Source organism: Engraulis encrasicolus, chromosome 7 (assembly GCF_034702125.1).
Source record: "Engraulis encrasicolus isolate BLACKSEA-1 chromosome 7, IST_EnEncr_1.0, whole genome shotgun sequence".
In the NCBI taxonomy this organism is placed as follows: domain Eukaryota; kingdom Metazoa; phylum Chordata; class Actinopteri; order Clupeiformes; family Engraulidae; genus Engraulis; species Engraulis encrasicolus.
The window spans coordinates 10,731,503-10,796,589 of NC_085863.1; the positions used below are offsets into that span (position 1 = coordinate 10,731,503).

The window sequence follows — 65,087 nt, forward strand, 5'->3', positions numbered from 1 at the left end:
TCGACAGCGACCCCTAGGCGAGCTGCAGGCACGGAGCAACCACAGTGGACTTGCTCTATGGATGAGGCTTTGTGCTGTGTGTGTACCTGAGAGTAGCAACCAGCTGATAGCTAAACTAAGCTAGATTTCGGGCCACCAGACGTTGCTTGTATTGAAAACAAGCAGAAAAAAATTACTCGACATGTTTTTAGAAAAATGGGTCGACATAAACCTTTGTGGCCAACGCCTTCTTTCGACGTGACGAAACACAGAAAGGCTTTCGTGATTCGCTCGTTTCTCTGCATTATTGATGTAAATTGGGAAACACCGGGAAACACAGCCAGGCGAGGTGACGCACCGCTATGAGAGCCTTGCGAGTGAGTTTAACTTGGGCTGACCGTCCGATCTTCAAAAGGAGTGAGTAAAATTGTGTTTAATCGGAAGTTGGCCTTTAAGCTTATTGGACCATTAAAAAAAAAAAAAAAAAAGTGACAATTGTTTCAGACAACAATGGCAATTTGTAAGTGTAAGTGTAAGTGGTGTGTCAATATCAATTCTGCAATTTCAACTGTATTGTCAAATCTGTGTGTGGCTGAAGTGAAATAGATCATTAACATGACTGTCTAGTGTTTCTAAATCACATGCTAAAGCCACACACCTTTGGACAGCGAGTCTGTGTGGTGATTAATCCAGAGAGTGTGTGTGTGGATCAAGGCAGAGCCACATTCTTCTGGATAGAGCTGGGTTACGGGGAAGCCAGAGCCGTCTAATAAGAGTTGCGTCAACCAGGAACCAGGAAGTCAGTTGGTGATTCGTGTAAATTAAAATATTTCTTAACAACAACCTTCTGTTCTCTGGAAACTAACACAGAAACAAAGATTAAGTACAAACGAATTACATTACCTTTACCACATTTTCTGTGTTCTACGGCCACCTCCTAGAACTAAGTAACTTCTACTGGAAATAAAGTCAATGGGGATTTCCATGTTAACGCTCCGTGAGGCTGCATGAGTCCATGCCATTGCTGTGGAAAGATTGGTCCATAGAGGTCTATGGGAGTAACGTAACTCTGTTATTAGACGGCTCGCTGAAGCTACTGTATAAAGCTGTTCAAAGTACACTGTGATATCTAGAAACTGGCTGGCCACTGATGGAGTTCTGGTTGCCTCGAAAACAAAATGGCAACTATGCGTGTGTGGATGGGTAGTAAAGATATCAGGCACAGCTCAGGTGTTGATTTAAAAAAACAAAAAAAAACAAACGAACAACAAAAAAAAAAACTTGTCTCCACCACATCAGCACTTTAGTGAAGTGTTTATTTAATGTTCACCCAAAGACCAAAAGTATCCAAAAAGTGCAGTTGCGGCATGTATGGTACAAAATAGGTCATTAACAACAACAAATATTAATGAAATACTATAATGATTTCATTTGGTGCAACTACTTCTGTATTGGTTAACTAGTCATGCAAGGATGTTTAAATAGGGACAACGTAGAACAACTTCCAACTTGAAGCACCAAATGCTCCCCAAGGCAAAGCTGAGCCAAGCTAATGCTAATGAGTTGGTGCCGCACACATTGCTGACTGGGGCTGTGTCTCCACAGAACATTCCCTGTTCAAAATCCCTCACAAGACATTAAAAAATAACACACAAGAATAGCCTAAACACAAAATATAAAGTTTAGGCCTAAAGACACTGACACAAGTGCATGGATTGAGACACAGACACTTTCAGTGCACTGACTCAACCAAAATGTTCAGCGTGAGCACCCTAGGCACTGAAAAACAGTGCCCGAAGTGCACAAGTGTGTGGATTGACACTTGGGGATTGACAGTACACGTACAGGCCTACCTATACAATACATACAGTAGACATTTAAAGTGTAAGACTGGACAACAGAAAACATATAGAGAACATATGAAGGGTTTATTTGCAAAACGGTGCATCTCCATTTTGGATTTTTTTTGTACTTGGCATTAACGATCATGTTCATTCACAGAAGTTTTTCATCAGAGTAGGCCTATTTCTTGAGCTAATTGAAGGACAAGACACATGTTTTGAAAATGTATTATATATTATTGTCAACTTCTTAGGGTCATAAAAGTAATAGGCCTACTGCTCTCTGCTCTTGGCCTGATCCACTGCACCTTTTAAAGCAAGTGTTCAATCCAATCCTTAATCCCTAAAATCACAATGAAATACTGGGTAACACTTTACAATAAGGTTACGTGAGTAGTGACGGAATAATGTCTGAAGTAGAGATGTACAGGATCCAAGATCCGGTTCCGGATCCGGCAGGATAATAGGGTTTTTCAGACTATCCGGATCCGGCAGGATCTTAAGCAGTGGATCCGGTATCCGGCAGTTACCTAAAAATCAGGATCTGGAGCATCTCTACTTTTTACGTAGCCTAGGCTTTTCAGTCAGTCTTTAACAACACCAATCGCTGCATGGAGTGAAAGCACTTTGGAAGCAGCCGTTGAAGGCAGTATGGCAGTAAGCCAATGAGTCTTAAAAATAGTTTGCGCCAACGTAATTAAAAGGGCCCACGTGTGTGAGTTGGCTATGTGTTTCAACTAGGGATGGCACAAACCGCACCGAAAACCGAAACCGTACAATTCACACACATACCGAACCGAACCGTGCAATCCATCGCAAACCGCAATTCATGTACTGCCCAGAAAAATATGTAAAACAGAGATTCTATGAGTATCTTATCCAGTCTCTCTGATTAAAACATTAGCGTATAAGACCAAATCAGAGGATGACACAATTAAAACCACACCATTTTCACATTATAAGCCTATACAAACCATATGTAGGATATTTAGTGATGAGTCCGATTCTATTAGCCAGTGCACCATTTATCATAAACTAAAAAAAAAAGAACCGTAGAGAACCGAAAACCGTGACCTTGACACCGTGATATGAACCGAACCGTGAATTTTGTGAACAGTACCACCCCTAGTTACAACCCTTTCGTTCCGGATCCGGCAGGATCTTAAGCAGTGGATCCGGTATCCGGCAGGATCCTAAAAATCAGGATCCGGTGCATCTCTAGTCTGAAGTAAGGCATTACAGACAGGACAACCACTTGCATAGACGGACGCATCTGTTGTCCAGACTTGTCAGGACTTGTTTCTAATGTGATTTCCCAAGACTCAGATAGATAAATGCCAATCAGGGTAGGTTACCAACGGCCACCATGGGGAGGAGGACCCATGCCAGAGCAGTTGCTCTTACCTGGCTGCGCCACTGCTTAGCAAAATATTTATTCCCGCAATGGTTTAACGCCATGTGACATGACTGCGGCGCAGAGGTCACTCCCATGTGTTGCGCCGTGGACAGAAATTTTAACCAGGATGCTTCACACGGACACAGTGGGCATACTCGCTGCCTAGCCGACTTGATGCTTGGCCGAGAAAACGCTGTCAATAACGACCTTAGTGGTATGCAATCTCTCTGGGTCTAGAGGGATTCTGAAGCCTGCCTGCCTGCTGCCACGTCCTCCTAGTGACGTAACTCCTTCGGCATTGCTTCTAGTCAGGTCAGGCGCAATACAAATATCATTTCGCTCCGGAGAAATTGGGAACTCCACCCACTTTGTCGAGAAGCAATCAAGTCGATGATAATTAATCGGGCAAGGTTGAGCCACCGTGCTGTGTATGAATTCGTTACACTTCTTGTGGGACATTTTTGGCAAACTTTCAAGAATCAGTGTTTTATGAGATGTCAAGGTCTATGGTTGTAGCTCTAAATGGAGTCGTAAATGGATGTGTCCATTGATTTCCGATTTCACTGCATTTACACTTTGATTCACAACATTCCTATGGGAGTGAGTGACTTATCAAAATAAACCATGGATTTTTGTTTAACGTCATTTAGGCAGAAAATATTAATTCCAAGGCCATGTGAGAGCATTGAGCTACTAGACTTTCACAAATAGATTGCCAAACACATAGTGCTTTACTGAACAAAGTTTACAATTGCTTCACTGAACAAAATTAAAGATCATAAAATAGCTTCAAGATATGATATTGTCCTTAAAATGATACAGAATTCATCCTGTAGTCCAGGAGCTGTATCTACTGTTCTCTACTCTCTGATTGCTGCTCAGCCGACCTGCACCGAATCAGAAAAATCTCTGGTAAGCGACCTCAAACAGCACCAAATTTTTGAGCTTGTGCTGGAGGTTTTATTGTCATATTGGGTCACATGATGGCGCGCGCCAATAGCTTGTGTTAACCATAAAACAGGCTTTAAGAGCAATACAGGCACTGGGGCACAGTCATTTCGATCAAGATGGATGAGTATCCATACAGGGCGTTTGTCAGGGGCGAATGGTCCGACCATCGCAAAGTGATTCGGCAAAAACTTCAGGTGTATTTTCTAAGTAAGAAGAAATCAGGTGGGGGTGACTGTGTTGTAGAATGTGAGGGAAACACTGCTACCATTGGCTTCAAGCAAAAGGAGGGTAAGTTATTGTAATATATATGTACCTGTAAGTAATTAATTGTGTATTTATTATGTGATTCGTACCATATACGCGTAAAGTAAAAGCTATGTTGACTTTTCCAGTGCCATTTCTAAAAAAAACTTTTTCTTTCTTTTACTAACTAGTCCTTGATCGGGTTCTACATGGCGCCTCCCATGAAATCATCATTGACAAAATGCCAATTCAACTTTTTGTCACAAAGGAGAGCAAAAAAGTAAGTTTGCTTTGTCTGTGAAATTCGTGTAACAGTGAAATTTGAGTGTACTGTAACCATAATAAAAAATAGGGGGGGGGGGGTAATCAGTCATTTGGGACACTAGAATAGGATTGACGGAAAGGAAGGTCCAAATAGTCATAGGATCATTTAAAATGTAAAATGTCCTCATGAATAATTTGTTACGGTGTCTTATTAGTTTTGTGTAAAGTCCTTCGTCAGCTCATCAGCAGAAACACTGTGATGATTTAAGAGATATTTGATATTAAGTCATCTGAACCTTACCTGAATACATTATTTGTGGAGCCTATGTAACAACGCAAATAAAATGAATGCTTCTCAATTTGCCAAGCTTTGAAGCAAATAGCTATTTTGTGTTTTTAAGGAGGCAACTGGAACTCCATCGGTGGACAATCAATGTCAAGGTAGGTCACGGCTCTGCACTTTGAACAGCTTTATACAGTAGGATTAGCATCTTGGCAAGTCTACATGCTTACGTGTCAGAAAATGAATAAAACACATTGTGTTCCTCAGATAACTATGACCATCTTTTTAAAGTTTATAGCTTTATTGGAAACAGGCGTTTGTTCAGGGTAGGTCGTGACTCCCTGTAATGCACTCTGACTAGATACGTTTAGCTGGCCTTGGCATCTAAAACCAGTCAGGGTAATTCAACATCAATAAAATCAAAGTCTACATGCTTACATGTCAGAAATTGTTAGAAAAAATACATTGTATTCCTGAGGTAACCAGGACCATCCTTTTCTACTTACAGTAAGTTTTGTTGGGAAACGTGGTTTGCACAGTCCTTATTGGTTCTGTCTCTGTTGGTTAAGTTCTCAAGCCTGTAGCTCATGAACTTTGCAACATATATGGTTCATTACTTTCATGCTGATATGTGAATAAAGGTTGCATGTAGCAAAAGTACATATTTGATATACAGGTAGATGATCCTATCTGCACAGCAATCATGCAAAGATTATAAAAATGTACTGCACTACTTTGCTCTGCTCTATTTAGTCATTTGGAACACCCTTATCTTTTTTTTTTTTTTTTTAATTAAAGTTTTTTTTTTCTGTTCAGATATATGACCTTCACAGGCACTAAATATCAGGGCCTTGGTGGGCCCATTATACATAGCATATTGAATTTCATTGAAGTTCTTACGGATGTTTGGCAGGTGTAACAAATTATACTAGATAGGTAGGCACAGATTAATTTCAAAACATTTTCAAAATACTGGGAAAATGGTGCGCCATTGTGGACATGGACAGAAATTTCACCTGGCAGGTGCCCACATCTGAAAAAAGGCAACCCAGAAAAAAAAGAAGAAACAATAAAACAATCTCACAGGCCAACCTTATTGCCCTGTTCATTTCACATTATTTCGCACTCACAGTCAACTTCTGGTCTGCAGGTTCACGTCTCTTCTCCCTCTCCACCTTATTATCCATGACTGCTGTAGGGGTAATCCCACATTTATTGGACGTGAGGAATATTCTTCCTCACGCAAGGGCACCAAAATATGTAGGTTCTACTACATTTATGGGTACGGGGACTATTCTTCCTCACACACGGGCACCAAAATATGTAGGGTCAACTACAATTAATGGGTACGACGTTAAATGTAAGGGAAGTACAGTAATGTAATTATAATTACATTAATAAGTATACAATTCTTATACAGTTCCAAATATGTAATGTGTTATTACTATATGTGAGGAATAAGAGTATAAGAAATGATGCATGAAGAGTGTGTTAAACTCTTCACGCTGGGTATCAATAATGTGTAGGTGTGTACTTATGGAATCGTCAATTGTCTAATTAATGATTGCATAAAACACGGTTCATGACCGTCTCATAAAATCATGACCATTATTGACTAATAATCTGAAGGTTTTTGTGTGAATTCTTTTCTGGTTGACTTCGTAGAAATTGTTCAAATAAGACAAACACAGTTCACCACAATGTACATTTATTGTAAAAGCATCATCTGGTCATAACACTGATACAGCCAATGTGACTTGCAGGGCATAAGAACTTAGGTAAAATATACAATATATACACGGGGTATGAGAGGATGCGCTATGCGTGTGTGTGTGTGTGTGTGTGTGTGTGTGTACGCTATGCGAGAGAGAGAAAGAGAGAGAGAGAAGGGGGAGGCGCGCGCTCGATGGAGCCGCGCACATCTGACACCGCTTGTGCGGAGCGGTGGGAGGAGAGAGAGAGTGAGAGATGTAGCCTATGTTCTATGAACTATGGCTCAAATGATTCTGCGCAGCGCGGCGCGCAGGACCGAAATATGAGATACGAGGAGGGGCGTTAAGCTTTCGGCTGATGAAGCGGGAACTTATCTTCAAGATAGAATTCAAGCTAATCAGAGAATACTGTCCTTTGTCTAAAGGGTTTACAGTATGTGTGGGGGGAGGGAAAAGGGGGGCGCTTGGCGCCCTTTTCCGACAATAGCTTACGTCCTCGACTCGGTGACTCTATGGGTTACCTATGGGTACCTATGGGACTCTATGGGTCTACTGGTACGTGTATCTCTGTGAGTGGGTAATTTACATGTGGGTGCAAGTATGGCCTATGGCAATATTGCAACTAATGTAAACTAAGGATAGCGTGTGGCTATCTGTGGTGATGAGAGGGGAGAAAGAGAGAAAGAAAAGAAAGAACAGATAGAACAAAATAACCCAAAATAAAATATATCACACTCTACAAGTGTGGATATTTAAACACAACTCCTCAAAGCTATGTAACAGTCCTAACTGCATATATATGCCCATGGTGCTTACTGCGTTATCCTTGGTAGTGTAGTAAAGTGGAAAGTTGCGACGACGCCACCTGGTGGTAGTAAATGGTATCACCAGGAAATAATTAACTCAAAGGCTAAATAGGTTTGTGATACAACGACAGAAATGGGGGTCCCAATACAATAGTTGTATTATTTGTTCAGCTGTACACAACAAAGGAAACAGTAGGAATAAATAACCCATGCACACGCTCACACGCTCACAAATACACACAGGCAGCACAGTCTAGCCACAGGTGAGGGGCAATTAGGACAAGACAGGACCACGAACGGCACCCGACATACCATCAGTGAAATTAAATGCAAGTTAAGTCACAGCAAATTAAGACAAAACACACAAAAACATAAAAGAGATGAAAACAAATCCACTACAAATGTTGGCTCAAAAGAAACATGCAAATGTTCGACTCACACACTATATGGCATGGAGGCGTGGAAGGCAGCCACCATGCCCGCTGCCCGATAATGACAGACTGGTGCGCACTGCGCTGACGGCCCAATGGCCCCGTCTGTAGGTGAATGAGTCCAATGACGCAGCCAACCAGCGAGAGCACGGCAGGCTCACAAAGGCAGTCCCAACGCACAGATACAATAACACAAGGAAAACGGAAAATAAAGAAAGTTCCTCCTTAGACAAAACAGCAGCAGGCGAGGCGCACACAGGTATCCCACACGTGTCCTTGACTTGCTCTGGAGACCCTGGTATCCACTTAATGCACTGGGATTTCTCTCACACGGATGTCGCGGGCTCACCCCTTCGCATGCGTAATTCCCGGCCAGCCTATAGGCCTCGTTCATTTGGAGGAGATTACAGTGCCAAACCGTGGACCAACTGGTCTATCAGAATCTCAGGTCACAGAGTCTCCAGTAAGCGCGGTGTGGTAACACCAACAACGTGATCTGGTGGCAGCGGAAGATGCCAGCGCAGGAAACGGTAACCTGCTCAGGTAAATAGCCTAAAGCCCGCCTACTGCTGTCAGTCAATTGTCACACTCATATCACCAGTAGGTGCATCCTGCTACATTCGCCCCCTGCTTCTTTTGTCGACGACCCGACGACAGAACAAAAAAACAAACAAAACAAGAAAACGCCCCGAGTCGAGTCAAATGGCTTAACCCTCAGTCCTGTATTCTGTAAGCACACACGCACGCACACGCACACCATCAAACACACACACACGCACACACACCCACCTACACACACCCATTTAAAACATACCAAGCAAACTTACTAACACCATCATGCACACACACATACACAAACAATGCAAGACTGCACTTGGCGTTAAACTTGATTGACCGAAGTCTCTCAAATCTGGCAACCCCCCGCTGGAAGTTCGGCTTCTCATCCCAGAGGGTGCCCTAGCTGAGACACAGGGGATAGATTGTCCACCACCCCTATGCTGCGCCGTCGAGGGGGATTGGGTAGGAGCGGGGACGCGCACCCCATCACAATTGCGCGCCAAGTGACCCGGTTGCTGGCAGCGCCAGCACACGAATGACCCACCGTGCGGCACTGGTAGAGGCCGCTGCAGCTGGGACTTTAACAAATCAATCCATTGTTCCATCAAGTTCAGCTGCTCCTGTTGCTTCAGCGCAATGTTCCTCAACTCTGCCATATCCTCCCTCTCCATGTTCCACCAAGATCAGCAACACTCAAGGGAAAGCACGACTACGGGGGTGACTAGGCACAACCGCACCTTTGCAACCACCAGACCACAACCACCCGCTGCTGTTTTGTCTCTAAAAGCAAAAGGACACAATACTAAAGAGGCCACCTTTCTCATACATGCATGCGTTTACACATTTAATTCCAAACCGTACATTGCTAGAATGGGACCCACGCGTCTGTTACGATGTATATCCTGCCGACTACGCCAATTGTAGCAAAGTGGAAAGTTGCGACTACGCCACCTGGTGGTAGTAAATGGTATCACCAGGAAATAATTAACTCAAAGGCTAAACAGGTTCGTGATACAACGACAGAAACGGGGGTCCCAATACAATAGTTTTATTATTTGTTCAGCTGTACACAACAAAGGAAACAGTAGAAATAGGCCTAATGAATAACCCATGCACACGCTCACACGCTCACAAATACACAGAGGCAGCACAGTCTAGCCACAGGTGAGGGGCAATTAGGACAAGGCGGGACCACGAACGGCACCCGACATACCATCAGAGAAATTAAATGCCAGTTAAGTCACAGCAAATTAAGACAAAACACACAAAAACATAAAATAAATGAAAACAAACCCACTACAAACGTTGGCATGCAAAACTCAAAAGAAACATGCAAATGTTCACTGCACATATGGCACGGAGGCTTGGAAGACAGCCACCATGCCCGTTGCCCGATAATGACAGACTGGTGCGCACTGCGCTGACGGCCCAATGGCCCTGTCTGTAGGTGAATGAGTCCGATGACGCAGCCAACCAGCGAGAGCACGGCAGGCTCACAAAGGCAGTCCCAACGCACAGATACAATAACACAAGGAAAACAGAAAAAAAGAAAGTTCCTCCGTAGACAAAACAGGAGCAGGCGAGGCGCACACAGGTATCCCACACCGCGTCCTTGGCTTGCTCTGGAGACCCTGGTATACACTTAATGCACTGGGATTTCTCTCACACGGATGTCGCGGGCTCACCCCTTTGCATGCGTAATTCCCGGCCAGCCTATAGGCCTCGTTCATTTGGCGGAGATTACAGTGCCAAACCGTGGACCAACGGGTCTATCAGAATCTCAGGTCGCAGAGTCTCCAGTAAGCGCGGTGTGGTAACACCAACAATGTGATCTGGTGGCAGCAGAAGATGCCAGCGCAGGAAACGGTAACCTGCCCAGGTAAATAGCCTAAAGCCCGCCTACTGCTGTCAGTCAATTGTCACACTCATAAAACCAGCAGGTGCATCCTGCTACAGTAGGAAGAGAAAGAAATCCTTTGATCTCTCGGGCGAGGTGGGTGTGTGCGTCTTCGTGCGCACGAGGTCCTTTTGTTCTCCAAGCTGCTCGGGTACGGTCTGGGGTCCGAGCGATACCACGCGGTTCCGGCGCGAGGTTGCAATATGTCCAAAAAAAGTCTTGCTTCGTTGAACGGGAAAAGGAAGGTGGTATTTCGTTGTGTAGTCCGATTGTCTTTGCGGTGCCGTCCTGCGAAGGTCCAGTGAGAAGGGCGGGTGCACGCAGGTCCGTTCCACGCGTAATAACTATACCGGCTGTCCACTCTCTTGGGGGACAGACAATCAGGCTAAGCCGAATCTCCGTAGACTCTAGGCGAGGTCCTTGATTTCGGTACTAGTAAACGATTAACAATTGTCTGTACAAAAGTTATCCTATAGCGTGTGAGTTCCTCGTGGGTCCTGACTCACTGCTCTCCTAGTAGGGTTCGCAAAAGTCAAATGCAATACAAACGAAAACCGGTTGAAGGAAGAAATATATCGACTGTAGTGTTAACCTGGCCAAGATAACTTACAGTTTCAATAATTTCTAAAATAGCCGTCCCTCTAAGGAGACGTGTCCTGGCACGTCTCACATCTCGATGGGGGAAGTGGGCTTCGGGGAAGAGCGGTAGCATACCTTGACCTGGGGTTTTATAGGTACAGGGCGGGGCTGAGCCACTTATGTAATAAGAAACCAGGTACAGTAGAAAACAAAATGGTGTCTGTATTTTACAAAATGGCGGGCATTCGTAAAATGAGGGGAAATGAATTAAACTTTAGGGGTAATAATGCCTACATTGCAATGATGCCACCTTTCCTACCACAACATTTCCGGTTGTGCTGCAGGATTTTACTGGGTCTTTAGCGAGACAGCTATTGAGTTGTGAGAAGGAGGACCCCCCCCCCCCCCTTCTCATTTGCCTGGTTAACACCAGACCTAATCACAAGTGAAACGAATTGTGTAGAACTAAAGGCATTGTCAAGTTCTGGTGTGTTTTTTGATTTGGTTCCCTCAATTGTGCTCGAACTTGAAAAGAGCCAGGTCACGCAAGGAACAACTCGAACAAGGCTTTTCCCCTTTGTTGTTTTTATTAAAGTTCATTTGTTGATTGATTTTGTTGTTGAAGGGGTTTCAGTCTTTCAGGTAGTTAGGTTGAAAACCAGTTGCGTTTGACCGGTTAACTGAGGGATTCTTTAGTTGGGTTTGTTTGTCTCTTTCAGAGCTTTTGCTCTCAACAAACATTTGCTTCTTTCTTCCCCCGAGCACATGTTGAACCAGAGAAATTAGATCACAGGGAGAAGGCTCAGTGTCATTGGTTCCCATTGTAGCCAGTCAGCTTTGCATGCATACTGCAGTAACGAGCGTAGGCCAGTCCTTCATGTGGGAAAATGTATGGAATGGAAAGGGGAGCCCATGCTAAATACATTGCTACTGCCATTTCCAGTCACAAATATTATCAACAAAACATTCCTGGTAAGCACTATGACTGTTGTTTAACAATAGGCTGTATTGACAAATCGTTCAGGTGTGTAGTTTTACAGCAGGTTAGAAGATTTCAACCTGTACTCGCTAGCATCGTGCTAATGTTTATGGGTTTGGCCCCATAAAAATTGAGCTTTGTGACCCAGTATATAATAATCTAGTGGCACAAAATAATCGAAACGCTACTCAAATGGGGTCTTATTATTTCTAGCTTCGAACTTAATATTAATATTTCAGGACAAAAAATTATTAAAAAATCACAAAAATTATAATGGTAGAAAACTCCATTGACACCCATTCATTTTGCACTGTCCCGTGGTTAGGGTTAGCCAGTTGTGGCTAGTAGCTAGTTCCGTGAGTGAACACCCCCTGGGTTGAACTGAGGTTTAAGATGGCTGTCTGACAGGAAGTCCCGCCTCTTGACAGGAAGTCTGGAGAGTGCTTTGCTTTTGTTGTTGCACTGTTGTCTGCCCCCTGCAGGGTTGGATGAAGACTGGTTGCTGGTTATGAATGTAGATGGTGTTTTGGATGTTTTGGTTCTCTGTCAGTTGACTTTTCAATGGCAGTATGGGAGTTCCCAGGCTACCTTCTCACTAGACTGGCAAACCTTCTCTCTTAACAATACTTTATATATTTTGTACACTATGGACACTACGGACATAATTGTGATGTGTTGAACTGAACTTTCTTCGAAGTGCACCGCAGAGCAGACACATGCACACACACACACACACACACACACACACACACACACACACACACACACACACACACACACACACACACACACACACACACACACACACACACACACACACACATCGCACTGGTCGTACTGAGAGGTAGAAACGTGCACCGCTTCAGCAGGACAATTCCATCAGCGGGAGGAGATTGTTCAGCGGGGTGTGTAAAATGTATTTTATTTTCATGTGCCTATTAATATTAGTTATCATACATTTGTGGATCAACTTGAATGGCAGGCTACATTGTTATGAGACATTCCATATTCCTGTACTTCACTTGGGATCTACTGACATAATGATTTTGTGTGAAGCGCAATAAAAATCAATAAATAAATACAAAATACATCCAGACCTGTATATATATATATATACAATTTCAGTTGTTTGACATGGTGTTGAAAGAATTAAGTTTTGTTGGATTGGGGAAAAAACGAAAGCGCACTTCTGTAACTGTAACTGCCCGCTGATGCAACAATTTTTGACGACTTCTAATCTATTATGTATTCAGAGGACATTTTCACCCAACAGTGTTTTTTTTCTGAGCAGATGAAAAGGAGTCTCAGTCCCAGTTCCAAGATCAGCATGAGACCATCAGTGCATCCGCTTCCGCACAGGAAGAGAGAACTGATGATGACTATCAGCCCAAAGTTGTTGTTGTGGAGAACATAACAGAGAAAACGACCAGAGAAATTCTTGGCCTGATAGTGGAGGTCGTCAGTGGCGTTGCTGAGGAAGACTACACTATGGAACTGATCTATGAAGCATGTGTTGCTGTGGTTACATTCACGAACAGCGATGGTAAACGCTGTTTGCATTGGTTTTTTTAATTCATTTTCAGTATTTTACAACATTACAACATAACAACATTGCAATGTTATATTAACAACGTAGCAAACACTCAAACACACACACAAACACTCAAAATACCTGGGTCATGCTATAATTAATCTGCAACACGTGTATTTTTAGACGCAAAGAAATTTCAGGCAGAGGCTAAGCACAACAAGAGGTTTCAGGACCACAGATTATCCTCCCGGTTCCTGGACAGAACCTGCTGTTTGAGGATAGAAGACCTGCCACCTCAAGTTGACGATGAACTGCTGAGTCTCTACTGTGAGAAGATGAAAGTTGGTGTGCAATGTGTTAACATGATACCTGAAGAGAATGCTGCCATCATCACATTCCAAAAGCCTCAAGGTAAAGAAATGTTTAAAAAGTAATTTTTAGATGTTCCTTGAATTGACTGTAGTAAAGGTACCATGTTAATTTGCTACAAGTAACTGAATAGAGTTTACATGTAATTGTACCATAAAGACTCAATAGGCAAAAACGGAAACATTTTATTAACTATGATGTTATATGTACAAGAAGTTAGTTGCCATGACAAAAGATGATCTCTTTGGCGTAGGCTTTACAGTACAATGACGCCTGTGAATGAGTGCATACTAGGGTTGCCACCTGTCCCGGATTTTCCTGATTGTCCCGGATTTTTATGGTCTGTCCCGGAAAGAAAAAATACAAATCCGGGACACTGAATGTCCCGGAATTTGTACATGATGGGCAAAATCTGTATTTCAATCATCAGTAGGCTACCGTCCGTCAGCACTAAATTGCAGCGTGCCTACGTCCATAAATGTATGCACTGATGTCATTGGCTCAAGTTCTAGGCAGATTACGCAGCAAGCTCGTCTGGTGGGGCTGGCGCGCTGTTCATTCGGATTTCAGAGTGTTGATGATGAGGTGGAAAGACCGAGAGAATGTTGAGCTATGCGAGACAACGAACGGATCCAGTGAATAAAAGCAGAAAGATTTTAACATGAAATGGGTAGAAAGACGATAGTTCTACAGGAGGCGATGACCTAAAGGGAAAAAACGTAAAGGGTCGACATGATGCAGGAGAAATATGCGATGTGAGTAAAAGCATGTCCAGTCGATTTTCTGCTCCCTGTGCCCAGCGAAAATGCTTCTGAAGTTGTAGCCCATCTATGAACTAATATGAGGAGACCCTACTTTTAATAGCCTAGTAAGGTAGGGAAATTAAGGTGTCTGTCATCTTACATCAATGCATTTCAAAACCTATCACAGATAAAGCGGCTTAGATGACGATGCCACATTTTTTATGTAGCCTATTTTTAATCATATAGCCTATGTCAAATCCAACCGTATCTCTTTCACGGAAGTATTCACGAAAAAAATAACTTTAATTTTCGTGGTCACGTTATTGCCCGTTCTTCGTGGTTGGGCAACGAAACTCTGCCTATTCATTTGAATTGCCCGACTGCTGCCTAGAGACCCACTAGTTTGACGCCCTTTCGGTACCATCACATGGTAATCAAACAAGCAATTTAGGGTTAGGGTTAGGTTTAGGGTTAAGGTTAGGGTTAGGGTTAGGGTTAAGTAGGGTTAAGGTTAGGGTTAGGCACTGTTGGGAAAGTTACTCAAAAACTGTAATGCACTACTTATTACATGTCACTGTCATTTAAAAGTAATGCCTTACATTACAACATTACTTTTTTAAAAAGTAAGGCATTACACTACTTTTGCATTACTTTTAGTTACTTTAGCCAAATGTCTGGACATTTTTTGGCAATCTACAGTGCAAATCTATGAGGTGGCATGACTTTCACCTGCCATCCACAAGTCGTTTTGGAAGCCTGCAGACTGAAAACCTACATTTTCAGGAATTGCGTCTTACCCACATACAATGATTCACCAATACAATGATTAATCCTTTCTCTTCTTACCACACCTTACCATGCACACCAGCGCCGTTTTTTTAATCTATTATGGACGCATGCTGCACAGGCTCCGTTGCACTTGGCTGAAACATAAAGCCACCTCACTGCACTACGAGTTTGAAAATTATTAAGAGCAGATGCATTGCTACAGTAGGCCCATTTTGAATATTAATTATATACAGCACACCGGGGAAAATGTCTTATCAATGAACAAAATTATAGGCGAAAAAAATGATTGCGAGGATACCAGCCAGTCCGTTTGCAAGCTCGTGGCTCGCCTGAATCATGTGACTTCGTGCGAAGATCAGTTTGTCACTCACTCACAACTCTAGAACTGTTCTTTACGCGCGCTCAGCCAGCACTACGGCCAGCATGTTCTGCGACTTTGCGCAAACAGCTAGTTCACTTCATGCAACTATTGCGCTGGAATTTACAGTGATAGGCTACAGAGTGATGCAATGACAGCAAGCATTTCAATTTCACTACTTTGACAGGCGAACCTATAATATTTTATTTCAAATGGATTTATTTCAATTTTAGTGATGTTTAGTTGAATAAAAGAGAGGGGGGTGCAACGTACTCATCCCCCCTGTCAGATAGCCTACCCTGCCGTGTCCCTGTCTCGTGCAAATGGGATGCATCCCCTCCTTTCCTGACTAATTTGGTGGTGCTATGGCACCTCTTCAAATCGTCAAATTGTTTGTAGGCTACTGTTTTTCGACGTGGAAAGTGGTTTGGGTTTCAAGTACAGTCAGTGTGCGTTTAACTGAAATGTTCTTGGCGTCCTTATTTTCAATGAAGTCAAAGTAGTGGGCATTTTCCCATCTTGACAACGAGCAAGCTGGATCTTCTGGATCGGTCATTATTTGTCAGCTTGCCATTTCGAGAGACGAAGCGTGAAAGAGGAAGCAATGTTCTGCGAGGAACTTTAAAATCTCTGCGCGGATGTATAGGCTATCAGATGCAATAGCTGATCTCGCGGTGATCCGCGAACATTGCATAAAGAAAACAAAATTTAGGTGAAAAAAAAGCGTTGTAATGTGCAAGTTACTTGCATTGTAACGAGGACATATTACCGATTTTCCCCCCTGTAATCCGTTACATTATTGCGTTACTCAAAAAAGTAATACATTACAGTAATTAGTTACTTTTGTAACGCATTACTCCCAACACTGGGGTTAGGTTTAGGTTTAGGGTTAAGGTTAAGGTTAGGGTTAGGTTTAGGTTTAGGGTACATGACATAAGGCATAAGTACCGAAAGGGCGTCGAATTAGTGAGTCCCGAGTGTATCAGCAGTGTTCTGTCAGCACCCCCTCCCCGCCCCTGCAGACGCTTGGATAACCATAGCAGCAGTCAGGCAATTCAAATGAATAGGCAGCGTTTTGTTGCCCAACAATGAAAAATGGGCAATAACGTGAATGCACCACGAAAATTAAAGTTTTTTTCGGGAATACTTAACGAAATGACAAAGATAGGGCTCAATCAGAGAGCTACCATCATCAAACCAAGAAATGATGTGCTTTTTGGTCACAAAATAATCACAGGGCAAATTAAATGAAATCCAAATGGTCTTATCTACCTACTACTGCACTGAATGTGCCCAGTTACAGGACTACCAGTTACATGTCCTATGAAGCCTATTTGTTTAGTCAGGAGCAGCAAGCAGCAGATGCACAGGCAAGCACGAGCAAAGCACACACACCCCACTCTAAGGAAGTTGTTTGACTCCACACCCTACATCATTATATTCAGGTATTCTTAGAGACAGTGAACAATTTGATTATTTATTTTTGTATTCCACATAAGCAAACAGTGCCCACTAGGCCTACTGCCCCCTCCTGTTCACAGTCAAAAAGTATTGGAAATAGTCAAAATAATAAGCCAGCTATATTTTGTTAGGCAATTCACTTAATAAATGGCTGGCAAAAATGTCATTTTCAGCACACAAGGGTGATTGGGTAGATGTGCGAAGGGCCGTGCACCGCTAAGAAAAAAAAGGTCGATTTGATGGTCAAAATGTCCAGGATTTTTTTTAGGTGGCAACCTTGGTGCATACCCTCCCATTGGAGCCTGCCCCCTTCATATTACAAATGGGAACCCACTGGTGATGATGGTTGGAAGCACAGACATCATATATGAAGACTAGATGCGTCGTCCGCGTTCCCGTCATGCAAGCCGAACGTCCGCGCATGGCGGCCATGTTAAAGCAGCCTTCTGGCTCAACCAGTTGCAGTGAGTTTTGGGTGTTGTATAATGTGCATTTATGTGTATAAGTTCTTAGTGCACGTTTCGATTTGTGTATTTATGTAAGCTGACAGACACCTTAATCTCCTTCGGGATCAATAAAAGTACTCTACTCTACTCTACTCTTCAGATGGCCATAATTCCCTCAAATTTATATCGATTTTCGAAAGGGTTGTTTTTTTATACAGTATACAAAATTCCAAACGAAAGTATATGTTGATACTGCATAGTGATGAATATTCACAATATGATTATATCCTCCTGACTACCAGCAGTTCATTTTTGTCCTCTCTAGAGGACATCTGTAAACCGCAATATCTCCCACCCCATACACACTACTGTGCTAACTCCCAATGGTCTTTAAAGAGGACATTCAGAGCTTTCCAATGATACCATGTGTGTAGGGGTGGGGTTTTGGGAACTTTCTATTTCTTTGCAAGGAAAATGGTGTCCATTAAAAATAGGCCGCTTTTGGCTAAAGGGAAAGTAAATGCATAATACTTAAAAGTGGGAAATTATTGTCTTAAAACATCATCTTTATATGTTATTTCAATCTCTTCAGAGCACAATTAAACCATTTCTAAATTAATGTAACATTATTTAATCCATATTTAAAGGGGTATGCCACTATTTTGGGGCTTAATACAGTTAAAATCGTTGGCTGGTGTTTATAAAGGTGGAAAAGTGTCTTATTTTTCATGTTAAGCGTTGTCTTGCTTTAAGACAAGTTAAAAGAGGGAATATGTCGCTAAGCTAGTGAAAGTCAATGTAACCGTGTAGCATTGTAGCATGCTACATGGATCCATTGACTTTCACTAGCTTAGCGACATATTCCCTCTTTTAACTTGTCTTAAAGCAAGACAACGGCTTACATGAAAAATAAGACACTTTACCACCTTTATAAACACCAGCCAACGATTTTAACTGTATTAAGCCCCAAAATAGTGGCATACCCCTTTAAGCGTTAAAGGGGTATGCCACTATTTTGGGGCTTAATACAGTTCAAATCGTTGGCTGGGGTTTATAAAGGTGGTAAAGTGTCTTATTTTTCATGTTAAGCGTTGTCTTGCTTTAAGACAAGTTAAAAGAGGGAATATGTCGCTAAGCTAGTGAAAGTTAATGGATCCTTCTAGCATTGTAGCATGCTACACGGATCCATTGACTTTCACTAGCTTAGCAACATGCTCCCTCTTTTAACTTGTCTTAAAGCAAGACAACGGCTTACATGAAAAATAAAACACTTTACCACCTTTATAAACTCTGGCCAACGATTTTAACTGTATTAAGTCCCAAAAAAGTGGCATACCCCTTTAAAGAAATGTCCTCTAAAATGGACATTGGTAGTGACATCTTCCATTTTGTTAGTATTTTTCTAGTCAGAAAGTCAGTATCAGAATCAGAAGGAGAGACACTTTACAGCACATTATTGATAAATAATCCTAGATGTGATGTTTGAGGAAGATGCTGAAGGTTCAGAGACCTCTTAGGATTCAGTTCAAGCAGGAAAAGTAGAATCAGAATAAGCAGAAATTTTCCTATTGATGCATTTGTCGCCCCATGTGGAGCATGACTCTGATGTGTGTATGAACTTCGTAGGACAATATTTCAACCAAAAATGAAATTAAGACTAAATTAATCCTATAGACATGAACACATGTTTGTTCCAGAGATAATAACCCATATTTCACACATCAGAACTATAAAATTAGTCAACTCTGGTGAAAGTTCTCAGTTGAGGGACCACATGTCATTCAAGCTTCAACTGCAAGTCCAGTTGCTTAAAACAAAATTGCTTTGACTTGAGATGACCTGCATGAATGATAATGGTCACAGACACATCCAGTTTCCACCTCAAACCAATAAAACACTCATTGTAAACTCATAAATGCTCAAATTTACTAATTATTAAACTGATTGTTATGCTTTTTCATCCAGATTGATTGATAGCAATTAAGGTACATTTTCAATGTACGGCCTTCCAATGTCCACTGTAATGGACACATTAAATCTTTAAAATGAAAAATAAAAATTCGAAAAAAATGTTGTCAATCTCATTTTTTGCCTTCAAACAATTGGGGGAGTGAAAAAAACCAAAGATTTTTAAACTTTTTCCCCTCTGGTAGTCAGGAGGATATTATATTACATTATATTATTATGTGCATAGGTCTAAAATCATGTATAATATAGTTCAGTAGGCTTATTCATGTAATTAAATAGATCCCATAAACAAATGCACAACGTAATCTTTTATATTTTCAGTAAAATAACAAATAAACGTTCACTTGTAGTATATGCTTTGGTTTCGACAGCTCCACCTTGTGTTCAAAATGAGTCGTGACGCTAAAGCCATCCAGATAGAATGAACCTGTTGCGCTGTACATCTCTCTTCCAGTACGTCATCTCTGTCGTCTTTAATTTGGTGCAATGAATATATCCATGCCGTCAACGTAATGCACAGCAATGGTTAAAATGTGTATTTGCTGTAGGTCTATCTAAATGTTTGGACAAATAGGTTTAGTGGGAAGCATAGGTCTATTACTCTCCTGGCCGTTTTACCCCAGTCTACACTTAAGTTTTAAGGAGCCCTACCATTTATAAACACGTGTCAATATTTCAGCGAAGCAACAGAATAAAGTTTTAAGTATCCCAACGTTTCAACTCTTCAGTTTACTTCAGGTGTAACGGAGGGTCTGTGGAGAGTTTAGGCTGCTCTAATATGGCCGACCTGTGCGGACGTGCTTGAAATTCATATATGATGTCTGTGGTTGGAGGGGTGGGGGAGGGTCAAAGTTCACTTATGCTGAGTAGCAGAGCTAGCCTGATTAGCCCGACCCTCTCTACTTATTTTCATTTGTAGCTGATGGTTTGGGGCTTCTTTGACCTGAAGCGATTTTTTTATAGAAGTACTCATCTCTGGTTTGAAACAATCGGACCCGCACTGACCCAATCGCTGACAGTTGCTCATGATATACAGTATGTTATGTGCCCAAGTCATACCTGTCAACCATCCCTAATATCCCGGGAAACTCCTTAATTTTTTAATAATTTCCCGAGTTCTTCCCGATTTGACATTTTTCCCGGAAATATCCAGATTTTTCACATTATAAAAAACACAGTCGGTCCAGCAATTATCACCACGGCGCTGTCAGCTAGTCCAACGAGCCACACCCCCTCTTGAAGAGAGATGAGAGGGTCTTGCTTATCAAGCTACCTGCCAGTAGATTTTATGCCAGATGCCACCAAGAATTGAAGCTCGTTGAAAATACGAGCTGTCAACTTCGAGCTCCGTAGGCCTGTGCGAGCCCACTCTTTGCCTCAGAAACCGTCAGTTCATACAACACGGTAAACAGCCTCGGAACAGTGAATCATGTGATTAACCTTATCACAACCTCCACCAGCACAAAGTTTTTGCACAAGCCCCAGACAACTTCAGCGACAAAACAAGTTTAAATCTATTGAGTATTACTTCAGCTTAGTCCATTAATCGACCAAAACAGACACACTCTCAGCACATTCCCACAATCGTAAATTTACACACAAGCCCTAATCTAGGTCAGCATTTGTTGCTAACGTTGCAAATTACTACGGCGCAAACTATAATTGCATTATTTATAATAAATTATAATTCCATTATTTTTGACCTGAAATGAAAAAAAAAACCCTGATGTTTGTCAGATGTTTATTAATTATGCTACATTGGGCACAAAAAGAGCGCAAGAGAGAGCGCAAAATGATCTGGCTTGCTACTGTTTGGACTTTGGTAGGCCCATGGCAGGAAAGAAACCCTCCTTGGTAGCGACAGTGTTAGAAGCTGAAACAACTAGCTAACTGCAGCTCTTGTTTTTAGNGTAAAAAAAGTAAGTGCCGTGTCCAGCATGATTGAATATTATCTGTTTGTGTGTGTGTGTGTGTGTTTGTGTGTATGTTTGTATTTCAGATGTGGAGACCATGTTAAGCAAACAGCATAAGTTGTGCAAAGTTGAAGTCCATGTACATCCCTTCCATCAGTCTCTCGGCACTTCACTGTATGGTAAAGACCGTCCAAGGTTCAAGATTCCAGATTCTTTCACTGAAGCCATCAACCCAGCCCTGCTTGAGTTTCTCCTGAAGAAGAATGAGATTTCTTATATCAATGATCAGATGCAGTCACACTTCTGCCAGGTGAGCATTCAGGACTCCACCGTCATCCTCAGCCCCCTCCCCACCCTGCTGAAGAAGAAGGGCATCACAGGCAAACGCATAGATGACTGGAAGGAAAATGCATCAACTGCATTCCATAACACACTGTCCAAATATACCACCCTCGAGATGTCAATAAATGTAGATGTTTGTGGTCCAGTAACAAAACAGTTGCATTCAGAGTTACATGACGACAATGGTGTCCTACAGATGGACTCTTTGAAAGGGCAGATGACATTAGCGGGGATGGCAATAGACATTGAGAATCTGAGGCCAATTGTGAGCAGAATTGTAAAGGAAGAAACATGCCGTGTTGAGAGAGAGAAAAACAGCATTGCTGGGGAAATGGATCTGCACCCTACCATCTTCAAACTCTTGCAGTTCGCTGGACTTTCACAGCACATCACAAACTCCAGCCCACACATATCCCATACATATGAATCTGAAAAGAAGAAACTAGTCCTCTCTGGATTGGAATCAGAGATCCTTTCAGTAAAAACCTGGATTCTTGAAAAAAAAGCAGAAATGATAGAAAGGAAAGTGGATCTAGATAATCATATTGTAGATTTCCTGAGGGGGTTAGACAGTGCATTGATGTCAGAGCATCTCTTCCTCTCTCATGGAATCCATGCCATTTATGTGATAAGGGATGGAGCTGTGGTTCTTACTGCAAACAAAGAAACATCTATCAAAGAGTCTGTTGAGAAAATGGAAAAGGTCCTTGCTTTTACGGTCCTTACCGTGGAAGACCAGGAGGTACTCAGAAAATCAGAATGGGGTGCTCTGAAAGCAGAACTCCTACGTAACCATAACACATCTGTTCAAATCCCAGTGTTGGCATTCAATTCAAACCATTCTGACCATGTCAATGTTGCTGGTTTTCTGGAACCTGTAAACAAAGCCAGTCTGGACCTTAAGAACTTCCTGCAAAACCATTCAAGAGTTGAAGATATTGTCAAGGTGAGATGCTGCGCAGCTGCAAGGTTCATTGAAGACCTTAAGTCAGATGAGTGGAAGAAATTTGCAAAAGCCAGTGAGGTGATGGTGACGTTTGTTCCGAATAAGCCCCAAATCAGCCTATCAGGGGAGCGCATTTCTGTTAATTTTGCTGTTGATGGATTTAAGAAGATGGCGAACAGCTTATGCACAGACGAATTCAAAATATCTAAGCCTGGTGCAATGAAGTACGTACAGGAACAAAGCAAACGGTTCCTATCAACAATATCAAGGGATCACAGCGTTGTAGTTCTGCTTCAGGATAACGGCATGCTGGAAGATGTAGATGATGAGGAAGATGAAAGAAGAGATCGGAAAATCTCAAGTTCTGGTACCTGTGAAGTGCAAATGCCTTGTGGGGTCCTCATTGCCGTTGGCAAATCAGACATCTGCAAGTTCCAGGCAGATGCTGTTGTGAATGCTGCCAATGAAAATCTGAAGCACATTGGAGGTTTGGCATTGGCTCTTCTAAATGCTGCTGGCCAGCAGCTCCAGATTGACTGTGACCGATACACCTCCAGACATGGACCACTAAGAGTAGGAGAAGCCATCATTACAGAGAGTGGGAGTTTGCCCTGCAAGCACGTTGTCCATGCGGTTGGTCCAAAGTTTTCCGATACTGACAGACAGACCGCAGTGCAGCATTTAAAAAGGGCTATCACTTCAAGCCTGGACAAAGCCTCTGGAGCACATTGCACTTCCATCGCAATCCCAGCCATCAGCTCTGGAATTTTTGGCTTCCCGCTTGATATTTGTGCAGACACCATTGTTAGTGCTGTGCATGACTATTTTGAAACAGGTCCTGGTCAAAACAGGACCTCCCTCAAAAAGATCTCCCTAGTAAACAATGATGAAAAGACTGTGAAAGCGATGACTGAAGCTGTTGAGACTCTATTTTGTGATACAAATCCAAGGTCTGAATCTTCAGAACAGGCTCTCCCCAAAAAACGTGTACTGAGTGACAACTGGAGGGGCAGTCATGATGAAGAGTATCAGATGGAAAGATCTGCAGGAGCAATTGAAAGGAAGAATAAACAACCCAATGAAGACAAATCTCCCAAAGAGGAAGACAGACCATGGCAGAGCCCATTCACACAGTCCCAGTCACAATGGGGAGGGCACTCACAACAAGACATGCATGGAGTCCTGAACAGAAGGCAGACACCCGAGGGTATCACAATAGTCCTGAAGGAGGGGAACATCCAAGATGCTTATGTAAGTATGACTGTTTTTATTCTTTTTTTACATAATTTTAGAGAGTGTGAGAGGAGACAAGCAAGTGGGTGAAAGAGATGGAGAAGGTTTGGGAATTGACCTTGGGCTACAATCAAGTCCCGGCCTCCGGCCTACCACGGAATAACAGTATGGTGCCTTATCCACTTGTAGGTGATATTAATCCATGCGAATTAGGCTGATGAAAATGTAATTGACACATGAAGCATTGAATCGGTATAGAAATGTTGTGGTATGGTATAGAAATGAATTCTTGTAATGTACTGTTTTTCCTGAAATTAGATTTAAGTTAAAAATGACAACCAACCCAAGTCTCCCCCTATTAGTCTGGCTGTCACCGTATCTGTGTCCTCATTCCCTAATTGTCAAGCTTAGCCAACCTCAAGGCTGACAAACCAATCAGGATTGCAGGATTTTCAGAGATGTGATGTAGTCAAAGAGGTTAGAGTGAAAAATGACTGTTGTTTCAGACAACAATGTTGACTTGCATAGAGGAGTCACATGTCAACATTGATCCTCAAATTTCAACTGTATTGTTGAATCTGTGAATAGTTGAACTGTATGTTAGTAGTGTCTCCAATCACGTGAATGGATTTTTTTATAAAGTCAAGGCTTCAGGCAGCAAATCCATTGACAACATTGACAGCATGTACCTGATGAATGTGTTTAGCCAGGCAAAGCCACATTCATCAGGCGAGAGCTGGCTTAGCATAGTACAGGCGAACAACTCGTTTTACTTTTAGTAATTATATTTAGACAAAAACGCTTTGAATCCGTGTAGTATTTTGGAGATGAGGTCATTGTCTTACATGCACACCAGCTACATTTGTAACCCTCTTCAATACTCACTACAGACAGATGTTGTGGTGAACACCGTTGCAGACAACATGAACCTAAGCCAAGGAGCCGTCTCTAAAGCACTACTGCAGGCGGCTGGACCGAAGCTCCAGTCAGCAGCCAATGACCAGGTCAGAGGAGGTCGTGTGATGCCTGGCGAGATGGTGGTGACTGATGGATTTGAGCTGAGATGCGGGAAAGTCTTTCACACGGTGTGCCCAAGGTGGGACCACACAGGCGGCACATCTGAAAAGGTCTGTAAGAATTTCAATGCTTATTTAGATGAATATTTCCTATTGGCTTCAAAAGATCAACTGGTTCAACTTTGGTTCAACTGCTGTCATTCTGTGATGAAAAACATTTCCACAGCTTTCCTTATGTGTTTTCCCCTGTCTGGACTTCCATCAAAAAGAAAGATGTAATTTGCCATATGTAGCCTAATGGCGAAGTATCCCTCAAGAATTCAACACCACTATTAACACATTGAATACCAGCCATTTCTTGGAATTTTAGCTGTAGACTCCCAGCCAATTTCATCATTTGAATCAACCCACTCTACTGCCTTATTCAACTTTACGCAAGGCTTGTTTTAAGTAGAAATAGCGTTCAAACGGAGAAAAAGCCTTTTTTGTCATGGGTGCGCTCTTTGACTCTCAGAGTTTAAATTGCGGGTCTAAATGTATTTTCACGCCCAAAGAACAACTCCAGTAGCTTCCAAGTAAACTATTTCCATGCAAAAATCACCTGGTCAGGCTATTGTTCAGAGCCACATCATCTGAAATGCTAGCTAGCTAATGTCACTTGACTGGCAGTTTTCGTTCTGTAGATAAATGTAGGCGTGCCAAAGCACTCACACAAAATGACCTTACTTCCTGCTGTGTTGCATGCTGTTTTTCATTACAACCTTCCATTTTACACCTATCTTGATGACAGCAAATCTCCTTATCCTTCCATCATATGTTTAGGAATAGGCTAGCTAGCAAGGCACTGACAGGACATGTTTTGATTCTCTAGGAAGTAACTTGAGACGTGACGTGACGTGATCAGGAAGTGGTTTGATTCGCTATAATAAAACTCAAATAGGCCTACTGTGTGTAATAAAATGCACATGATGAAATATCCAGATCCAGACTTTGTAGGGGTTTTGACTTTGTAGGTGTTTTCACGATCTATGTCAGTTCTGTTCATCACATTATTACAAAAATCACACAGAATGTGCATTAGAATGTGTAGATTCAGAATCCATTAAAACGCAGGAGTCTACCAGTTCCTTTGTTGCCTTCCTTAGCCTTCCTCCGTTGACTCCCACGTCCTTTAGGAGGCGTATGGTTGACAACCCCATGAAGCCTCGGCATCCGACCTCCTCTGGGTAGATGGTAGTCTTCCAGCGCGCCTCCCGGCACTCAGCAGCCAGCACGGAGTACTTCTTGGCCTTCTTTCGCTCAAAGGCAGCCTCAATCCCTTCCTCCATTGGCACAGTGAGCTCTATGAGGGATACCGCTCTAACATTTACAGACCACGCCACTATGTCTGGTCGGAGAGATGTGGTGGTAATCTCTGTGGGAAACTGAAACTTCTTGCCCAGGTCAACCTTCATGCTCCACTCCTGGCCAGGAGTGAAGGGCCTTCTCTTTGCCTGATGCTTCTGATCCCTCCTTCCTTGACAAAGGTGGTGGGTTGCTCTGCCGGCGATGGTGTTCTGCTTCCCTGTCTGCACTCCTCCAGCACTTCGGCTAGCTTTCTCCAGACATGGTAATGGGCCATCTATAGCGGCCCTGAGAGAGGGCGACTTTGCAGCCTGACAAGATGTGCTGGAGGGTTATGTTTGGGGCATTGCAGAGTGCACAACATTCCTCATTTCCAAACCACTGGTGGAGGTTCCGGGGACAGGGAAGCGTGTCGTAGGTTGAGCGAATAAGGAAGCTGAGTCTTGCCTGTGGGATCTTCCACACGTCTGACCAACTGATGTTCCTGTTTGAGATTCCCTCCCAAGTTGTCCAGCTTCCTTGCCGTCCCTGAGACACGGCCTTGATCTTATAGCGGTCTTCCTCCATCCTTGTCACCTCCGCCACCACCATCTCCTTTCTTTCCTTGCGGTGGGCCTTGGACCAGAAGCATGGTGCTTCTCCCCATCCTAGGCCTGCTCTTCCTACTTTCACTCTGCCCACAATCTCCTTGTGCTGCAGCTGGCTCACCGCTTGGTCGACCTCGGTCTGGGTGTCAAGAACATCCATTGCCAGTTTGCCACAACAGAGATGTACCATCATGAAGCTGAGAACCTGTTGAAAAGGTTTGAATCTGCAAGAACTATTCCAGGTGCTCAAAAACTACACAGCTTCTGCCCATTGTCAATGGACACAGTGGAAGTTAGGCCATTTTCAGCATTCAGAGAAGGCAGAGTTGAAAAAGTGAGCTCAGTAAAGGAATGTGTTACATTTTCAAGCATCAAAGGGTATGTTGTAGCTGTATATGGCAACTGGTGGCAGGGGGGCCGCTAGGAGGGGGGAAAGTGGTACAGATTCTAAGGGCCCAAGCACTGATAGGAGCCCCAAGTACTGCAAATCTTTCTTGGGGCCCAACATTTCTGGCAGCGCCACTGACTGGTGGCTAGCATGTGTTGAGGAATGTATGCCGAGCACTGGAGAGGTGAAACTGAACTTCCTGCATCCTCATGGACCATCTCCATCCTTCACTTTTCCCTTCAGACCAGATAGATATGTCATAGATCATCAGGATGTGCTTCTGGTAGTGGAACCTGTAACTGCAGCGGGACATACTTATACATTATCTACAAAAGACACAGCTGCTGCTTCAAATGCACTGTACAAAGTACAAAATGACAGTGGATTATCTATTTAAAGTATGGTAAAGGGATGATGGCACAGGTACACAGAGAAGGAATGTTCAAACATTCACATATCATCATTTGGTGTGTATAAATGGACATCTGCCTTAGTTTCTGAAACCTGGGACCATGGACACTGACCATTTTTGTTTTGTTTTGTTTTGTCATGTGATGCTACTATGGTATTACCATATTATTAGTAAGTGGTCTGTATGATGCCATATTTGTGAGTCAAATTCTCTCTGAAATGAATAACGAACCAAACACCAGCATTTGAGGTGTTGCTCATGACATTGCCGGCTACAGTACGTTTGGACCAGGAACCCGCAATAGCTTTCCAAATCCTACCTCATTCTATCCCAATTTTAATGTCTAAAAAAACATAAAGGCCTGTATATATTGTAATTCAATAGGTCTACAGCTCATCCACTGATTGATCCATGTAGCCTACTCCATCATCTGACTAAAAAAAAAATATGGCGAAATTACCGGCAACATTGTCACTGCGAGCTCTCTGAGCTCTGCGCTTTTGCAGACGTTGGCAACAAAGGAAAGGGGTCACGTCTTTCAAGCTCGAAGTTAAGTTTTCAACTAGGCCTAGTTGGTGAACAAACATGGGATGAATGAATGGATCCATGCAAGTCATCTGTTAACAGGCAAATTAAATTGTATGTAATGACTAGAAAATCATATTGACAAGCTTGCGGTTATGGAATGACAGTGGCGAGCCAAAAACTTATCCGTAAAACATGCAAATAAACTAGGCTACAACAAGAATTGTATAAATAGTTGGACTATTAAAAGCTATTAGCCTCTGTGAAATGCGGATCTGAGAGGGATGTAGTACACTTGACAACCATGTTTTCTCTGGATTTGAGATTTTAAGGTAGGCTATGAAAGGCATGCTGTCTATCATATTTCTTTTATAAATGTTAAAAATGTGTCAAATAGCAACCTGTGAGCTTCAATAAGCATTTGCAAATCACAATCACTTTGCCAATAGGCCTACCACAATCACAGGTGAACTAAACAGGCCACAGCTAACCAGAGGAACATGGTACTGTAATTATAATGGAGACAGATATAATTTGGTTACAACTTCATGGTTCAATTTTCTGAACAGGTCTACATCTACATGGATGACACCACATCATGACACACATATCTTATGTGTCTAAAAAGGAACTGAACTTCCTTGGCGGAGGTCTGCGCTCTCTGAGTGCATTTCTAGTTTGAAATATGGACTAGGCCTACATAGGTTACAGTACATAGGATTGTGCAAATTGTGATTATGAATTGTCTACTTCAATTTAAAGGTACACTGTGCAGGAAATGGTCAAAAAAGGTACTGCAACTATGCAGCTCATTGAAACTGGGCTGCCTTTTGCCAAATTTGATATTTTCATGAAAGTTTACTAAGTAATGAACTAATATTTTCCAGTATGGCCCAAGTACAGTCATTTTTGCAGCTAAAAAGGGCTATTTCTGGAAATTCAAAATGGCGGACTATGGAGAAGATCCCCCTTTTCATGTATGAAAAGTGCAATGTTCCCAGTCATAATGAATACTTAGAATTTGATGGTGGTAGTAAGTTTTCATGACAAAAAGGGGCACTCACCTCTATCCTGTGCAAATGCATGGAGAGAGTTATTGCAGGAGAGCTAACCACCACCATCGGTTGTAACATCCTCCAACATAATCCCTAACACTGGAGTCCCACAGGGTTGTGTCTCGTCTCCCATCTTGTATTCAAAATACACCAATGAGATTACATGTAACACCAGTGGATTAATGCAATTTAAATATGCAGATGATCTGGCCTTGGTGGCCAAACTGACAGATCTAAGCACCCTGTCCAAATACACCCAATATGTTAATGAAATGGCCCTGTGGTTCAAAGAAAGCTCACTGCAGTTGAACATCAGCAAAACTAAAGAACTGTGTTGCCATAGCGGGAGGGCACCTGACACCCCTCACCTTCTTTCCACACCTTTGACCCTGGAAGGAGAAATAGTTGAACAGGTGGAGAAGTTCAAATACCTTGGCACAGAGATCGACCAACGTCTGTCCTTTAGCCAGCATGCAGATGGGGTTTACAAGAAGGGACAACAACGCATGTGTCTCCTGAGGAAGCTAAACACCTTTAATGTCAGTAAAGACATTTTGACAACCGCCTACCAATCTGGTGGAATCCATCATCACCAGCAACATTACATCCTGGTGCGGCTTCCTCACCAACACAATCAAAAGCAGACTTAATAGGATAACTAAGCAAGCTAATAGGAATACACCAGAAAGCACTGGAGGGTCTGTATATCCAGGCAGTGGAAAGGAAGACCAACTCCATCCTCCTAGATCTCTCCCACCCACTCCGTCCTTGTTTTGATCTACTTCCTTCTGGCAAAAGATTCAGAGTGCCTTTGGCCAGGAAAGCTATCTACAAAAAAACAATCATCCCCATAGCTATACACACTCAGAACACTCATTCCTCCAAGAACTCACACAAATCACACACACACACACACACACACACACACACACACACACACACACACACAAGCCTTCAGTCAAAAGACAATTTTCTAATATGGAAACATTTTAGACAATAAAGCTTTTTGAATCTTTGAATCTTGAATCTAAAATTAGTGAATGGGTAGCATGAGTTTTGGAAATAAACAACTAAAAATCTTACACAGTGTACCTTGAAAGACATCAATATACAGTAGATTGTTATATTACCAATAGTTTGGCTCTTTTTAAACTAGGAAATATTCAAATTCTTTCTGTGATTGGTGATCGGCAGATCATGATTTTGATGATCGGTAATTGGTGATCGGGGCAAAAAAAAGTTGATCGTGCATCTCTAGCACTTACATGTCGAGGCAACGTACTTTGTTAGTTATATGTAGGAATAAAATGTTTGCCCCATTAGGTGGGATCCTTGGACCCCAATCAAATTTCCGATTAAACACACAAAACTTGGGAAACAGGGAATAGTGGACCTGGGACTATTCCATCAATGATATTGACCCCGAATCTGAGTTCAAGTCGCTAAACGGCTCTATTTTTTAAACAGTCTTGCTAACCTGAAACTCAGCTACCGGGAGTCGAACCCGGGCCGCCTGGGTGAAAACCAGGAATCCTAACCGCTAGACCATATGGGAACCAATACCCCAAACAGGACGACCAAGGCAGAGATGTTTTCCTTGTGGACCAGAGATGTCACATAACTCAGAGCAAAGGAGAGAGAGAGAGAGAGAGAGACAGAGAAAGAGAAAGAGAGAAAGAGAGTAACAAAGAATAACAGAGTATATTTTCAATAATACATGTAGAGAATTTCTTAACAGTTGTCAAGGTAATTCATGCTTCAACTCAGACCTGGTAGATCCCAGGTTTAACACCAGGTGAAATAATAAATCAGTGTGACAAAGAATTTCAACCTGTAGGAAAGTGTCACAACCAGACCATTCCGCATATTCCCACCAGCATTTTATAAGATCAAAACGGACCAGCATCCCTATTTAAATAGTCTGTGGGATGACAATGCCAGTGAAAGCTACAATAACTACCAATCTTTTTCATTTCGGGGGATTTGTGATATTTTAAACTCCTTCTGTGTTGATACAAACATGAATTTGAACAATTTCTAACCTGGAGAGGAAGACACAAATGGCCGAGTGGGCAGGTGTCCCATGTAATATGTGATAGTGCCGGGTTCAATCCTTGCCAAGTGACATGTCGCCAGGCCTAGATATGAATTGGTTTGCCCTCACAAATGTAGCCTACTGCTTCGGGCAGGGGGGTCCGCTCATTTTTCCGACGCACCATTGGTCCGATGCGTCAATGTTCCGAACATTTCCCATTGATCCTACAGCACTTAGTCTCAGATAACTTTTTACCAATTAAATGAAACCCTTTGTCCCGACAGTCCAATGTTCCGACCAAAAGCTGCTTTAGATCACCGTCATCTCTGAAGCCTACGCAGTGGCCATGCTGCTGTCTGTGACAGGTTAGGTTTAGGGAAAGTTTTGGTCAAGGCAAATAGACAATAGCCAATAGCCTACTGACAGGTTAGGGTTAGGAATGGTTTTGGGTAGGGCACAATTGTAAAACTTGGCAACATTGCATTAATGACAGGTTATGTTTAGGGGTGGTTTTGGTAAGGGCACAGCAAGACCGACTCAGACGGCATATGTGCTTGTCGCAGCGCATGCAGCTGAATTCCACTTGGCACCGGGAAAAGCAGGCCATAGCCTACGACCTGGGATGATGACCAACCCCAAACAGCCATTGGTCGGAACATTGAGCTGTCGGAGCAAAGGGTTTAATTTAATTATTTCGAGTTAGTGGGCTAATGGGAAATTTTCGGAATATTGACGAATCGGACCAAAGGGGTGTCGGAAAAATTACATGCTACCCGGGCAGGAGCGTACCTATGTTCCCACGCCCCAAACGGTTTTATTTATTTATTATTTGGCGATGTTTAGATTCTTTCCCACATGCACATGATGCTGAAATGGCGTGATACTAAAGGTTGATAAATAACCTAGTAATAATGTCTGGTAATTTGTAATGTAGCCTACTTGATCTATGTGAAATTTGAAATTAGATGGTTCTTTTCCAAATCCAAGCATGATGGGCTTATTATAGCCTAAACTGCAAAAAAATAAAGCCTTGTCTCGTCATTTCGCTGCCTGCCACATTATTTGGAGTTTCCATGGGCAATATGACCAATAAACAAAAAGCACATCCTCAGGGGGGGCGTTGACAGGTTAGGAGGAGGCCAGCGGGGCGTTTGGGGGGGGGAAAGGTTGGATCTGGCATAGGGGGATGCATCTGTTGTCCGCCTGCCGGCCTTGTTTTTTAAATCATTTCTTCAGCTCAGTTTTTTAGCTTAATTTCCAAAAGTAGAAAAGCATCTACAACTGCACTGCTACTACTAATAATAACAATAACAATATGTCTTTCATGGCTACTCAAAATGGCTTTACACAATAAAATGTGGCCTATAAAATATCATCACTGTCAGGGGTGGCGCACTTGAACAGTGTCATTCATGCCCCGGTGGTAAGCTGCCATAAAATAAAATATATTTATAGGATATACAAACCCCAACTCCGATGAAGTTGGGACGTTTGGTAAACAGTGAATAAAATCAAAATGCTATCATTTTCAAAACATTCAATCTATTCATTAGATGGAGAATAGTGAAAATACAACATATTAAGTGTTAAAACTGAGAAAAAATATTGTTTTGGGGGACATATGTACTCATTTCTAATTTGATAAATCCAACACGTCTCAAAAGAGTTGGGACGGGGACAATAAATGGCAGCAAATGTCGAGGAAGACTAAAAACAAAACAAAAGACAACACTTAACAGTTAAATACATTAACCGATGAGATGATTTTATATAAAAAACAGTGTTAATTCCTATCTTGGACATGATTTCACCAGCTTAAATGGTGGGTGTATTCCTTGTCATGTTTTGAAATGTTTTCCTTTCTGTAGTGCTTACAGTGTGACAGGTCTTGACCAAAAACCCACCATTTTATCTCCTGCTGGTCCTTATGATGGAGCCAAACTGTTAAAACATAGTAGAGAATGCAATTTGACCTTATTATGTGGCAGTAATTGAATATCTCCCTTCAAAATATAATGCATGAGTGGCTTTTCATGCTGTTTAAAACCCTTTTATACCATTCAGCACTGCATTTAACTCTGCAGATGAGTGAGAACATCTTAACCAATGCACTATTGCACCCGCATGCCATCATGGAGGCTGACTTTTGAAGCTAGCACTAACACAAGTTGGATGGTCCATTTTTACTGTAGCACAGGATGTGCAATGCTCTATTATTGTCAAAAAGAATGGACTTCTACAACTTCTTCTGACTTCTGTAAGCAAAGGACAGTTTCCCATGTCTTCTGGGTCTATTTCAAGTGAGCTCAGGTGCTTAGGAGAATGTTACACCCCTGTATCATTTTCATGCATTAAGCATTCTTAATATGGTCAATTTTCCATAGCTCTAATTCCTGGAGTGCTAGAGTGAGACTACAGCCAATATATATTTCATGATGTCATGAACCTATACAATGATTTTATTAACAAAAATATGTCTTATATACACTCAATCGTGGTAAATCAAAGGGAATTCAAAAATGTATGTAATAACTATGGTAATTATTCCCTTTGCATCTTTAATTCTGAGTGACTCAGCCTCTCTGTGATGATCTTATACCTGGACACCTATATTGTCCGTCAGTACAATTCATTTTGAAATGTTCTTCTTTGTTGTTTTATCTTATTTGGATGTTTACTAAATTTCACTGATCCCCGTCCCAACTCTTTTGAGACGTGTTGGATTTATCAAATTAGAAATGAGTACGTATGTCCCCCAAAACAATATTTTTTCTCGGTTTTAACACTTAATATGTTGTCTTTTCACTATTCTCCATCTAATGAATAGATTGAATGTTTTGAAAATGATAGCATTTTGATTTTATTCACTGTTTACCAAACGTCCCAACTTCATCGGAGTTGGGGTTTGTATGTATTCTTAAAGTAGTTGAGGGACATTCCCGGGGCTAAATGTGAATAATTTCTTAGAAATGTGGGAACATGAAGCAGCAGGAATATGCTGTGGAACCAATGGGCCTAAAAAATAATGTTAAAAGTCTTTGTGATGAGACCCATGGGCTGTGGGATCAATGGGCCTAAAAACAAATTAAAAAGTCTCAGTGAAGTGGGACCAATGGACTGTGGGACCAACGGGCTGTGGGACCATTGGGCCTAATTTTGAAAAAAACATAAAAGTCTTAGCAATGTGGGACCAATGGGCTGTGGGAACATACGTAGAGCTGACCCCCTTCGGGCAGTCATGGGTAAGCGGTTAGGGCGTCAGACTTATCACAAAGGTTGCCTCCCGACCTGCCAGGTTGGTGGGGGAAGTAATCAACCAGTGCTCTCCCCCATCCTCCTCCATGACTGAGGTACCCTGAGCATGGTACTGTCCCGCCGCACTGCTCCCTAGGGGCGCCATTGAGGGCTGCCCCCTTGCACGGGTGAGGCATAAATGCAATTTAGTTGTGTGCAGTGTGCAGTGTTCACCTGTGTGCTGTGTCACAATGACAATGGGAGTTGGAGTTTCCCAATGGGCTTTCACTTTCACACCACTTTCATTGCTTTGTGGCTGGCTTCATTCGCCGTCAAGCAATAGGCCTTCAGTTAAATGCAGACCTTTATATTTTACAACACAGGCAATAAAAACACATCCTCACAACCGCCTTGCAGATGCCGATGCTTGTTTTTTACATTGCAATGATTCAGCAATTACTCTCTGCCTAATGTTTAATGTTTTGCTTTATCCTACAACAAATTCTTCCGAAAGACAAAACAAAATACTATATCGACTGTTGCAAGGACTGCACTTCGACACATTGAGATTAATTTCAATGTCCAAGCTCCCTCTTGTGTTATAATTGTCATTGTGCATGGTGGGTATTGAATGTGGGCCTCTCAGGTCAAGGTGTGGGTGCTCACCTACAAATGCTCGCACGACATCTGCGATAAAAACTTTATTTGACAAGGCATGTCAGACTCTCCAACATGATTGCATTTTCGACAATCGTTGATATGGACTTCCGCTGTACATGCATGAGCGCAACACCAGCTTTGATGAGCACGGCTGAAATGAACCCTGCTAGGGCACAGCTGATCTTTCATGGTGGAATGGCTTCAGCCTCAAGTTTAAGCTACCTTTGGTTGAAGCTTGGCTTTGGCACGTAAGCGCCACTAAATTCAGCACTTATGATGGAATGGTCCCCTGGATGACTCTGACCAGATAAGGTTGTGATAACCACAATGCACTTTGCGAGTTCATATAAAAGTTCATTTAAAAATATAAAGGATATTAATAACGGTATTTCAGTACTTGTAGCCTACTAACTTGATGTATAAAACATGCAAGTGTTCAGATGTTATTTTTTGTAATTACTTGAATTATTTCATTGCAGGTGTTACAGAAAATTGTTAAAGATTGCCTGCAAGAGGTAGACCAGCAGCAACTCACCTCAATTACATTTCCCGCCATTGGCACTGGGAATCTTGGGTTTCCCAAAGACCTGGTGCCAAAGATCATGTTGGAGGAAACAGAAACGTTCTGCCGTAGCACTCATCCTCAACACCTAAAGAAAGTGGTCATCATAGTACATCCATCAGACAAGGACAGTGTTGCCGTAAGGACTTTTTGGATTGCTACATAATTATGTATACGATACAACACAGCTACGCGATGATTGCTAAAAGTTAAGTTCATAGTTTAATTGAATTAGTCAATTTATTGTCTTACAGTGCTTTAAGAGGATGTTCAAAGGATCAAGACAAGAGGGGGGAAAAGATACACCCCATAATATCGAGATAATCGAACATGGTGACTCACACAAACCAAAACTACAGAAATCATCAGGTAAACATTATTGTCTTGCTGGCTGGTGCATGCAACAATGCAATTGAATGTCTTCGATAAAATAAATAGCTGTCTTCAAACACTGAGCCCACTCACTCACAACTTCGTCAGCCAGCAGTGTCGTGCTGCTCTCCCACTTGCATTGGATATGATTGCATTCTGTTGCACTGCATTGTGGCCGTGGATGTGTTTTTTGTGGTTGTGCTTGTGTTGTGTTGGTTCTATTCAAGAGTTGAGAAACGTAAAACTTTTGGTGGGTGACACACACCTCGGACAAAGTAGTAGTTGCTGCCAATGCCTAATACTGACACAAACCAATTGTTTAATACTTTTCCTCATTAGCTGATTTCACTGCACCTCTGTAAATACACATCACCGCCTGCGTGTGACTACAATGTTATGCACTGTAGTTACCCCACCTCGTAAAAAGGGAGCAGGGAACATTGTTTCGCTCTGCTTCTTTGTCTCTCTTCAGAATTTAAAGCATTCTGGCATCTTCGAACAACTATGTGTTTCAATCCAGTTTTCTGTAGATATTTAGTAGGAAATTCTGGACAGGATCTTGCAGAGGCAGTAAATTAGTGTACAACCGCAACTGCTATAATTAATGCCCAATGTGTTTTTGATTGGTCACAAGTTTAGAATACATTTGGGTCTATGCAGATGCAATTTATTGTAGTGTATTGCCTTCATGAAAAATGAATTCCTTTTTCCAATACCAAATTGCTTATTTATTGTAGGCATTATAAGCAGGTTTTAAAACTAGAACTGAAATTGGATCAGAATAAGTTGAATTGTCAGAAAAAGGATGGTGGGATGTAGTGAAATTAAACCTTTACTTTTTCATGTTTAATGTCTTCTTCGAGAGTAAGACAAAAGCTTGACATTGCTGTGATAGTTGGAATCTTTGAGAGGTCTTGCCTCGCAACCTAAAGAGTAAACATGACACAATATCATATAAAGAGTCTTATTCGCAAAGATAATTTGCTATGTTTAGTTTTGTAAAAGTTGAAGTAAATGTGTGGAAAGGATGAATATGTAAAATATGGCTTTATCTGTGTAGGATTTTGGGGTCAAGTCCAGAAAGTGTCTTTGGGGAAATACACTGTTCGCATTGGTCACCTGACTCTGGAGCTGTCATCTGGTGACATCACCAAAGAGACTACTGACGTCATTGTCAATTCTTCCAACCAAACATTTTCCCACAATTTAGGTGAGTTCTTTGACTTAACTTCAAAATATACTATACTTTCAAAATCCAAATTTCATCTAATGGTTTTATTCTAACTGCCCTTATGACTATAGCTGCTAAGCAACAATGTTCTAGGCCACAGGTGTTAATGAAGCTTTTTTTTCTTACAGGAGTATCCAAGGCCATCCTTGATGCTGCTGGACCAGCCGTAGAGGCAGAATGTTCAGAGATTGGTTAGTCCTTACTTTCACGCCAATGTACATTGTTGAGCACATTTTAATCAGGCTCTTAAAGCCATATTATGTAATATTAAAAGTTGTCTATTGACAAATTTGATTGTTATCATTCATAAGTATTACATCATCCTTTATTAATTACCTCTATCACAAAAGTGAAGTGTTCGTATATTCCTCATATTCAGCAAGTGAATGTACTCAACAGTGTAACACTCCAATTGTCGCTCCGCCATCTTAACTACGGGATGTCTAGAAGGACACGTCATGAATTTCGCCCTTTTCGTTTGCATTTCGACAAGAAAGTCGGAGGCCCACAAGTTCCACGCACACTCCAGCCCAGAGGTGGCGGTAATGCGCTGGTTGCCGCCTCCCATTATGCCCACAACCAGAGGAACGAGAATCAGCAGCATCTCTCACACAGATAGAGCAACTTAGCAAAATTGCTAGTTGTTGATCGACTTTAAGGAGATGGACCATAAAAATAGTCGGCCATCTGATGAACGAAACTGATGATGACCCATCACCAACAACGCGCAGAAGAGAACCGGACAGAAAAAGATTTTGGCGAATGTCAACATAGGAGTGGCTTTTGCATAATGGAAGGAGCTGATGAGTGAGAGACAAGGGTTTTCAACAAGATGCTGAAGTTGCTTGTTTTCTTCTCGACAGGTAATTCCAAAAGCTTAGTTTAGCATTTTTATTTTGTTTTGAAAGTTGAAATCAGTATTCCCCATGTGTTTGACGTTTGTTGGTTTTTTTATGTTTGATTGATAGCTCCCTGTACTGTCCAGTATATAGTCAAAGCTGTATAGCTAGCACAGATGTAGCTTTTAGTTTGGTCTTCCTGTATAGGGCCTGTCAAATAAGCCAATATAATGAAACATACCAAACTAATTTGAAGGTTATCCATATAACGTGGCAAATGCAGGTGTCAAGCCAGACATAATGTTCTGCTAACTGAAAGGCATTTGCTTATCATTGCTGGTGCGTGGTGCCATTCGGTAACTATTTTAGGTAGTTTTCGCGATTACATGTCCCCCTCGAATGAAAAGAGTTTAGAACAACATGAAGCACATTTGGAAAGTTCCTTCCCCTTTACTTTCTTTGAAATAGATGTAGGTGGTGCTACAATATGGTTTACTGTAGAATTGGCCTTGCGAAGCATCAGTCTGCACACCACTGTTGATTGTTCACGCACTTACACATCTTTTTCTTTTGGCGAGATGGTACATGACCTGCCTGCCGAGGAAGAGGTAGAGACTCTTCAACCCGTTTTCGGAAGGATGTCCACAAGTACTTGCGCTTCAGGTACTTGTTTTACATGGTTTTATTGAATATACAGTAAATACTAATTCAAACCACTGTAAGATAAATGCAGAGGTTTCAAACGTATAAAACAAATTCATGTTGCAAGTACAATACTAGCACATGATATTACATACCTGGTACATAGTTTATCCCACTACCAGTGTTGTGCGTGAAGTTCACAATTAAAATTGTGAACTTTGAACGTGAACTGTTCGCTTTGAGCACTGAACTTGAACTAGTTCAGAAAATCTGTGAACTGGCACAACATTGCCCACTACACCCTAAAGAGATGGACTGGTGATACTGAAAAACAATAAAACCTAACAAGAACCCACCACAAACTTGATCCAACCAGTGCAGAGTTAGTTGATGGTATGACGTGTACACAGGAAACCTTCTCAGCAAAGTTACCTGTGCTTTTTCTTTTTTTACTTCTAGTTTTGACACCTGTGGATATATGTGTTTCTACTTATCTAGATCACCATCGCAGTTGGAGTCTTTTCAGAATGACATACTCATGTATGCCAGTAAACGCCACTCCTTCAGCCCACCGGTTTAGGAAGCACGAGTTTTGCTGGCAGCTCTTGACTACAATTTTCATCGTGACAGGCCGACGCTCACAACATCAGAGGGCCAACAAATGTAAGTTGTACTTGAAACTGCTTTATATCTATTATGCCATTTACTGTGAAATGATGTCTGATGCTGACGTGATATTTTTTTACAAATTGATGTGGATAATGTACGCGCTGGTGCGATGGTCCCAATCAGCCTATATTGACTGCTTCCAAACAAATGTTCAACAGGCAATTAGGCATGAATCAAATGCAGCACTTATACCTACCTGCACATCAACGTTTTATAAGTAAATTGTCATACATTGGCCACTTGTCATATTTGACAGACCGCATTTGTAGCATAAAATAGAAAACTCAAAGCTGTGCATCTACTAATATTACCTCAAACTAAACCATATCTGTTGGCAAAGTTAAACCCTGACGCACAGCAGGTTCAACAGGTTCAAATTTGTTTTAATCGATTCCATGTTGGATGTTGGCCTCTTTGTTTTAGTTTCAGACGGACATAAGACACACGATTGCATCCCAAATCTTCAAGGGAGAGTTGTCGGGCAGACTCAGAAGAGGGGTGGAAATGCCCAGGACCAGGATGATGCTTCAACCTGACGACTCCTGGAGACTTTGTTGTTGTGCCCCAGTCCCTCCACCAACAATGTTAGAGCTTGTGCGAACGCAAGTCAGCCGAGGTTTTGGTGTGTGATACTGTTGCTTATATTGACACTCATCTTTGCACGCTATAATATACCATAACACTTTGTGCATACATCTCTATTGTGCTTTCCTTCCACAGATTCGGCTTTCCAAGCAGCTGCTGATGACGAGAAATGATTGATGTACCACATGACCACCTCCATCCTCATGTGAAGTGGCAAAGATGATAACTTTTATGATTTTTACCTTTACATTGTTGTTGTGCTATGGTTGTGAGAATCATTCTTTTCTTGGCTTCTTTATGTATGTATTATGTATATGCATGTATATTTTGTATATAAACACAGCACTGACAAAGGGTTATCTTCCTTTATTTATTACTAAAACATAAGCAGTTGCACTGAAGAAATATAATGTAACAAACTGTAAAAAAAAAAAAAAAGAAGTGTAAATATTGACCAAGTAAAAGTAAACCATATTTTAAATGAAAAAGTCTTTGCCAATTATTTGAATGTTAAAATCTATTTACAAGTACAAATAAAATAAATAAATGTAATAGTTGGTATGATCCCCCTGAGACACTACGGCTAGGAATGACCCTCCTGTGCCCCAAGGACCCATGCTCAGTGTTGCCAGATTGGGCAATTGGGCTATTTCGGCGTTTTTTTTTAACCGTTTTGTAATTTGTTGGATTTGAGCGGAATTTAGCGCAATTTCGCGTTTTTTGAGAAGCTTTTGAACAGGATTTGGACAGACACATCTGGCAACACTACCCATTCTGCCAAAAGATAAAGTGGCAGTGGGCAACATACTGGTATTTTCGGTTATCGTCCCCTGGCTCTCTAATGTCACTGTAGCTGCCCCTAACGCTTTTCTTCTAGCCAGAATTAAGCCACGCATCGACTGATGCTCGATGAGAGTGATGTTTCTTTTCTTCAAGCAGGAAACTTTAATTTCTTCATACACCATCAAAACACCAAGGCACCGCAGCACCGTGAAAAACTGAAATGAAATAAAAATACAGTCTTAGCATTGTCATCTTTCCAAACAAATGAATGTCTTTGGCCAATATCTTTTTCAGTCCGTCATTGTCCATGTGGTCTTCATGAAACTTAACATACAAAATCTTACAGCATATTTAAACATGAAATAAACACAAAATATACAGAAAAAGCAGTTAACATACCGTGTCGCCTTCTGACCGGAAAATTAGGAGCTGCTAAAGGCTTTACGGACAACTGTTGCACACGTCTTGCTCCATGAGCATGGCAGGCCCAAAAGACTGAGCACACGTCTTCCCAATTACTTATCAAATTAGTCACATGACCACCTGTGCACGTCATCACGTCACCATTACACATCAAAATGATGAATTCACATTTTTATACAATTATTCATGAAATATAGAAAAATAAGAATATACAAATATCTTAAACCAAAAATATTGCAAGAAAATGAAATACAAAAATATGAATGCAGCAATAAATTGGTACACATTTCAGCGACCGCTACACTGCCACCAAAATTTCAAAGATTTATGTTACCTGGTTTTAAAAACTTGGAATTAAATCTTGGAATTTTCCCCAAAATAATAAACAACTTTCCCACCTATTATTGTTTAAGATCTTAAACACTAAAGATCAGCATGAAGTGCTTTTTGATTCCTGTCTATTCATAATGTTCTACTAGTACTACTAGTTTTTGAACTGGCCGGTCTAGAAAGGTTGGTTGCGTTAAGCGTTCACCTCGCTTTCCTAATTTGCTCTGTCCTATCTGGATTTTAACCTTGCGCACCAAACCATCATCCTCCTCTGTGGCTTCCACAACTCTGGCAAGTCTCCATTCATTTCTTGGAAAATTATCCTCTTTGACGATAACAATGTCTCCCACTTTCACATTTCTTCTGGGCACATGCCATTGTTGTCTGAGGCTTAGGTTAGACAGGTATTCTTTTCGCCACCTACTCCAAAATTGCTCTGTTAGGTATTGCACTCTCCTCCATCTTTTCCTGGCATACATGTCTTCTCTCACAAAACTGCCTGGTGGTGGGAGTGGTACAACAGCTTTCATGGTGAGCAACTGATTCGGAGTTAGAGGTTCAAGACTCTTAGGATCACTGATGGTATTCGTGGTGAGCGGGCGACTGTTAACGATTGACATTGCCTCATAGAAAAATGTCCTCAATGAGGTGTCATCAAGTCTTCCCTTGGCTTGTGCCAGAACAGTGCTCATGACGCTCCTGACCGTTCGAATTTGGCGTTCCCAAATCCCACCCATGTGGCTTGCCTCAGGGACGTTCATGAGGAAATCACACTGCTTACTTGCAAGGTAAGTTGCAATCCTCTCTTTGTCTAGATCTTTCAGACCCTTCTCCAATTCGTTCTTCGCTCTAAGGAAATTGGTCCCCTGATCAGAACGGATCTGTCTCACTGCTCCTCTAAGAGCTATGAAGCACCTCAAGGCATTCAAGAACGCGTCTGTTGAGAGATCCTCCAACATTTCTATGTGGATAGCTCTGGAGCTCAAGCAGGTAATCAATAGACCGTATCTCTTGAATTCTTTACGACCCTGTTTGGTGTAAAAGGGGCCGAAGCAATCAATCCCTGTGTATGAGAACGGAGGCGAGGGATCGACTCGGTCACTGTTGCTCTGCAGGACCACGCACCTTTCTGCAAGTGACACAGTATTTGATATGCTTGGCTACTATCTTGCTAGCACCTAATATCCAATAACCATTGGCCCTGAGCTCATTCAACGTCTGACCTCGTCCCTGGTGCTTTGTCTTCTTGTGACAGTGGTCAAGAATGAGCTGGGTGACAATTCCTTCCCTACGTAAGATCACTGGATGCTTCAACTCCAGGGATACAGAAGACATCCGTAGTCTGCCTCCTACCCTGAGCAAACCATCTTGAAATATTGGATCAAGTTGATGCATCTTGTGAGTTTTTGGCAATTTAGTGCACCCTTGGCTGAACCATTTGAGTTCTTCTTCAAAGGCTTCTCTCTGCGCTGCTCTGACTAGCACAAGACCAGCTCCTCTTTGTTCATCAACACTGATGGGACCGGTTCTGTCTTTATGTGCCAGTCTTTTGATTCGCACAATAACGTTGAGAGCTGTGTTCCAATCTGAGAATCTTGAGATCCTTTTCAGGAAGTTGCCTTGTTCAACCACGACAGTTCTTAAGACCTTCACTTCGGAATCGCCAACAAGAAGTTCTGGTGTTCTTTGGTCTGTGACAATATCTTGTTGCCACAAGAAGTCTGGTCCTCTCAGCCAACTTGAGTCTAGCAACTCTGCCACCTTGAGACCCCGTGACGCATGGTCTGCTGGATTCTGACCAGTCTCAACATAGAACCATTGACTAGGATCAGTTGTGTCTCTTATCTTCTGAACCCGGTTGGCTACAAATACATGGAAGCGTCTGGCTTCGTTCTTTATGTAGCCGAGCACTACCTGGGAATCAGTCCAGAAAAACTCTTGATCTATTTCCAGCTCCAGCTCTTCTCGGAGGGTGTTACTAACAGCAGCAGAGACTGTTGCTGCTGTGAGCTCAAGGCGGGGGATGCTGGTAAACCTCACTGGTGCCACTCTGGCCTTACCCATGACTAATGCACAGTGCACTTTTTCATCTGCAACAACTCTAATGTATGAACATTGACCATAGCCACTAGTGCTGGCATCTGAGAAATGATGCAGCTCAATTTTTCTGACTGTGCCGAGGGTTTCAGGGATGAAGCATCTTGGAATTTCAATTTTTTGAAGACTCTGTAAGTCTTGGAGCCATGCTTCCCATTTTGGCTTCAGTTCAGGGGGAATGGGTTCATCCCATCCCACGCCCTGTCTGCACATCTCTTGCAGCACTCTTTTACCATTCAAGAGGAAGGGAGCTAGAAATCCCAGTGGGTCGTAAACACTGGCGACTGTTGATAGGATTCCCCTCCGTGTGGCTGCCTTTTCCGTGAGGACGACATTGAATGTAAATGCATCCCTCTCAATGTTCCATCTAATGCCAAGTACACTCTGCGTCGGAAGCTCACTGTAATTCAGGTCTACATCTTGGATAGCACTGGCACGTTCACTCTCTGGTATTGCATCCAAAACCTCTCTGTTATTAGAGACGAATTTGTGTAAACGTAGCTGTCCCTTGCTGCAGATCTGTCGCGCTTCACTGACAAGCTGGTTGGCCTCTTCGACAGAATTGACGCTGACTAGCCCATCGTCCACATAAAAATTCTTGCGAAGGAAGGTTGCTGCTAGCGGGAAGTCCTTCTCATGTTCAGTGGCAAGGTGTTTCATGCCATAGTTAGCACATCCCGGTGATGATGCAGCGCCAAATATGTGGACACGCATGTGGTACTCTTTAGGCTCGCTCTCTGTATTTCCATTGTCCCACCAAAGGAATCGCATGTAATCACGGTCCTCTGGGCTGACGTGGAAACGATGAAACATTTTTTCCACATCGCAGTTGATTGCGATCTTGTATTGCCGAAATCTGCACAGGACTCCAGTTAGAGTGTTCGTTAAGTCTGGGCCTGTGAGCAGATGGTCGTTCAGGGAAGTGCCTTCAAATTTGGCGGAGCAGTCAAATACGACCCTTATCTTTTCAGGCTTCCTGGGGTGATACACCCCGTGGTGCGGAATGTACCATGTGTTGCCTTCTTTGGGATCCGCACTTGCTTCTTCTGCATCCCCATCTTTAAACACACCGTCCATGAACTTGAGGTAATCCTCTTTGTATTTAGGATTCTTCTCCATTTTTCTTTTTAAATGTTTCAGGCGCACTGTAGCAAGCTGCTTATTGTTTGGCAACTGAGGACGTGCCCTAAATGGTAGTGGCATCTCCAGATGTCCTGCTTCATTGTGCCTGACCTTGTCATTCAACATGTGCAGAAATTGAATGTCTTCCTGTGATATTGTCTTTTCTTTTGGGTTTGTATCAAGAAAGTCAGTCTCCAGTGCCTTAATCACTGAGGCGGGTGTGATGGGCGGAAGCTCCTTCACGGAGACACGATGACAGAATCTGGTCTCGTTGTTTGTGCTAGAGCAAGGCACAGTAGCTCCAACTATACTCCAGCCTAACGCCGTCTTGACTGCAAAGGGTTCATGTTCTTCTCCAGATACCACTTCCTGTGGTTTCAGAGCCCTTGCACAGTCATAGCCAATCAGGAGTCCGACTGGACAGTCCAACAAGCTTGGCATCTCTTCAGCCACGCTGTGAAGATGAGCCCACCTCTTTGCTGTTTCACTTGTTGGAATACTATTTTTCTCCAACGGAATGTATTCCTGGGTATACGTTGGTGGTAGCTCAATGCTCTCTTGTGAGTGATATCCTCTCACCCTCAGTCCAACAGCTCTGTGGCATTTCACAATGGAACTCTTGTCAGTCATCGTTGACAGTTTCAACTTCACAGGTTCTGTGTGAGCTTGAATTCTTTGGCAGACATCCTGGTTTATGAACGTACTGCTGCTTTGTGTGTCCAATAATGCATAGACTAAGAGTTCTGGGCTATTCTTTGCCGCACTGGAAAGCCAAACTGGGACAATCATGGAAGTACGATCACCGCTGTCCATTCTCACATTGCAAAAGTTTGTGGCAGAACTTTCATCTTGTGATGGTACTTCTGGCTTCTCACGTTGAGGAAGATCCTCGTGGAGTGGAGTTGGGTGATTCCGCTTACAAATGTTACAAGTGGCTCTCTTTCGGCATTTTTTGGCAATGTGGCCGACTCTAAGACACCCAAAACACATGTTGTTGCTGATCACAAACTTTTTCTTGTCTTCAAGAGGCATGGCTGCGAATCTTTCACACTTGTAGATGAAGTGATTCTCCTTGCAGCAGACACATTCTAATGGCCTTTGTGGTTGAGTCGCAAGCAGGCTGGCTGTAGAGCCCACTGAACTTGAACTAGGACCTTTCAGAGAGGAGGTTTCCTTTGGCATCTTAGCTGTCGTCACCAAAGTGTTGGCCTTAGGACGCTTCTGCTCTTTACCAGCTTTCTCATCATTGTTTTTCAGTGCGTGAAGGGATGAGACTGGGTTACACGCAATACGTGCTTCTTCTGCCACAAAGCTTGAAAACTCCTTGAAGTTAGGATATGGTTTTCCTTCATCCAATGCTTTGCTCACAATCCGGTTCCAGCGTGTAGTTAACCAGTCAGGTAGCTTCTGCAGCAATTTCTGGTTTTCCTCACAATCATCTAACACTGTTAGACCAGAAACATGTGGCATGGCATTCTTGCAAGAGATGAGGAAATCACTAAATTCTCTCAACTTCAGAGACTCCTTGGGTCCAATTTTAGGCCAGCTGCTCAGCTTACCCCGGAATGCTCTTTGAACAACGAATGGATGGCCGTAACGTTTATTCAGTGCTTCCCATGCCTGGGTGTAAGCTTCTTCGTCGCTCCTATAGAATGTGCCTTCCAATACACAAAGTGCTTCTCCACTAATGTATTTCTTCAAGTAGAAGAGCCTATGCGCTGAATTTGTGCAAGTTGTTTCAATTAGCGCCTTGAAACTAGTGCGCCACTCTGTAAACTTGAGTGGGTCTCCTGTGAACGTGAATGGCTCTGGTGCTGGTAGTCTAGTCATTACCAGGGACTGTTTTAAGGCTTCAACTAGCAAGGTTTCATTAGAAGTTGGGACTGCTTTGCTTTCAGCACTGGGCAAGCTTGAGTTATTTTGAGGCACATGAATGGGTGGAGGGCTGTCATGCTGTGTGGGAAGCTGACGTGGAGACAATGTGATCATTTCTCTTTCTCCTATTTCAGCATTTATCTTTGATTACTCTTCAGCATATACATTGTATTCAGCCTCCATGGCCTCAATATCCCTCTGATCTTCCATCATTTTTAACCTTTCTTGTTGGGCTATCACCTCTTTCCTTTGTTCGGATATTTCTTTTTCCCTTGTAATTTCAGCACGCTTCGAAGCCAATCGCGCCGCCACCTCTGTCTTCTTCTGTGACACCTGGCTACCAGGCAGACTGCCCCCCGCAGCTCTTGACACTGTTGAACCGTATATTGACTTGGCGTCATCTCTGTCGAGCAATTTTAAGAGCGATTCTTTCACTGTGTCAGGGTCAAACTCTTTGTCTGATTCTGCGTAGCGTGTCTTTAGAAGTGTGACTATTTCTGCTGTCACAGCAGAGCAGCTATCCATTCTTCTCCTGATGTCTGGAGATGGGGTGGTCATGGTGCGCAAGCTATCATATTCTTGCTTTAGTATTGGCTCATAAACACTTACGGATTTTATCATGTCACCTAGGTCATTTTTAGTGCACTGTTGCTTTAATTTGGTCCTGATAAACTGAACCTCAGCCTTAAAGTTGACATAACCATACATGAACTTCTTTTCCTTTTTAGAGCTCTCCTCTTGTATGTATTGAACCCCCTTTTCAGTTGGATGCCTTTCTCTGTCAGACCGCCTCAATGTTTGTTCTGACATAAGTGTTGGTTCGAGCCCTATTTTATGAACTTCAAGATCTGCATCAATTTCAGCTATGCGCTCTTCAATGCCCTGTCTCTCTGACTCTTCAAGTTCAGTGTTTAATTTTTCCTCCAAGTCTGTCTTCTCTATTTCAAGAGCTTCAATTACTCCTTCTAGGACACTTGTATCAGTTTTGCTTTCTTCCATTTTGCTCAAAATATTACCATACAATAGTGAAAATATTAAACCTTCAAATGTAGTATAAACTTCTCAACCACAACCAATGCCGGGGTGGCCATTATAACTATCGGGACATTTCCCGGCCCAAAATTTGGGTGTGGCCCGTTGGACCATGAGGAAATATTTTTTAAATTCAGTATTTTTCTCACTTGGGTTATTCTAAATGCAATGATCACTTGTAGTCTGCATAAATATTCACCATGACAGCGCAGCCACCGGCAGCACCACAGCAGATTATTAAGGCGCAACCATATAGGCGCCAAAGAGGCGCGTGGGGAGGCACGGCGAAATACGCGAAGACAGGTGCACTTTCTGTAAATCTGCGTGTAGCCTAATAATAGCCAAATTAAATGCATCCCTTTCTACTAGGCTATACCTCTACCACAACAGAAGTCAGCAAAAACGAGGAGCCAATAGCGTATAGGAACAGGACATTGTATGGGTTATAATTCAACTAATCTTTACTTTCTTAAAATAATATTTTAAGTTCGTGGCAATTGGCGTTATTTGGAAGCGACTTGAGAGCCCAGACATGGCGCGAGCACTGGAGAACCGCCGTGGCGTGTGCTTAACCCGATTTGTATTCTTGAAGAACACCAAACGAGCGATTCAAAGGGGAAAGAGAGCGAGCGAGAGAGAGAGACGAAATGATGAAGCAAAGCGCAGGTAGGATTAAAGAAAGCAAAGGTGAAGTGACAGCTCATGCCATTACTCCCTCCCAAGCATTGCATGGAATGCCTCGCGATAAACAATCTGAATGGTTTGTAATGAACCTTTTGAAAGCTTCAGTTAGTTTGCAAACGTCGGAGGGAATTAGGATGTTACTTGACGCAACTCACAATCAGCTCGGAAATGTTGGGTTTACAGAGAAAGAGGTTCGCGCTTTCTTGCAGTCCAAAACTAAAAAACAATGTGCGTATACCTTGGAGGCATGACGCGTCGACAAGTTTTGAATCAATAATGGCCACATTTAGTAGCATGACAGCAGCGCGAAGGTGGCTCAATAAGAAGTCCAGTAGTCCTAACACAAGTAATAGGATGAGGATCAACGACAATCTTGGCATGCATGTTTGCAAATGAAATGCAAATAAAATGTTTGGTGGTGTGACAGTTGAGACGAGAATGTGAGAGGGGGGATACATTGATATGATATCTCAGCGGGCGTTACTACTAACTTCACGGCTCTGTGTGCGTCCAAGGATACGCTGAAGCAAGGCTACAAATGCAGGGTGACTTCTTGCTGCTATGGTCTTTTGTCGGCAACCCGACATCGAACAGCTTTGCGCATCAAAGGCGTGTCGTCATTGTTTTTTTTCCCAAGTCAACAGTATTTGTCAACTGTTCTTGGCAACGAAGCAATTATTTGGATAGGCCTTCTGATATTACTGTAAAAGTAGCATTCATTAAAATGGTCATATTATGGGTAGCCTATTTTAAAAGAAATACAATTTAATAAGAATGAAAAAAACATGTATTGGGGATATCAATTGTTATTGAATCTGAAATTCATTTTGCATCCCTGAACAAGACTGGTTTAAGTAAGGACAAGACATAGCCTACATGTGGGCCTAACACCACGGGACTATTGCACATTAGTACCATGCATGGAGCATCAGACACAGAACATGGAGCCTGACTCCACAGTAAACCACACTCACATCCACAGATACAGGCAAGTTGTTGAGAACTTTTTGTGATGACAAATGCAGTTTGATTGGTCAAATAACTCGTGTTCAAATACAAATATAGGTTTTCTTTTTTTGTAGTCATAGCCTATTTGTTTCCATTTGAATTAGCCTACACTTTGTAAAGTTGAAGTTTTCTGTTAACTTGACAACATACTCTACTTTAACATGAGTAAAATAAAATGCATTGTTAGCGATTGTCCATATCAAAGTGGCCTGGATGTGAATTAAAATCCCGGCCTGATTACAGGGCTCACTCCGGGCCTGACCACAACTATGGAACATTCATGAAAATACACATTCACAAATAGAAAACAAGTTACACTGTTCAAGTTACAAATAGTCAAAATGCAACATTTTTCTCTTCTCCTTTATCTCTCTCTCTTTTTTCTTTTTCACCAAAGGAGCAAAAATATTCAGTTCAATCTGTCCAGTTCAATCAACAAAAACAAGTTGGAAAATATACCTGTTATCCATTGCAATAGCAGGCTTACTTGGCAGCAGAAATGTCTTGAGGATGTCCTAAAATGAACACCGTACTCTGTGCACCGTCGTCTTCTTGCGCTGTGCCTTCTTCCCGCGCTGGTCTGCAGCGCGCGCAACCTCGCTGAACAGATGCAAGAGCCAGTAGGCAGATCCTCGCGCTGGCCTACCCCGCCAAGCCAACGCTCTCGAAACGCAGGCGAAGGAAAGCTGGCGAAGCCCGTTGTTCTCTCTCTCGACGGCCGTCGTTCCCTCTCGCGGGTCGCCAAGCTGTCCTCCTTCCACCGATGGTCTCGCGCTCACCATGCGAAGTCTTCTTCCATCGGCCGCGGTTTCCCCTCCATCCATCGAATGCTGCACCTCGGCTTCAGCAGGAGCACGCTGTCGTCGGGTGGATGCTGCGTTTCACTCGGTCGAGACACTTTTCCCTCCTCGACACATTTTTCTTCTTATCCAGACGGTTTCACTGGCCTGGAACTTCACGTCTTTCTCTCCCTTCGAAGGATGTTCTTCACTCCCCTCGGAGAACACGTTTTTCACTCTCCCTGGAGAACACGTTTTTCACTGTAGCTGCCCCTAACGCTTTTCTTCTAGCCAGAATTAAGCCACGCATCGACTGATGCTCGATGAGAGTGATGTTTCTTTTCTTCAAGCAGGAAACTTTAATTTCTTCATACACCATACAAAACACCAAAGTACCGAAGCACCGTGAAAAACTGAAATGAAATAAAAATACAATCTCAGCATCGTCATCTTTCCAAACAAATTAATATCTTCGGCCAATATCTTTTTCAGTCCGTCATTGTCCATGTGGCCTTCATGAAACTTAACATACAAAATCTTACAGCATATTTAAACATAAAATAAACACAAAATATACAGAAAAAGCAGTTAACATACCGTGTGCGCCTTCTGACTGGAAAATTAGGAGCTGCTAAGGCTTTGCGGACAACTGTTGCATACGTCTTGCTCCATGAGCATTGCAGGCCCGAAAAGACTGAGCACGCGTCTTCCCATTAACTTATCAAATTAGTCACATGACCACCTGTGCACGTCATCACGTCACCATTACACATCAAAATGATTAATTCACATTTTTACACAATTATTCATGAAATATAGAAAAAATAACAATATACAAATATCTTAAATCAAAAAATATTGCAAGAAAATAAAATACAAAAATGTAAATGCAGCAATAAATTGGTACACCTTTTCAGCGCCAGCTACATCCATGAGACACACACACACACACACACCATTACTGCCTGTGCACCCTCAGGTATGCCTTATCCTTGTGCTACTTGTGCAATACTGAGGGTCCTGTTCACAGCACAGCCTCTCCCGGTCGGCATGTCACAGACACAGCTGCACCAAGTCACCCTGGTGTTCCAGCAGGAGATGGGGCATCATGCCTGTTCCGCCATTGCAGCAAGACGTCGAAGACCTGGCCTGGTTGACGCTGGATGATCTCTGATGTAAAACAGCTGAAATCCTGCAGTACTGCCTGTAGAAATAACAGGAATTTAATGTTGATTCATATTGCCTAAGCCATAGTTGTAAAATACATTGTGAAGGACAACATTGAGTCAGTTAAGAAACATGGGTTATTTGAGGTAATAGAAGCAATTGCACTTGCTGCATTAAAATGTATAGGCTGTTACATAGCATTATATGTCATCATATATGCCTAGAGCATATAATGACCCTGGTTAGTTATGCTGTTTTCTAGTCAACTGTGTCACTTGAAACAGGTAGGCCATACAATTTTCATACATATTAATCATCATCAAAACTGAGTTAGTAGTTGTGGGAAATTGTCTTTTTTTTGTGGGTGTGATTTCATACTCTGCTGTGTTTCTTGTTGATCAATAGCAACTTTGCATTTAGTTGTGTTTCTTTCAGTGTCATTTTCAATCATGTACACTGATACGGAGTTATGTTGTAGCCTGTTGGAATAAACAGCTTGAGCATCACTGACGCCCGTCATCACATTGTGCAGTTCTATACGCGCCTGTTCTATACTAGTTATATTTTCGTAAGCAGAACCATCAAGCGTAATAGTGACCGACCTTAGATAGGCGGCCTAGGTATAATTCATAAAATAAAATGAAGAGGGGAGTTGGGAAATCAATTTCAGCCGGAAATGGTCAAACTATGGTAGCACGGGGGGAGGGAGACCTAGAGGTAGCCTGGACGAAAGCGTGCGGAGCCAAAATCTTTGGGATGCTTGGGGATTTCTTATGATTTTGGCGTTAATCATACATTATTTTGTATACATACGAACCTTTGTGTCTTAGAGCCGACCAACCTCCTCTTGCGGGGGCTGTCCTCTACCCTCCCTCTGCCTCTATCCATGTCCTCAAAATGTGTTGATGACAAGCTCTAAAGACAAAGGGAAAATATATTATGCAATGACTGCAAAATGCTACGGCGCTGTAAGATATTTTGCCTTTGTTCACTAGGTATTAGGTTAGCTTGATTTGAGATATCTGAATCTGGATCTAGCTAAGCGCAGCAATGTCAACGTATGGCTAGCTAATAACCAATCTCCGGAATGTTACCAGAATACCAAATAGTAACTAAAACTTTATTAGATTTTACAATGTATGACATTTTGAACTAAAATGAAAAATGACAGCATGGTCTACTGTAATTTAATCACACTAACCTCATCAACCAAGGGAAGGCTGGATGTTTTGGCTGAAGCCATCTCTCCAATCGAAACGAGTCCAATGAAGTGCCCGCCCCCCTTTACTTAGTGTGTTCACGTTCGGCTACCGTAGAACTGCTGCTTGCAGTGCACAAACGCAACTGAAAGATGGTAGTGTATATTACATATTTGGACTTTAAAGATGGCTAAAGAGGTATGTGTTATGGCTGAAAAAAGTTTTCCGAAAAGGGACATCCACAATGTTTTTAAAAAATCCTGTAAACATAGTGGTGAGCCGTGACAGGCAATGCAGAGTTTAATGATGTGTTGTATTGATGGTATAGTCTGAACGCTGTGTAAAGCTTTCTCCAAGATTCTCATTGAGGACTCTGGTGGCCAATCCATGTGCAAAACTAATGTCTGCAAAACGTTTTACTGTAAGTGTGAAAAACTAGTAAGAGGGATATATTCAGCATTATGTGGAAAATGTCATGATGGTTTTTTCACAGTGAACGCACCCCATTACCAAGACAGTGGAATGATCCTGACATCCTCCGGCAAACTTCCATGTAAACACATTGCGCATGTCCATATTACCAGAGAAGATGACATCAAAGAAGGTGTCGAAAATGTCCTTACATCTTGCGAACAGAATCAATGTTCCTCCATCTCCTTTCCTGCTCTGGGCACAGGTATACATACAGTATATTGCCGGAGAACTGAAATGTACTTTTTCAAAACTTAATTTCCTTCAGTCATTCTCATTGAGTTACTATTTCCTTTTTCCTCCAGGTCAACTTGGAACCAATGTATCCACAGTGGCGCATGCAATGATTGAAGCCATTGTTAGGTTCACCAAGAAGACCAAAAGTCAACATATCAAACTTGTGAAGATTCTCATCTTCCAGCCCAACATGCTTTCAGAGTTTCACCAGAGCCTGATGGCACAGCAAGCAAAAGGAAGTGGAGATGACAAGACTATCTGGGGAAGAGTTAAAGGTAACTTTACTTAAGTTAATTCAACTTTGACTTCAATTTCGAATTGAGCCAAAGGGGGGTTGCTCTTTTCCAATGCGCCTCACAAAACACTCGACCCAAGCAGTTTTCACTTTTGTGGCCAAGAACCTGGAGAATCACATGCTATCTCAAAGAGGTTGATTGCTATAGGTCCTATAAAACTGGATATAACAGGTTCGTTGAGGAGTTGTGGTGTTTTACGCACAGTAGCCAAGGTTTTTGGCCAGATGGATCAGGTGCGCTGTATAGAGACTGGCCGATGTGTTGTGTAGCACGTCATCATTAACTGGCCACGTTACACGGGCCTATGGTTAAAAAATATATATATTTATACTCAGATAGTGTTATGGCGGGCATACACTGTGCAATATTTTCAATCATGGGTATTAAGCTGCTGCTCAAACTGCACGAGGGAATTTCACGATTTAAACGTTCAAATCTCACGACTCAAGTCCTCACACTATACGAGCTGATGGTCGGATGCGAGCAGACTGCCCCCACTGTGCGACACATCAGACACGTTTCCCGGGACTGCAGACAACAAAAACGAGGAGGAAAAGTGCCCCAAGACCCCCGCACGACTGGGGTGTCCCTTTTTACCCCCTCCCCAGACAGTTGCCAAGCATACAAACAGGGTCTTCAGTGCCACAACACAACCAGTGGCCATTCGCATGTATTTTTTCTGTGCGTTACGGGACTTATGTCAAACTCATCATCGTTGTGACGTCATACACTGTGTAACTACCATGCCGGATAGTGAACTTGGAGGTTGGAGATATTTATGTGACTTCTGTCATTACAGAGTCTTCAGTTCACACAAAAACAGGGCTAGACTTGAGAACAAAACGGCACTGGCATTTTTGGCCTACACCACCCCCTCATAATGGGCGTTGCAATATTTAACACAGAAATCTTTTTTTCAGCTACCAAAAAACAAGAAATGTGTGACTTTACTTTCAATTGTTCATTTAAAGTGAATCTCTTTGGGCGGTGGTTTAGAATTGTCGGCAATGTACCATGCTCCGCAAATCTCTTGGATCTCAATTTTAATCTTAACAGCTTTCCTGGACTAGATGAGAAAAGAGGAATAGATTATTTATTACAATTTATACAGCACTTGAACTAAATATTCATATTTACTGTATTTATTACACTATTTAGAGTTTCATTTGTGGTAACGTTAATACTTAGAGGTTATACAATATTTGGAAATTGCTGCAAAAACAGTAATAATATTAGCCATGAAACCTGTTTCATCTCCATTAAGTCATTTTAATATATTTAGTTGAATCGCAAATGAATTCAAAAGCTAGTCTAAAAGTGGAAAAAGAATAACCTTGTGTTTTCTATGGACAAGAGAATCTTTCAGCTAAATTCTTTGTTTTCTACAGCCCGTGCATACTTTCTGCCTGCTTTCATGAAACTGTGATGTATATCTTTTTTCCCTTTTAGGTGTTGTTAAAAACTTGTTTTCAAATCCTGGACCTGAAGAAGTGCAATATGCTGAAGAGGAATTTGTCATATTGGAAGAGAAGTTTCCTCCTGTCATATTCCAGCTCTGTGGCCAGACCTCCCAGAATCTCAAAGAAGCCAAAGATGACATCAACAGGTTGATCATGAAAGAACTGTTTTTCACAGAAGTGACTGATTCGCAGATCAGCCGCTTCACTCCAGAGGATGCAAATACACTTCAGACTCTACAGAGGGAGCTGACCGTCAGCATCAGGCTGGACAAGACAGGCTATGAGCCAGTTATCCAGCTGGAGGGTCTACACCATGACGTGGTTCATGTGAAGGAAAAAATCAGAGATATGATTAGGAAGGTGGACAGGAAGGACAAAGCCTTCATATTTAGCACCGTTGTAGAGTGGCAGTATCTGGATGGCAAACAAGTTGTGTCTTTTGGCATGGATGAGAACATGAAACTAGAAAAAGCTTTCCTGCAGAAACAAAAAACTCCAGTGAAAGTCCAGATTGGCAAACGTGAATATGAAGCAAACTTGGAAAGCAGAATAGCTTCAAGACTTGGAGGCCGTGATATTGAGCTGACTCGAGTTGATAAAAAAGGTTGAAAAATGTAATATCAAAGATGTTACTTCTGTTTTTACAAAGGCAGCCTTGACAACAAAAACTTTGACAGCGCTCTTTTTTTCATTTCAGATCAGTCATCAGCGAAGTTACCCAGTCATTGGTGTGACATGAAGGACAAGCATCTTGTTCAGGTGTCCGTTCCTACAAACAGCCCAGAATATAGTGAGATTGAGAGTGAGTTCAGGAAAACTGACTTAACCTCAACAATCATCCAGGTACATCCTTGGTCATTAAAGAATCCTTCTTTCATTCGATGCTTCATTGATTCATAAGATTGGGCTCATTTGTTATGGTGCAGGCTGCACAGAGCACAGGCACGCAGCGAAATAAATTACACATGTAGCAATGCAACCAGAATGCATTGTTGAATAGTGAGCATGTGCTTTGCACTGCATGTGGCATCTGAAACGGGGCCATAGGTTGAATAAAAATGTACCATTCTGTCTTTGATTCATTAATTCTAGATTGATAGAGTGCAAAATAGCTCACTGTGGAAGAGCTACATGATTAAGAAAGAGGAATTGGACCAGAAGAACAATCACACAAACAACGAGAAGAGGCTTTTCCATGGCACAGCGGCTGATTCCATAGACAAAATCAACAATAGTGGGTTTAACCGCAGCTATGCTGGAAGTCAAGTTGGTATGGTTGACCTTTTATACTGTAATTGCTAGATGGATGATGGGTGCATTAAACCTGTAAATAATTTTGTTGCATGTAAAGCTGCCATGCAAGTTGTAAAAGAATGTGTACAGTCCAGATTCAACCAGTCAAAGCCTTCTCTCACTCCATTGTGTGTACTGAAGAATACTAATCCTGAACTCTGAAGGTGAACACAATGGTTCAAACCAAACCAAGAAAAACTCCTTTTGGAGAGCAACGCACAGTAATGATGTAACATGATTGGCTACTGAGCGCCATATAAAATCACATCAACATCTTTAACAGAAACCTTAAATTGGTAACTTTTGACCCATTTTGACCGGGAGTGGCGTAATTTTACCTTTCTTGCCAGTGTGACAGACTCTCTGGTGTCCCCATAACAAGTGGTTAGATGTGAGAAACACCGCTATTGGTTAAAACTAAATTCTATTCATCTAAATTAAGAGTGACATTTACCTACGACCAATCACCGTTGGTTCTGACTTCTGGGTCACCAGTTGTTACGGATCCAGATGGTCACACTGGCTAGCGCACTCACCATTAACGTCAGGAGTGACGTTCATGCCATTTTCAAAGATGTAGGCATTTTACCAGCACATGTGTGACCGGTGGGGACGCACGCATTTCTCTGCCAAGACAAGGAAATGGATTCAGACACGTGTATTTATTTACTAAAATGAGTCCAAATCTCTAGGTCTAGGTGGAGCTGGCCAAAAAAACCCAGATGGAGTCAATTTCTCAATACCCCAAGTGTTCCCAGTGCCCATGGTCCAGCAAGGTGTTCACTGTGCCCCCAGTGTTGCAGCAGTGTTGCGAGCTATGGAGACAGGAGAGGTGGTGACAGCACGGGTCAACGTTGACTTTACTGATGTAATAAATTAAGACTGCTACTGATTATAAACTAAAATACATCAAAAATGCAAAAGAAACACAACAAACCAAAAAGGAGACTGAATTAACTACAGTACGCAGCAAACCAAAACGTAAAATACAAAATTAAAATCAGTAGCAAGTCTCGTGATAAGGACTACGTAAGTGCAGGCCCGGGCCAGAGACAGGGAGAGAGAGAGCGACTAGAGAGAAAGCGCACGAGCGAGAGAGAGAGAGAAGAGGAGAGGCGAAGATAGAACGTCCAGCGCAAAGTGTGTAGCACACGTCTTGGAGAAGGTTCCAACTAGGAGGCCATGGCGACCAGGTGAAACGATGAATAATAACTTATCTTTGCGAGGGGTAGGCGATCCACCCCCCCCTGACATCCAACAAGGCTTCAACAACATTGCTCGGGTCATGGGCATCCATCTGGCAACATGACGCCTCCGCTCCCTCCGTCGACCAGTCAGTTTCTTCTATCCGGATCCATAGGATCGTTCCATCATCGTCTGCCTCTTGCCTGGTCCCATCCGGTCACCGTCTCTGGGCATCTCGTCTCCTGTGACTGCCTCGGGGTCGTGGTCGTCTCTCCACCTCTGAACTTTCTGTCTCCCGCTCTCGCTGCATCCTCCACTCCCCCCAGCCGTCTCCCGTCATGTTCGGCAACAGAGTATTTAAATGTTGCATGAAACTCACCTGCTCCAGCCTCCCCTTTCACTCAGTTATATTGTCTGATGCCTGAAATACACATTGGGGATGTAAAAGGGTTTGTGTGACTAACAAAATGTTTTCGAAGTTGGTCTAAATACATAGCCTACAAAAACAAAAAACTGTGTTCATTTGACTGCGCAGTTTTCTCAGTAAGACAGTGGAAAAACATCCCAATCTTAGTGACTGTGGCTGACATTTGTGATGGTACTGATATTTAGGACATTGATTCAGATTTGCCAAGGAATGATGAAGAGGTTCAGATAGAGATATCTGACGATCCCATACCGTGGGTAGATGTGGATGTACATAGATGTTGTTGTAGATGATGATTCAATCGATGTTTGAGGATGAGCAGGGAGATTTTCTGGGTTTGTCAGCTTCTAAGATGAATGGACAAGGGTGAATACCTAAGCTATAATTTGTTTGTAATTTCATCTCTCTATGTGGTACAGAGACTACATGAAGATTTGAGAAATTAAGATTTAAGTAAGTGCTGACAAATCTCTACAATGTTTCTGAAACTCAATGCTCAGGTTTTAGAGGCCTGTATTTGAATGTCACCAATGTTCCCTCTAACCTGTGCGTGTGTGCAATCGCACACTGCTCCCACGTTCTTGGCGCAGGGCAAGATCATGCAGTGCAGGTAAAGCAAGGCGGAAAATTCATGTTGGAGATATAGTTGAAATAAATCAAAATAAAACATATTCTTTAGACATGAAACACCTATCTTAGTTGAGTTGAGTGTCTGTACTTTGGCAGCTGCGCTGCCTGTCATGTGTCCGTCTTGCAGAAGTGCCATCGAATGGGAGGGGCTCGAGATGAATTTACGTTTGCTAAATCAGTAATTAATTCAGCACTTTCTTGGGAACAAAACATAAAGGCTATCATTACTTTAAGACTGTGTGTAAAGCTGTCGCCAAATCACTTTGTTTTTTTTGTAGCAGTATTGACAACCGTATCTCTGGCCATTCGTGAAGTCTTTACGAGAAAAACAGAAAAAATAAACTTTAAGCCTTGTGGTACCGTTACGAATAGCCTCGTTTCTCGTTTCCTGCACCAACTTTGATGTTGTATAATTCCTTAAAGGGACACTGTGCAGGAAATGGTCAAAAAGGGTACTGCAACTATGCTGCTCATTGAAACTGGGCTGCCTATTGCCAAATTTGATCTTTACATGAAAGTTTACTAAGAAATAAACAAATATTTTCTAGTATGGTCCAAGTAGAGTCATTTTTGCAGCTAAAAATGGCTATTTTTGGAAATTCAAAATGGCGGACCATGGAGAAGATCCCCCTTTTCATGTATGAATTTTAAAAATTTTCCAGTCATAACGAATATTTAGAATTTGATGGTGGTGGCACGTATTCATGAAAAAGGTTACATTAGTGAATGGGCAGCATGAATTCTAGGAATAAACAACTACAAATTTCACACAGTGTCCCTTTAACGACTTAAGCTATGACTACGAAACTTCTTGACTTTTCCTAAAAAATAGTTGGCTACAGTTTTGTACCAAATGATTATGTTTATACCGAANATAACTAATTTAAGTTTCATTATTGTTCCTTGCTTATCACATATTACTTATTGTACAGTTATTCAATTACATTAGCACAGATTACCTACATAACATACCTAATATAATACCGGCTTCATTAATTATTATTATTATTTATTTATTAATTATTTAATTATTATTAATTTATGCAAATTTATGCTAATTTGATGACATTGCTACATATAATCAAGGCAGGCTTTATCTTTACCAACCCACGTTTCACCTCAATTTCATTCATTCCTGTTTAAGTGTGTCATGTATATCATACCCTGCAAATTTGGTAATGATATATCCTGCTGTTGATGACTTACCAATTGGCGCAATGTTATAAGAAACTGAAGCCACTTTAGCATATCCATGACACCATTTTGTGACATATCTTTTCATATTTTTTCTTTTTTCATATTTCCATTAGCATCAGACCACTTTGTGAGCATTTAAGTTGTCTGAAGCATATTATCATTAAAATTTAAGTGCATTACCTACATTTGATGAAAAATACAATATGCCGAGATTTGGGGCATCAAAATCAGATAATGACATCATAATGACATCATAATAGCAGGTAGGTCGTTGAGTGCCATGGACTTAAAAACGAGTCTTTTCAGAATGTATGGCACAGTGCCAAACACTTGATATCAAGTCAATTGTGTTTTTGTATGGGGGGTCAAAAGACCCCTCCNGGCCCAGCAATGCCAAAAAAGCCCAGTCTGAATACGGTTAAATGTTGACTTGTTTTAGAGTGGGTGAGTTGGTAATACCTTTGTCCTGTTTGCAGGTGCAATATATGGAAATGGGACCTATTTTGCTGTGGACGCGCAGTACTCAGCCGGTCAGCAGTATTCCAAACCTGATGCCAAAGGACACCAGCGCATGTATTTGGCTAGGGTTCTGGTGGGAGACTACACTAAAGGAGCACCTGGCATGATAAGTCCTCCAGCCAAGACTACAGGAAATACTGCTGACACATACGACAGTGTCACAGACGATGACACCAACAACCCCACCATGTTTGTAGTTTTTAATGATGTCCAGGCCTACCCTGAGTACATTATCACCTTTCAGTGAGAATCACATAGTGGTACTGTATGCATTACACCATTCCATCCAAAAGTATAAAATAGTATCAAAGGGAAATTTATGTTATGTTGGTTTTTAGGGTGGGTCCCTTATACGATAGTCTGACAAGAGTTACACAGATTTCTTTAAACCTATTTTGAGATTCCTTCCACCTCATCCCATTTCTGACTTCAACAACTCACAAAACTCATGTCCTATTTTATCCAATCGCTAACATTTGTTCACAACATTGAAAAACTATGGTGGGAAGGGGTGATTTCCATTGATGTTGGAAATATGTGCAACTTAAGCTCACAGTTCTGTCATTGCACTTGTTGAAATTAAGGTTGCTGAAAGTCTTACATGATCTCAAAGTAGAAGGTTAGTCAAGCGTGCTTTCTTTGCAACTAAATCCATCGTTGTAAATTCTGTAACATGACAGTGCGTCATACTGCTTAACAGTCGGATGTTAATTCCAAAGGCTACTCTTCATTTGGGTATGTTATAGACCCTATTCTTTTTTCTAACAATTTTATTTTTTAATTAGTCATGGTATCACAAACATCACATGCATCACAAACTGAAAAAAAAACATCAACCATTTCTTTCTTTTTTCCACATTATGACTTTTTTTTACCTCTCCACCCTCCGCACATGTTATAGACCTTAGTATCCTGCACATTTTTTAATTTTCAGTCTGCTAGTTCTGGTTATGCTGTCCATATCCATCCTGAACTGCCAGCAAAATATTCAAGGTGCCCCCTTGTTCTTGTGATTCATTAGTTGGATTCACTTTTTAAAAAGCGGGGTAAAATTAAATAACTAAGTACACACCTACATGAAATAGGCCTACGTGTATATTAATATACCGGATGTGTTGTTCGAAGCATCTTTTGGCATGCCATGTTAAATTTAAATTCTAAGTTATCGTTATAGACACTGGCCTGAAACAGACGTGTAAACAAATTAGACACAACTTTTCCATATAGGAGAGCCAGCTATGATAATGAATTATTCCATATTCCAAAAATTACACACTGATTTGTGTCGACTTAAAAAACAGTAGCCCACTTTTTAAATCAGAATACCATGTAAACACAATTAAAAATATATGCATGCTCCACATAGGGCTTAAGAAGGTGTGAGAGCTGACTACAGTATTCTTAGATACTTAGATGACTTTCCACACAAAAAGGCCTATTTTTATCAAGGTATAATGGTGTCTCCCTTCTAACCTCACTCCTTAATGATTGTTTCTGGGTTTGTCAGTGTAACACAGAATTGTTTAGATGTTACCTGTAATTAGTGCATGCCAATGTCAGATTGTCTGAGGCTTTGACCTTTTTGACCTCTGCATAACAGTGCTTCTAAGATGTAAAATAATTAATGTAAACATAGTTACTAAATCGGTCCTGAGAAACTAAGTTGATTGCAAAAATACTTTACTCATTCTTGTGGAGATTATCAGAGATAAGTTAAGATCATTTTGGGAGTCTATTCGAATTGTATGGTGGTAGAGGTTTGTCAACACTGCATAGCATTGCTACTGAAACTAAAGAATTGAAGAATTAAATGAAAATATATGCATAATAAAATGGAAAGTAAAAATGAAATTGAAATTGTGTCATTTCATTGTAACACACAGCACACCACACAGTCTGATTAATAATCAACTCTTGTCTTGGTTAAGATGAGAGAGCTGCAGTCTCTCTCTCTCTCTCTCTCTCTCTCTCTCTCTCTCTCTCTCTCTCTCTCTCTCTCTACTCTCAAGTGTGTGTGTGTGTGTGTGTGTGTGTGTGTGTGTGTGTGTGTGTGTGTGTGTGTGTGTGTGTGTGTGTGTGTGTGTGTGTGTGTGTGTGTGTGTGTGTGTACATATTGTTCATGTGCAGTGGCCATAAAATGGATTCTGCTGAATTTAGTAAAACATTTATCAATTGTGTTATGGGTCTACCTTGTGCTGTGTTAGGCCGAAACGAAACCCATCAAGTCTTCAAGCCAGGAAAACACTTAGACAGTATTAGTTCCAAACCTGACATAAAACTACTACTGGCTGTGTGAGAGAGAAGATGAAAGATGGAGGTAAGCAAGTGGAGAGAGGAGACAAGATTTCATAATAATAAAAAAAAATCCTGAGAGCGTCGAGCATCTTGAGTTAACTGAGGCGAGAAACAGAATGTGGTCTGAAAGCACGCTGTCTGGATTTGGCTCTGGTTTATGTAACTCGTCTCAGTCTAATAACTCTGTGTGTTTGTGCTGGATATTGAACCAGAGAGGCTAAAATGCCACTGCGTTCCAAAAACAGTGCCTCAGTGGACATCTTGGCGATGGAATTTATGTGTGCATTCACTATAACTTTCAAAGAACTGTTGCTATATTGATCAGTGACAACAATATTGTTAGCCTGTCAGAACTGTTTAGGCTATTTGCTTGTTTTCTATATTTGTGGTTTCTCAGCTTTGACTATTTTATTCTGTGCAAACGCCTCCTTTGCTGTGTTTGGAAAGATCAGCAACAAGCTGTCATCATCTCGCACACACACACACTGTATCTCCTATTGTCTGGCTGGCAGCTTGGGTTGCCAGGTGAGAGTGATGATTACCAGCCCAAAAACTGCATAACACCTGTCTGGAAGCACTAAATCCCTCCCAATACACACTAAATTCTATTGATTTCTATGGCCATAAATTTGCAGGAAAAACCTGTCATCTTTACCTCTAGACGACCACCCCAAACAGCCCAATTGGGCGGGAAACAGCCCAATCTGGCAACACTGCAGTGGCAGCCTGCTGTGCTTCCAGTTTTGGTGGTATAAAAGCAGATTAATTTGTCCATGCAGAGGTGGAGAGAATAAAAATAGGCCTAATTGTGCTGAGGAGTAGAAGTTGAGGACGGTGATGAGTTCAATGCTTTCCCTGAGGGAGGTAACGCAGCAGTGCTGCATAGAGGCGTAGTCCAGGAGAGAAAGTCTTCCTCCTCTTACCTCTTACTGCAAGTCAGGCAACACAGATGGCGTGTTTTGATATGCATGGCGTGACTGGACACGGCACTGCTGAGCTCTGCTCCCTCACGTCAACTCAAGCTGCACTTCTTCAGGGAGTTCCCATGGAGGAGGGTGTCTATAAGATTTTAATCAAATAAGACTGAAATTATTTACGCTTTGTTTGCAAATATGTGTTTGTTTATAACTTTCAAAACATCTCTCACACACTAGTTTTGTTAGCTGATTAGCTCACAGCACACCAGAATTGTATGTAGGTGGGAGGACCAAGCTAGGTCACTGAGTGGATGTCATAACCATTTTGAGAGAGATAGAATCTGGTTTGCCTATTCTTCCTCCTCCCATAAATGATGTCCTACTAATACAGAAACATGATCAAACCTCTTCATTGCCAAATTAGTCTCATCACAATTAGCAATATCACCAAAAGCAATACCTATCCATGAGGGTGGCAAAGTGGAGTTGCAGTCAGTGTTGGCAGATGTGTCTGATGAAAATCCCGCCCAAAAGGTTCTCAAAAACCGCCCAAATTCAACGAATTACATTGACTTCTATGGGCCCTAAAACGGCTGAAAAAAACGCCAAATGGCCAATTCTTCCCGTTTTTACCCGCAGACTCTCATCCCAAGTAGCCCAAATAGGCGGGCAGCCCCCCAATCTGGCAACACTGATGGTTGCAGTGGAGTTCAAGTTGTTGATCACTGAAACACTGCACAGGATGTGCTCGAGTTTACTCCCTCTTAGAATGGCACTTTGATTCAATTCAACTCTTATTATTTCCCTTCCGAGAGAAAGCAATAACATGCTGGAGCCAACAGAAGAAGAAGAAGAGAGAAGAAGAGAGAGCTACTAACAGGATTTTCTAACAGCATAAAACTTGCAGTAGACTGCTCGGAAAGATTGAAACTATTTTCTTCTTCTTTTTTTTTTTTTTAAATCGCAAACACTAAATGGAAAACAACAAAAGCAATGTTCCTCTGCAGTGCTGAACTAATATGCTAATTTACTGTAAGACTCCCGGCTTCACACTTAGCTGAGCACAAGACAGATGAAGAGATGGAAGTGCAACTGAATGAAAGAAGAGGGGGAACTACTGTCTAGTGTTATGGGGAGTTGAGAGAAGGGGAAGGAGGTTGCAGGAAGAAGGAGTTATAGAGAGTGAAGAGGAATGAAAACATGTTTGCAAAGGACATATAAGATTGGCCTACCATACCCTCCTTCCAACAAAAATTAAAAAAAAAAAAAACAGAAAAAGAAGAAGTAGTGAAGAAGTGAAAATAATGAAAATACATCCAAAACACTGGGTATGGATTTTAGTGAACAGTCTCTCAAAGCTGGCGTACTGTCTCTTTGATTAACGCCACTGCAGAAGATGATGATGAAGTGGTGGGCATGATAGATGTGCTGAGTTGGACAGCAAACAGAATGTCCACTATGGGCCAAACAATTCACAGGCCACAGGC

The 65,087-nt window shown here is 42.0% G+C and overlaps 1 protein-coding gene across 1 annotated transcript; it reads left to right on the plus strand.

Annotated features, from left to right (window-relative positions):
* Nucleotides 1–4,283: 4,283 nt before the first annotated feature.
* LOC134453351 (protein mono-ADP-ribosyltransferase PARP14-like) lies at nt 4,284–60,715 on the plus strand. Its single transcript, XM_063204229.1, has 16 exons — nt 4,284–4,455; nt 4,602–4,694; nt 13,211–13,462; nt 13,634–13,861; nt 21,584–24,036; nt 24,909–25,145; nt 35,754–35,975; nt 36,091–36,205; nt 37,269–37,418; nt 37,568–37,630; nt 53,167–53,349; nt 53,450–53,656; nt 55,127–55,741; nt 55,835–55,980; nt 56,230–56,407; nt 60,346–60,715. Exons 1-16 carry the CDS (start codon nt 4,284–4,286, stop codon nt 60,633–60,635), a joined length of 5,604 nt encoding a protein of 1,867 aa, XP_063060299.1. The 3' UTR covers nt 60,636–60,715.
* Nucleotides 60,716–65,087: the final 4,372 nt, after the last annotated feature.

Coding starts and splice junctions, on each gene's coding strand:
- LOC134453351 (XM_063204229.1), top strand. CDS start 4,284: ATGGATGAGTATCCATACAGGGCGTTTGTCAGGGGCGAATGGTCCGAC. Junction 13,463..13,633: donor TACATTCACGAACAGCGATG/GTAAACGCTGTT, acceptor GTGTATTTTTAG/ACGCAAAGAAATTTCAGGCA. Junction 55,981..56,229: donor TAACCTCAACAATCATCCAG/GTACATCCTTGG, acceptor CATTAATTCTAG/ATTGATAGAGTGCAAAATAG.